This window comes from Ipomoea nil, unplaced genomic scaffold (assembly GCF_001879475.1).
Source record: "Ipomoea nil cultivar Tokyo-kokei standard unplaced genomic scaffold, Asagao_1.1 scaffold3210, whole genome shotgun sequence".
Lineage (NCBI taxonomy): Eukaryota > Viridiplantae > Streptophyta > Magnoliopsida > Solanales > Convolvulaceae > Ipomoea > Ipomoea nil.
In genome coordinates, this window is record NW_017619638.1 from 659,904 (window position 1) to 731,992 (window position 72,089).

Sequence of the window (72,089 nt, forward strand, 5' to 3'; positions counted from 1 at the left end):
CATTTAAACTTTTCCAGGGAATTTTTAAAAATTTTTAATATATCCTTGCTATATACAAACATACAACTTAAATTAGTAAACAATAGTAATATAAACTATTTAATATTTTAATAGTTAATATTAAAATATTAAATATTAACCTAAAAAACATTTATAGTTTGAACAATTTAAGATTATTTCGCTCAAAATAATGTTGTTTTGAGTGAACCAGTTCAAATCCGGCATATCAGATTTTGTGTCTGTTAATATTCTGTAAAATTGTTGAAAACACCATTGCCAAGGATTGAACCCAAGTCAGTGACAAGTGATAATACTCACCACTATACTACAACAACTTCAACATTTTAGTTTTTTTACACAATTATATATAAATGATTGAAAGAACCATCCATCCAATTGGGATGTAATAGACCACGATGCGGGACATATCAAGCAAAATAGCATCCAACACATCAGTTATATTTATAACTAAAAGAACTTGAATTCTAATAAATGAAGTAGCTTCAACGCTTCCATGACTAATGACAGAGTTGATGTTAGTTTTCCAATACTTCTTATGACCAAGCTAAAAGTAGATACAACTACATTAAAATAGAGAACACAGCACACCTGCAACACTGATAAAGCTAAATATCAAATGCACAGTAAACCCAATGTCTTTAAGTAACCAACATAGTATAGACAATGTCTTCTACCTAAAAAAAAAAAAAAAAAAAAAAAAAAAAAAAAAAAAAAAAAAAACTCTAGTAACTACAATTAAAGCCAAGTTGGTCCCCATTGAATACATTCAAAACACCACAACCCCACATACGAACAATACCCCAGGTCCCCACATAGAATCTTATTTGGTCTTCATTGAACACATTTCGTACTATCACAATCTCACATACAACAGACAATAACGCAGGTCCCCACATACAAACCAAATTTCTTATATATTCACATAAGCACATAAATAACTAACAACAAAAAAAAAAAAAAAAAAAAAAAAAATCGTACTTGTATGGTAGTTCGAAACAACATTTCTTCTTGAACCCATTAAAATAACAACAACCAACTTGACTTTATGTAGAAGAATATTGTAGGGTTATGAGTTTGGGTTGAAATCCGGACGAATTCTCAACATTTAGGTCATATAGTTTGTGATTAGGGTTAGCTTTTAGGGATTGGGGTTTTTTTCTTTCTTCGATCTGTAAACTAACCGAACAACTGAGATGAAAATAGACACCCGAGAAGGCACAGACAATGAAATTACGTTTTTATCCTCAGTTTTAACATCTATCAAACGGCTGTTTGGGCTGAGGTCCAACTCGGTGAGAAATTGCATAGTCGAGGATGCAATTGGACAAGTTTGAAAATCGAGAACTAAAGTGGTGAAATCTTAATAAGTTAATAGTCAAGGAACCAAATCTGATATTAACTCAAAATGTCTAGTTGAAACTGTCAAAAAGTTTCAGTTGGCTAGAGGTCTCGATGCAAAATACAAGGACTTTCATATGGAAATGTTTACCAAACCACCATATCCATCATATAATCAATTTACCTTATCTCTAAAGAGTTATGAGCAAGAGATGTAACTTGAAGTAAGAAATAGTGAGCAATCAATTAATCATGAACAAGCTTATTACGATGATTGTGAATGTGAAAGAGATAGAAGTAGTCACTTTAACTCAAGAGTAAGAAGATTTATTTATGTTGTCAATCAAAGCCAACCTCAGAGCTTACAAATAGAAAAAAATTATAACTTCAAGAAATTTCATGGTGGCCCAAACTCTCAAATGTTTACAATAAAGAAACAATGTTGTGACTAGTCAAATATGTGTAAAACAAAATAACACTACTTTAAAGTGTTAGAATTGGTTTGATCACTCTTATCAATCCAAAGAACTTTTGCAAGCTCTTGCGATAAATGAAGATCCAGATACCATGCTTTATGTAAATTTCAATGCCACGACTCATTTTCTAAATAGTCTAGATAAAATTTTAAAAATTTCACCTATGGAATTGGCTCTTTATGTGTGAGAAATGGTGAAGGGTTGTATATTACTCATATTGGAGAAGGTAAAATACAAACTAAAAATTTGTTTACTTCAAGAAATTGTTCTCTATTTTTTATTTTCTAATTTTGCATTCTATGTTTCTGTTCAGAAAGTTTGTTTACTAACACTCATTTTTTCAAATTTTTTTTTATACTAACATTATAAAAGTAACACAAGTGTAATTTTGAGTGATTTTTAGATCATATATTTAAATATTTCATTTAAATGGAATAAATATTATTTTTACTTTTAAATCTAATATATATAAGATTTTTACATTTGATATCCAAACCAAATTTATATATGTATATAACATAACTAAAAATATCTCCTAACCAATAACCTATTAAGTTCACCTAAAATTTAGTTTAGATAATATTAATATTTTTTTAGCTAATATTTTAAATATTGTTGGATAGATAATAAAAAAATTAAAAAAAAAAAAAGTCACCTTCACAAAATCATTATTGATAGTGTAAATACACAGCTGACCAAATACAATCTAAATGACTACTCCGAGAACCGACTATCTGCGGTCGGCCAACTCTGTAAGTAGCCTCTTGATCGTTCCAAAAGTCCTTTTCGGCTTGTCCGCCGTGGATATTTATAGCCCATCGCCGAGGACAACGTCCGGCTTATCGGCATGTACTCCACGCGGCATCCACGTGCCAAAACCTAGTGACCACCCTCTGTCGACGCCTAGCGCTGCCAAGTGCGCATCTCTAACGATACCACTTCCACGTGGAGCAAAAGTATGGAGGTCGAGCAGAACACCGGTCGGGAGGTAAATCAGCCGATCGGACTCGAACGCCTCTAAGCAGAAGGTCAGTATAAGGTTACATGGATGACCGGTACCGACCGTCTTCCCGCTGCAGAGCTCGAGCAAAAGAGCTGTATTGATTGACGCGAAGAACATCTTAGGTCGGTCGGGATACATCCTACCAAGAGCCCCCCAGCTCAAGCCGTTTCGGATCGTCCGGGAGAAACCGGTGCGGGATGAAAAGACCACGTCACCCGGGCCTTCGGCCCCAACCTCCCAGCTGCCCTCGCCCGAGACACGTGTCGCTCCGCAGGCATCTTGAGATTCGGAACGGTCACCTCATGCAAGTGGCTGATTTTCTCGCCAAAAGGGTTCCTATAAATCAAGGTTGCAGTAGGTGCTAGGCGCTAGTCGGGCGGCCGGGCAGCGCCTAGCGCCTAGGCGGTCTAGGCGGCGCCTAGGCGGAATCTAGGCGCGCTAGGCGGGCACCAAAAAATTAAAATAAATAGTGACAGGCTTGTAGTTTGATAATTTTAATGAGGTTGTTTTCAACATTCACTCAAATAACACATCTAAATAAATGAAATAATGATAATTTATAAGTCATAACGTCATAATAATATTAAAATCAATAATTAATGAAAGACGACATCGGTCAAAATCAGACAAAATCGGTCAAAAACGGTCAAAATCGGACGAAATCGGTCGACTCGGCCGAGTTGGCCGAGTTGACCGACTCGGCCGAGTTGGCCGAGTTTGGCCGCCTTTAGGCCAAAACTCTAAGGCTCGGTGCCGCCTAGCGCCTAGGCGGCCGAGTTTTACAACACTGCTATAAATAGGCCCTTGCAAAGTTCATTTCTACTTTTACCACGCTGTGGAAATCAATCGGAGCTTCCCAAGCCATCAACACTGTAGATCGATCGGATTCTGCACCTCCTCAACCGTTCCCCAAGTTTTATCCATCGGTAAGTCCTTTCTTTCTTCCTTCGTTTAAGTTTCTTTTATTTTTCCTATAACGCTCGTCCCGCCGCTGATAAGCTCGGTTTACTAAACCCTGACCCCTTCCGCTGAACCGACCGTCTCCTTTATGAAGGGGATATGTCAGACTCAAATAGCCAGAACATCTCGGGGGCGGATTATGACAACACGATCGAGAGCGGTAGCGAAGGAACGATGATAGAAGAATACTCGCCTGAGGTTATTAACGACGGTCGACGACCAAGCGCAGTTGCCGAGCCAGAAGAAAGCTCCGGGGGCTCGGAAGGCTCATCGAGCTCGAGCGGCAGCAGCGAAGACAGCGACACTGCATCCACCAGCGGCCACGAGTCCTCGCCCGATCGCGATCGAGAAACACCCACTTGGACGATCGGGTCCGGTTCCGAAGCTCGCGCATCGCCCCACGTTCGGGAAACTTCGCACAATTCGACTGGTGAAGGGCCATCCTACACGGCGCCTGAAGAGATCGAATTCGTCTTCCTCAACAGTGAAAGTGTCAAGCAACAAGAATGCCTACTGTCGGCCCACGAGGTGGCGGAAATCTCAGCCACACTAAACGGGCGAGTGAGGTTCGATACCCGCAAGAGCCTCGGGGGAATTAAAGAACGGCATTAGGGGAAGTAGATTGGGATGCACTTCGATTCCATAAGAGCCCCAATTACCTTCCCCTTTTCCCTCCTCTTGACTGCGTTTTGGGGCTACTACCGGTTGCTGCCGGCCCAGATCTGCCCGAACGCCCATCAGATATTGGTATGCTTTCCGCAGATACGTGCTCGGCACAATGCCATGTGTACGATGGAGCTCCTCAACTACATTTATGTAGTTAAACCCTTGCCAGCCATATACGGTGCTGGATTCCTGATGATTCAATCCCAAGACCATTTATGCTCGACCGCCAACCTTCCCGGGAACAACCGAGGATGGAAGAACAGGATCTTCTCGGTCTAATACGACCCTTGGATCCTGCCGGTCGACCGAACGTGGGGGACACACTACAGGAAACACGTACAATCACCAGCCACTCGAGCCCTTCGAGAAGCAACCTTCCGCATTTCATGCGAATTTCACGACTACAAGATCTTTCGATCGAGAGAGGCGTACGAGAACGCCCGATTTCCACCGCCCCGATACGACTTAGAGCTGAAATACACGCCACGACCCCTTTCGGTATCGATCGCTGTAGCGGGCCCTCAAGCTAGGCCGACCGTTGAAGGTTCACCTCCCATTACACTTCCTCGACCTTTTTACGCCGACTAACAACAAACTAACATTATGTTTTTTTCCTTGCAGGAATGAGTCCGGCTCGTGGTTTTCCGACCGCCAGCGCTCCTCGAGCCCCTCGAGCCAAACTGACGCTCGGGGGAAAGGCAACTCCACTGTAACACCCCAAAATTTCGAAACTTTTAAAACTTATATAATAAAGGTAAATTCTCATTAAATCCCAAAACAGAGTATTACTAAACATAAGAGTACGGGGTTCTATGCCACATCTGAGCTAGAGAACTCAGATGCACAGGCTAAACTAACTAAATATCCTCAATACATCATCATGGCACACAGGCCGAAAAGAAAACTATCTATCTAATCCAAGTTCTTCTAGCGCGCTCCGGAAGCTAATCATCTGTGCCTGAAAGCCAAATATATCTGTTCAGCGAATGATGCTGGTAATCCACTCCAACGCGTTGAAATACAATATAGGTAAATATATATATAGATATATGAAAACCATTTTGAAGCAGGAAGATATATACATAGGAGACTCTAGCTTTAAAACCAAGAATAGACTCGACAGGTAGGGATAAGCACGTTTAGATAATGATAATCAGTTATAGAGACAATATCATAAAGAATATGTATCTAAGGTCACAGTTCACTTTCAAATCATTCACATCATCATTCAATCAACAACCTTGTCACACAAACACACTTTGGTGGCGCCACGGGACTAATCGCATGCCCCAACATGAGGGTTAGTGCATATAGCACTAACACGGCCCCGCAGCACCCTACCTCATACCGCAGCATGAAGGAATTGACCGCAGCCAATTGTATAGACCGTCGATAGTTTCAACGGTGGATCACAGCCCTACACACCGCTGACGCGCTCAGCCGGTGGACTGTGATCCTCTTTTAGGGACTGCGGTCTACACACCGCTTGACGAGCTCAGTCGGTGGGTCGTATCTGATCAAAGCCCTACACACCGCCTGAGAGACTCATTCCGTGGGCAATGATCTTTGGGGATTACGACCCTACACACCGCTGGCACATACACTCGATGGATCGCAACCGACCATAGCCCTACACACCGCCTAATCACTCATTCGGTGGACTATGGCCTTCCTCGGGCTAGTGGCCCTACACACCGCCTGGCGCGTCCAGTCGGTGGACCATAGCACACAAGGCCCATGTGGACCGCAGCCCTGGAAGTGAGTGACTGACCGCAGCCAGGAGAATGAACCGCAGCTCATGAGTAACCAGTTTGACCGCAGCCAAGATAACGAACCGCAGCTCCTGTATAACCAATTTGATCGCAACCAAATTGGGGTATCATGTTCACATAACACATAGTAACACATATTAGCACATTGGGAAGGGGGAAAGCGTAAAAATAAACTTATGCGTGATTATCCACATACTAAGAATAGTCCTAAGGGGTTCATACATCATCCTCCTAGGCCAACGGGTTACCGATTCAACTAGCATGCAATATACGAGACTATTTTATCCTACGAACGGTACCCGAAACATCAACTAGACTCATGCACGACAAACGGGGTCCGTTGGGATACCACGGGAGTTGGGGGAACATCAAACGGGGAAGCCTAAGTCTCAAAGTGGGCAAATTCCAGCGGGTGGCCGGTGGGTGGAGGGCCACCCGCCGGCTGCCCGCCGATGATAGTCCTCGGGGCAGCGGGTGCCCGGCGGGCAGTCGTCTGCCCGCCGGCTGCCCGCTGCCGGTGGCGTTACTTCGGGCAGCGGGTAGGTGGCGGGTCCCCCTACCCCCCACTGACTCTTTTCCAAAAGATACGTCCTGGGATCCTCCGTGGAACCCGAAACCATGCTTAGACACTTTTAAACGCAATTGATGACACCACGTAGACAATTAACGGATCAAAAGGAAGAATCACATAGAGCACATCCTATCATGGCTTCTAAACATAATCAACACCCGAACATGTGAATTCCCACCCAAATATACCAAGAATATCCCAATACGGAATTCACGATTCAACCTAGGGCTCTAATCATATTTAAATCATAAAGATCATAGTTCATCTTTAATATCAAGAAACATCAAGATTTATCAAGAACATCACACAATCATCACGATCCTCTTATCAACATCAAGATCATCAAGATCACACATAAAATCATCTCATCAATTATTAAGATCATATCACAATTATCATAGAAGATTTCATCAAGACACAAGCATAGAGATAAGGAGCCAAAGAAGAAGATTATAGCAAGGAAAATAGGTTTTGTTGAGACATGGGTTACCTCTTAGCCTTAATTAAATTCCTTGGCTTTGAAGGGTCTTTCTTTAAGATCTCTTCTTTCTTGATTTCTCCTGTGGGAATTCTTGTGTGGTGAAAGTTATTGTGGTGTCGGTTCTAGGTGCCTCCTATGCCCCTATTTATATATCTAAGAGTCCTAATTAGGGTCTAAATGGTATGGGCTTGCTAATTCTATTCCTTACAGGACTAAGGGGTTGGTTTTAGGGATAAGGGTTCATGGACTATGGTGGACCCCTTTTTAGTTAATTAATGGATTTTAATTCTCTTCTTAGGGTAGGTAATTAAATAATTAGTTTGGGTTAGAGGTCGTAACACGGGGTGTTACACTCTCCCCCCCCCCCCCCCATTTACAAGAGGCTTCGTCCCCGAAGCCGGTGCGTGGATCCATTCTTTCACCCCTGGACGTCACGTATTATGGCCTCCTGGTTAGGAAGTGTGGCTACACGTGTTGTCTTTGCTGGGGTAGACTGGATTTCTGGTGAGGTGGTGATTAGGAAGTTCGGGTCTACCTTGGTTTCCTGCTCCTGAGCTGGATGCCCCGCGAGTGCCCAATATGGTCTCGATTACTGCCACCCTCTGGTCTAGCGCGCGTGTTGCGTGGATTAGGGATGAGAATCCTTCATCCATGATTTGGTTTTGTCGGGTAAGCTGTGCGAGGATGCGCTCATTGATGGATTCTTCGTTTCGGCCCTCCGGGTTTCCTCTCTCTCGTGCGGGTGCAGGTGGGTTAGGTTCGTTGTCCTCTTCCTGTTCTTCATTTTCTTCCAGTCCCCCACATTCTTGCATTGCCCGTTTTAGCTTTTTGTTGGAGATATCCAGCTGGTCAACCAATTCCCTTCGTTCCTTTTCGGGTTTAAGGCAAACCTCCTCGAGGGTGACGTATTGTCCCCCTCCGGTGTAGTAAATATCATTGCGGCGGAGGTTCTGGGCATTAAAAATCATACCTCTCACGGGTTTGATCTCCGTGTAGCTCAGGTCCACCCCCTTTTTCTCCATGATCCAACTTAGGATCATCCCGTAAGGTAGACTAAGCCGGTTGCTAGTCTTGCAGAACTCCATATGCTTCAAATAAGGGCCGGTAGGTTGAACTTGATTTTGTGCTTTAGGAAGTAGGAAAGGTGCACTCTAGGCTGCCCACATCTTTGCTTTTGTTGTTTGTGCGCAACAGGCTGTCAGTTACAATCATGACCAGTATCTTTTGTTCAGCGGTTAGCCACTTCCTATTTGGCCGAGTGGCCGAGGTGAAGCCTTCTTTCCTTCCGAGTAGGTACCCAAGGTAATTCTCATACCTCGTGTCTTGGGTACCAATCCACCCTTTCCGGTCGTAGTCTGACACACCCATGGTAGTCGGCCTCCAGAGTTTGGCCAAGCGGCCTTCGGAGAGTATGATATCCTTGCCTCGGACTTTAGCGATGATTTCCATTTTATCACCCCGCTTGACGGTTACCAAATGGTGATAGAACTCCTTCACCAATTCGGGGTATGTATCCCCTTTGATGGTGAGATACGTATCCAAAAGTCCTTGAAACTTAAGCATATCGACCAACTCCGGAGAGAATTGGTCGGGTTCGAGGGCTTTACCTCCGATTACCATGTAATCGGCGTCGTTCCATTCCGGGGTTCGGATGCCAACAGGTTTTTTTCGGCATTGCGAGGTCTCCTTAGGTGGTGGTGTTTCTTCCCTTGGTGATGATATTTTCCGGTGAGTTTCCGGCGAAGCTCTGGCGAGACTCCGGCGAAATTCCGACGGGGTTCCGGCGACGAGGCGGCAGCGCGGCTCGACTTTGGCGGGGGTTCGGGATCGACGGCGAGGGAGTGGCTGGCCTGGGCGGAGCAGGGGGCCGTGTTGGCAGCGAGAGTTGGCCGGGTGTGCGACGGTGGAGGCGGGCATCGGTTGTGGTGGTTCGGTCGCGGTGGTGCTGCGTGGGTGGTCGGCGAGCAGTGTGATGGCGGCGACAGGAGCTGGGCGGTCGGTAACCGGGTGGTTGACGGTGGAAAGGCCGTAGGCCAGGGGGGTGTGTCGGGGGTGGTGCTGGCGGTGTTTAGAGGAGAGGGAGAGAGAGAGGAGGTGTGTGGGAGGAGGAAGAAGAAAGGTTTTTGATTTGGGGGTTTTGTGGGTTTTAGGAATTTAGAGGGTTTTAAGAAGGGAGTGTTCCCTTGAGGTTTTAAGAAACACTCATAGTTTAGTGGTTAAGGACTTAGTCTTATAAGTGGGAGGTTTAGGGTTCAATCCCCGTTAATAACATTAGTCTTTTTGTTGTGCATCCCCTTTGGCTCTTTCCTTCTTTTGTCTTCTAGTGGTAGAAGATTTAACCGGTCTTTGTCGTTGTTGCTGGGAGTTTTTCTTTGGAGTAGTCTAGTCTTTTTCTTTATGCCAAGTTATTTTGATTTTGTTTCTTTATAATAATTCCGAAGTAGCTAATCTAAACAAGTAATTTTACTATAAGTGTGGTTACAGGGAATTTACTAGTTATCCTAAACAGAACTCGTCTTCTTGGTTTTCTTCTGCTTGGTTTGCGGGGTCTTCGTCTCCTGGGGCTATGTTTCCTTCGTCGAGGTTGCCCTCGTCCTCGAGTTCAGCTTGTGTGCGGCTTATGACGAACACCTTTCCGAGGGCACCGTGATTTCCTTGATTGTTTGTGCCTCCACGTTGGCCCATGATTGTAGGGCGCGAGTTCGAGGATTGAGTGCACTGGAAGGACTTGTGTCCTTCTCCTCCGCAGTTAAAGCATCACCAAGGATTTCCCATGCAGTCTTTGCCTCTATGGTCTTTGTTGCATCTTTGGCAAGGGAAGCTCCTTGTATTAGCTTCGTTGTTTCCTAGGGGTGGCCTTTGGCCAGCTGGATTGCTTGGCCTTGTGTTAGCGTCGTTTCTCGTTCTTTTCATAGGTGGTGTTCCACCTCCTGTGTTCCTTTTTCGAATCTGTTCCTGAACCCCTCATTGTAGTAATTGGATTTAATAGAGATTGGCGGCACTAGAGTAAGCCTCGTTGAGGGTCCGGGGTCCGCTTACTACTAGTGCTTTTCGGGCTTCGAAGTTGAGGCCTAATATAAACCTTTCTATTTTGGTTGCCTCTGTGGGGACTAGTTCTGGTGCGAAGCATGCTAGTTCGAGGAACTGTTATGGTATTCAATGACGGTATCGTTCCTTGTTTTAGGTGGAGGAATTCTTCATGCATGGATGCTCTTACGTGTGCTGGGTAGAACCGTTCTCATAGTTGTGTTTTTAGGTTTCTCCAGTTGAACCCTGGTTCTTGTCTGTAAGTGGGTCCCTCGTGGATCTACCAAAGGTCTGCCTCGTGTCCGAAGTAAAATGATGCTATTTCTACCCAACGTTCTTCTGGGCATTCTACCAATCCCAGAATCTTGTCGAAGATCCGAATCCATTCCTCAAGGATTGCGGGATCCTCTTCTCCCGAGAAAGTGGGTGGTCGATGATTTGAAACTTGTCGGGCGATTTCTGAGTTTGTGTTTGGTGGAGGTGGTGGTGGTCTGTTGTTGCAGAGAGCTACGTCGCTCAGTGCTTGGGCGACTTGGGTTAGTTGCTGTAGAGTTTGAGCCAAGGGATCATGTGTGGCGGGTTCCGGAGTCCTTGATTGTCTTCTGTTTGGTGTCATGCTGCTGATCTACTAAGCCAATGTTTATAGTAATGTCGAGTTAGAGTGTTGCACCATTACCTTGATGTGATAAGCGAAGGGGGAGTTCTTTAAATTAAGTGTGAATTAGGGTGAGGGGAAGATTAGGGGCTCACAATCTCACCGCGTGTCCTAAGATTCCTAAATCCTATGTTCTTGAACACCTAGAGTTTAAGCCTAATGTCCTAGAGTTTGGTCTTAAGAGTCTTGTCCTAGGGTCAAACTTAGGCTCTGATACCATCTGTAACACCCCAAAATTTCAAAACTTTTAAAACTTATATAATAAAGGTAAATTCTCATTAAATCCCAAAACAGAGTATTACTAAACATAAGAGTGCGGGGTGCTATGCCACATCTGAGCTGGAGAACTCAGATGCACAGGCTAAACAAACTAAATATCCTCAATACATCATCATGGCACGCAGGCCGAAAGGAAAACTATCTATCTAATCCAAGTTCTTCTAGCGCGCTCCGGAAGCTAATCATCTGTGCTTGAAAGCCAAATATATCTGTTCAGCGAATGATGCTTGTAACCCACTCCAACGCGTTGAAATACAATATAGGTAAATAAATAAATATATATATATATATATATATATATATATATATATATATATATATGTGAAAACCATTTTGAAGCAGGAAGATATATACTTAGGAGACTCTAGCTTTAAAACCAGGAATAGACTCGACAGGTACGGATAAGCACGTTTAGATAATGATAATCAGTTATAGAGACAATATCATAAAGAATATGTATCTAAGGTCACAGTTCACTTTCAAATCATTCACATCATTATTCAATCAACAACCTTGTCACACAAGCACACTTTGGTGGCGCCACGGGACCAATCGCATGCCGCAACATGAGGGTTAGTGCATATAGCACTAACACGGCCCCGCAGCACCCTACTTCATACCACAGCATGAAGGAATTGACCGCAGCCAATTGTATAGACCATCGATAGTTTCAACAGCGGATCACAGCCCTACACACCGCTGACGCTCTCAGTCGATGGACTGTGATCCTCTTTTGGGGACTGCGACCCTACGCACCGCTTGACGAGCTCAGTCGGTAGGTCGTAGCTGATCAAAGCCCTGCACACCGCCTGAGAGACTCATTCGGTGGGTAATGATCTTTGGGGACTACGACCCTACACACCGCTGGCACGTACACTCGGTGGATTGCAGCCGACCATAGCCCTACACACCGCCTGATCACTCATTCGGTGGACTATGACCTTCCTCGGGCTAGTGGCCCTACACACTGCCTGGTGGTCCACCCGTGGCCCCACCCGCAGGGTACAATATTAGTGTTGGCGGGGATTTATTCCCCGTGATTCTTTTGACTCGGTATTTGGTCTTTTGACTTCCTGATGTTCTTTTGTGGAACTATTTGAGCATCTTCTTGATGTTTCGTATGTCTAGAACTATATGGTAGGAATCTATGTAGGTTTTAGTGTCTTGAATCGTGCTAAGTGTTCAACATTGTGATTCGTTGAACCGTGATGAGTCTTATGTGTTCTTCGGAACTATGTTCGGTTTACCCATTTGATAAGCATGCTAGTTCGCTGTTTAAATGCTAGCGTGTGCGTTGTTTGTCATTTCCTATTGTTGATGATGACTTGTGTTAATCATTGTTGTTGTTGGATTATGATCCATTCCTTGATTGAGTATGGTTTCATATCTTCATTGTGATCCGTTGATTGATTCCTATGATGGTGTTGTGTGTGTGCTATACCTGGATTGCACGATTAATGGTATGGGACATTAGTCACCAAGGTACGGCAGTGGTCCTCGTGGTGGCCATGACGTGATTATGGAGTTGTGACCTGTGTGTCGGGTTCACGTATTTCTTGGGAGGTATGTGTTGCAATGTGTGTGATTAGTACCCTCGTGTCCTATGAATTGGTGGTTTTGTTGGCGGTCGTTGGCGGATGGGGACGACGGTCCTCGGAGGGAAAAGGTTGGACTTGGTGTACAGGGGTCCTGGAGGTAATGGTTGGAACTAGACATAAGGTTGGGGGTAGCCATAAGGTTGGAACCGGGCATAAGGAAGGCATATCAATTCGTGATGGGTGATGTCACGAAGGCATGTGTTGCCGTTGTTGTGTATTTCTCTATTTGTGACATGTGTTGTCACAAAGGCATGTGTTGCTCAGGCATGTGTTGGCAATGTGTGTGTCCTTATTCTCTTGAGTTATGCATGTCGGGTGATATTCTACTGAGTGATGGTAGAATACGCCTTGAGTCGTTATTACTTCTTGTGGTCTTGGGATGTGTTCCCTTATCTTTATTGTGAGTGCAAAGAGTCTTGTGTTTGACTTCTACTCTTGTGAGTTGTACCTTCCTACCGGTTGATGATAACTTGTGTTATTCATCGTTGTTGTTGTTGGACTGTGATCCATTCCTTGATTGAGTGTGGTTTCATATCTTCGTTGTGATCCGTTGATTGATTCCTGTTGAGGTGTGATGTGTGTGTGGCTTTACCTGGATTGCACGATTAGTGGTATGGGACACTAGTCACTAAGGTACTGCAGTGGTCCTCGTGGTGGCCATGACGTGATTATGGAGTTATGGCCTTTGTGTAAGGTTCACGTGTTTATTTCTGGGATAACATGTGTTATCCAGGGCATATGTTGCCGTGTGTGATCGGTACCCTCGTGTCCTATGAAATTGGTGGTCTTGTTGGTGGTCGTTGGTGGGGGACAACGGTCCCAGAAGGGAAAAGGTTGGACTAAGAAGTACAGGGGTCCTAGAGGTAATGGTTGGAAGAAGATATAAGGTTGGGGGTAGCCATAAGGTTGGAACCGAGCATAAGGAAGGCATATGAACTTGTGATGGGTGATGTCACGAGGGCTTCTGTAGCCGTTGTTGTGAGTTCTCTTCTTGTGACGTGTGTAGTCACAAAGGCATGTGTTGTCTTGGCATGTGTTGCTGGTTGCTGTTTCTTATTCCTTTGAGTTATGCATGTCGGGTATTAATCTATTGTGTGATGATAGATTATACCTTGAGACTTCTTATGAGTCGTTGTTGTTCCTTGTGGTCTTGGGATGTGTTCCCGTATTCTTGTTGAGAGTGTTGAGTCTTGTGTTGACTATTACTCTTGGTTTTGGACTTATATATATATGTATTCCGTTTTGAAAATGGCTTTACAACTTATATCTTATCTATGTATGATATTTCACATGTATTGATGGGTTACCAGCATTATTCGCTGACCGGGCGTCGTCCCATGTTTTATATGCTTCTTTCGGGTGATGCTTAGACGAGTGCGCGGTCTAGTGCCTGCTAGCATAGTTATCCCATTGTGTTTTGTGGCCTGTGAGCCAGTATAGACATAGAACTCTGTTGGATGGTTGTAGATTTAAACAATGCAGATTTAGCCTGTGCGTTCACCCTTGGGTGAGCGTGGCATAGCACCCTGTTCCCTCATTTTATATATATATCTTATCTTTCAGTCTTCCGCTGTGTTTGGTGTTTGGTTTAAGTTATCTGCATGTTTTAAGGCTTTAAATAGCTTGGTTTTTAGGGGGTGTTACAGCCCGTGGCGAAACTTGAGCGACTTTGAAGTTGTTGGGTTTTTACCCCTATCGGTCGGTGCCGAATGTTGGTCATAACCGGAAAGTTGATCCCGATGTTATCGGGCAAGTTTTAGCGACATTGTGGTCGTTGGGCATTCGCCCATTTTGGTTGTTGTCGCCGAGTCTTGAGAGTTGCGAGTCGGTTGAATCATGCTCGAGATCGAACTCTGAAATTGATTTAGCAGCCTACGTACTATTTACATATCATGGTAATCGATCGCGCCCTCGTGCGCAGACGAGCAAGCACTCAACGATCGATTGTACACAGTTAAGTCCCGTACGCAGACGGTTGAACACTTAAACACTTACTTGTACATGGGTAAAAGACTGGTGTGCCCACTTGCAGGTTAAGCACCCACCCCGTCCGAATAAAAACATCAAAGTTAATGGCAGAATAAGACTAAATTTTCCGAGTTCCACGCTCCGTCGATCGACCTCCCAGTAGTTGTTTCAAGACGGTAGGTGTCCGGGCGAACGATCGCTGTGATCACATACGGTCCCTCCCAATTTCGGGCCAGCTTGCCTCCTTCAAGGGGTTGACTTGCTTCCCTTCGTCGTAAAACGTAATCCCCGACCTAAAAATAGCGCGGGTGGACCCAGACATCCTTGGTGCCTTTCACTCTCTGTTGGTACTCAGCCATGCGTCTGGCAGAGAGCTCGCTTTTTTCTTCCACACTATCTAGGTCCGCGGATAGAGAATGTTCGTTCTCTATTGCATTGTAGGACCGCTCCCTGGCCGTCGGGATCCAAGCTTCAATTAGCAACCGGGTCTCAGCGCCGTAAACCAGTGCAAAAGGAGTTTCTCTTGTTGCTTCTCGGGGTGTTGTGCGATATGTCCAAAGTACAAATGGGAGTTCCTCGGCCCAGCTACGACCGGCTGAATATAATTTTTTCTTTAATCCCTCTAGGATGGTACGGTTGGCATTCTCTACTTGACCATTCCTCTGAGGGTAGGCTACCGATGATCGGATTGAGGTCGTCCCGATCGTTGCCAGGAAGTTTTGAAAATACCGACCCACAAATTGCCGGTCATTGTCACTTATCAACTGAACAGGGACGCTGAATCGAGAAACGACATTTCGCCATAAGAAGCGGGCGCACTGTTGGGAAGTGATCGTGGCCAAGGGCTCGGCCTCGATCCATTTGGAGAAGTAATCTATCGCGACAATGACAAAATGTCGACGCCCAGATAGCTGTGGGAAGGGCCCTAATATATCCACCCCTCATCGAGCGAATGGAATTTCTGTCGTGACCGGCTGATAGAACGTTGCAGGACGACCAGGCATCCGGGCATAAAGCTGGCATGTCTCACAGCCTTTAGCGAGATTCTCATAGTCTAATTATATAGATGGCCAATAATAACCGATCACCATTATGCGACGAGCCAATGACCGCCGACCTTGATGCGATGAACAGAGACCCGAATGTAGCTCGTTCATAACCAACTCTACTTCGAAGGAATTGAGGCACCGCATCAAGGGGCCGCCATACGATCGTCGGTATAAACGGCATTCTTGCACTTGGAACCTCGGCACCCATAGTTTAGCCTTTCGCGCGCGCTGTGGGTCGTCCGGCAGACGGGCATGCTGCAAATATTCCATCAAATCTGTAATCCAAGTCTCTTCGACCGGTTGAACTGGGACGACCGGCAACCGATGGATGCTATGCCTCGGAATCATTAGAATTCGAGCAATCTTAGACATGTGATCGGGGGCATCTTGTGCCAACTTAGACAAGATATTTGCATCAGCGTTATCCAAGCGGGGAACATGCCGGACAGCATACGCTCGGAATAGGTTAAGTTTTTCCATTGCTAGATCCCGATAAGATTGAAGTCGCTCATCGTTAATCTCATATTCCCCGAGTACTTGTCCAACCACCAGGGCGGAATCTGTTTACGCTCGGATGTAGTCAGCCCCCAAGTCCCGAGCACATTGTAATCCGTTGATGAACGCTTCATATTCTGCCTCGTTATTGGTGGGGGTGAACTGGTACATCAGGGCGTAATAAACTTTAAAGCCTTCCGGGGTTGTGACTACTACCCCTCTGCCTGCTTCCTTCTTACTGCTCGATCCATCAATGGCCAAGGTCCACCAGGCCGCTTCGGGGTCTTCCAAATTTTGGGGTTGAGTATCCCGAGCGGTGCACTCTACAAGGAAATCTGCCAAGGCTTGACCCTTGATGGCTGGGCGTGGTCGGTACTCCATGGCGAACTGGGTCAACATCAACGCCCATCACTAGGCGTCCGAAGGAAGAGGCGGTGCGAAGGACAGCCCCGATTGGCTGGTCGGTCAAGACGCGGATGACCCGTCCCTGGAAATAAGGGGCCAACTTCTTGGCGGCCGTGTATAAAGCATAAACGACCTTCTCCAATCGGGAATAACGGAGTTCCGGACCATGCAGCGCATGAATTACATAGTACACGGGTCGTTGAGTTCCCTCTTGATTTGTTCGGCATAATACAGCACTAACTGCCCGATCGGACACGCCCAAGTAAACATCCAATTCTTCCCCTGGCTCTGGTTTGGATAACACGATCGGGGACATCAGGTAATTTTTCAAGTCCGTGAAGGCCGATCGGCACTCATCGTCCCAGATAAATCCATTAACCTTACGCAACACTTTGAAAAAAGGCAGGGCCCGTTCCGCCAGTTTCGAGAGGAATCTGCTCAAAGCTGCTAACCTGCCGGTCAACTGCTGTACTTCTCGGGAGGTCGTGGACGGCTGCATGTCAAGGATCGCTTTTAATTTGGCAAGATTGGGCTCAATCCCTCGTTTTGTCATCATATAGCCCAAGAACTTTCCCGTTTGAACTGCAAATGTACACTTAGTAGGGTTCAGACGTAACTGATACGTCCACATGATCTGAAAGCATTGTCGGAGATCACGAGTATGATCTGCTCGATTCTGGCTCTTAACAAGCATATCGTCAATGTACGCCTCCATGGTTCGGCCCAACAGGTCTTCAAACAGCATGTTGATCATTCGTTGATACATGGCCCCTGCGTTCCGCAGACCGAACGGCATAACTCGATAACAATACAAGCCATCGGGCGTGACGAACGATGTCTTGCTCTCATCCTCATGACTCATCATGAACTGGTGGTAGCCCTTAAAGGCATCCATAAAGCTCATCAATTCCGCCCTAGCCGTTTCATCCACCATCTGATGAATGCTCGGTAATGGATAAAGGTCCAAAGGGCACGCTTTGTTCAAGTCAGTGAAATCGATGCACATCCTCCAAGATGGTGGCTTGGGAACCAGTACTATGATGGTCACCCATTCGGGATAGGTGACCGTGCAGATATGCCCGGTTGCAGCTATCTTTTTTACTTCCTCCTGTACGAACTCCCTGTGGTCTGATGACAAGTGCCTGGTCTTTTGCTTGATCGGCTTCGCGGCAAGGTCCACGGCCAGTCGATGGCATATTACAGTGCGGTCAATTCTGGGCATGTCCTCCGGGCCCCACGTGAATATATTGGCGAATTCTCGAAGGATGGCCAAGACCTCTAATCGAAGCTCGGGGGTCAGGGCTCGACCGATCTTGACCTTTCGTTCAGGTCGGTCCTCTGACAAAGGGACTTCTTCTATTTCTTCAGAAGGCTCGGGCTGCTCCTTTCTGTCTTTTACGGCATCTTTGGTGATGGTTTTCACTCCTGAGGAACCTGTGTCTCGCCGGTTGACCACTCGGGAATAACACTTTCTGGCTGATTGGGCATCACCACGTAACACTCCGACGCCGGCAGAGGTGGGGAACTTCATGCAGAGATGGGGCATGGATATAATTCCCCCGACCCTCATGATTGCCGGGCGGCCCAGGATAGCATTATGGACGCAACGAAGGTTAACCACGACAAACTCCATCTACGTCTTAACCTACTTGGGAGGAGTCCCCAATTCAACCGGGAGGATAATTTTTCCTTCGGGGTGGATAGTGTCCCCGGTAAATCTAGACAAAGGCGCCCCGACCGGAGTCAACTCTCGGCGATCGAGCTTTAACTTCTCAAAAAGGTCCAGGTAAAGGACGTTCACGCTGCTCCCAGTGTCAACCATCACCCTCTGTACATCCACTCCCATGATATCAATCGTCACTTCCAGAGCCTCCATCCCCGTATCCCCGGCCTCGGGCTGATCCTCTAACGCAAAGGTGATTGGTTCCATCTTTTGCCGCTTACCGGTCTCGCGGGATTCCACAACTGCGAACGGGAAAGGCTCCCGGGCTTGAGATGCATCTTCCAAACCTCCAAATATTACGTGGATGGTCGGCTTAGACGTTTGGTGACCTTCAGACATGGGATCGAGATCTCTCTGGTCATGGTTCGATCGTTCAGACCGACCGGAACGCCGATGATCTCTTTTCCCGGTTGATCTCTTGTTCTCTTCTCTTTTTCCCACGCACTTGTCCAGCTTACCGGCTTGAAGTAGGTCTTCTAACAACTGTTTCAAAGTTATACACTCTTCAGTATCATGCCCACTGCATCGGTGATAAGCGCAATGCTTCGACTTGTCCTTCCCTTCCTGTCCAGGACGCGGTAATCAAATGAGATTACATGATTGTGCATACTGCAGGGCTTCCGCAGCCGAGCGATTCAAAGCCGTGAAGTCCTCCGGGCGTGTTCGGGATCGGTGGTGCTCTGCCGACCGATTATCCGACTTTCCGGGGGCTTTCCGGGATGAACCGACTTCCTGAGACCGTTTGACAGCGTTGGCCTCTCCGACATTGGCGTAATCCGCCACTCGACGAAGCGCTTCTACATACCTCGTCGGCGGATGAAGTATAAAGTCTTGATATAAATATCCGGCTCTCAATGAAATGTGCAACATATGGATCACCGTCAGGTCATCCATGGGCTCGACCTCACCTACGGTCGCTTTCCATTTAACCAAAAAGTCGGTCAAAGTCTCCCCCTCCAACTACTTAGCCTTCTCCAAGTATATGTACGGCTTCCGGATGACTTTCAAGGTTACAAACTTTCGAGTGAACTTAGTCGCCAAGTTGGCGAAACAAGAGATAAATCCTGGGTCCAACGTTCTAAACCACTCGGCTGCTCGTCCGGATAACGTCGAGTAGAAAGCTCGACACATCACAACGTCACTCACACCCATCATCAGCATGTTTCCATAATAGGTATTGATGTGGACCTCCGGGTCTATTCATCCATCGTATTCCTTATTACCGGGAATGCGCAGGTCGACCGGATACGGTTGAGCCATAATCTCGGCTGTGAAAAGGGTCCGCAATAATGAAGCGGTGTGAACCAAAGGCCCTAAAGCATGCTCATGCTGCCACCGAGTGAATTCTGCGCGCAGCTCGTTCACCAATCCCCGGGTGTCATCTTGCTCGGCCGTCCATATTTGCTCGCGGGCTCGACGTCGATGGTATAAATGAGGTCCACGGTTTCCTGATGATTCCGCTTGACTGGCCGCGCGCATAGGTGAGTCAACCGACCGCCTATCCGGGTCCTGTGGTCCCAATCGTTGACGCATTGCCGGCCGAAGACGCTCAAACGCGCTCACGCGATTGTCTTGTCGGTCAGGGTCATCTGCTGCCTGGACATTAGTTTCCTGCCGTGGTTCCTCCAGGGCCCCTGCCCCCTGCGATCCCAACCTCGAGCGAGCCGAGCGCCTAGTCCGGGGACCGGGCTGAAACTCGGACTCGATCTGCATTGCTGGTTGGTTCGGGGGAACAGAAGCTGGAGCCGTGTACACAGGCCTTTAAGGTTGATAATTACTCGGCAGATAGTACATTGGGGTCCCGGGCCAGTAACCATACTGGGCGGGTGGTGCTGGATGTGGGAAATATCCCGGGTATGGGAATTGCTGACCAGGTGGCGTTTACATCGGTTGGACATAATTGACCGGGTTAGGAGCCACCGAGTGAGGGGGTGAAAGGTTGAGGTTCAGGTCGACGGTTGGACCATACTGGTGTGTTTGTCGGAAGAACTGACCGCATCCTCCTCTATATCCTGCATGTATGGATACATGTTTTTGGGGCGTAGGCACTTCGTCGTTCGTTACTAATTGTACCGGTCCCCACAGACGCCGCCAAAATGATAGTGTAAATACACGGGTGACCTAATACAATCTAAATGACTACTCCGAGAACCGACTGTCTGCGGTCGGGCAGCTCTGTAAGTAACCTCTTGATCGTTCCAAAAGTCTCTTTCGACTTGTCCGCCGTGGATATTTATAGCCCATCGCCGAGGACAACGTCCGGCTTATCGGCATGTACTCCACGCGGCACCCCCGTGCCAAAATCTGGTGGCCACCCTCTGCCGATGCCTGGCGCTGCCACATGCGCCTCTCCAACGATACCGCTTCCACATGGAGCAAAAGTATGGCGATCGAGTAGAACACCGATTGGGAGGTAAATCAGTCGATCAGAGTCGAACGCCTCTAAGCAGAAGGTCAGCATAAGGTTACATGGACGACCGGTACCGACCGTCTTCCTGCTGCAGCGCTCAGGCAAAGGAGCTGTACTGATTGACGCGGAGAACATCTTAGGTCGGTCGGGATATATCCTACCAATTATTATATTATTAATATTGTAATTTTATTTTATTATTAGATTATTACATAATAATAATAATAATAATAATAATAATAATAATAATAATAATAATAATAATAATAATAATAATAATAATAATAATATAAATTTTTTTAGACAATTTTCTGCTGTGCAACCAAATATTAAAAATAAAAATGTTTTCGAAAAAATAACTCACTTTCCATAAATCATTTTTCTACTTTCCAAACGAACTTTAATATCTATACAATTAATTTGATAAATGCCATAATAATTATTAGATAATGGTCTTGTTTGATTATTGACAATTCGTCATTTTAACATTTTGTCTTTAATCAAAACACCAAAAATATTTTTTAATAACTCAGCAATTTACTCCAAACTGCCAAAAACTAAAACAACACATAATATTTCCCAAACGCCCCTAATAATAACTTTAAAAAAAAAAAAAAAAAAAAAAAAAAAAAACGAAGTCATTAAGCTAAGGCTTCTTAAATATGAACCTTTTGGAGTAAATTACTGATCGCACATCATTTACAAATTACAAAGGGAAGCCCTTTGTCCTCTTTTTTCTTTTTTTTTTTTTTTTTTTTTTTGTAATTTTAACTTTTTTTTTTTGTAATTTTAATTTTATTTTGTATGTAGTTTTGTTTGGATTATTATTATTTTAGTTTATTATTACATAGGGTTTTTATTATACTTGAACAAATATATATATATATATATATATATATATATATATATATATATATATATATTAGTTATTACGTTTAAATCTTACGTTAATATTCTTACACTATTATTATTATTATTATTATTATTATTATTATTATTATTATTATTATTCCGGTCAAGTTCTGTTAGTATATAATGACCGTGAGGTACAATAATAATATAATCATAATTAATATTCTTGTATTCTATTTCGTGAGGCACAATAATAATAATAATATAACCATAATTAAATATTCTTAACTGGATGGTGTGGTTGAGGAGAAGAGACTCATCCATCTTTAACCAAAGGTCAAGGGTTCGATCCTTGACTTTGGCAATGGAACAGCCTTAAATCTCCAGGCCAGTTGTTAGTCACTATATCCGACAGTGGAAACTCTGGGTATACCAAAAAAAATAATTGAATAATATTCTTATATTCTATATTCTTCTAGGTTTTCTATTAACATCATTAATTATTTCATAGTTTACCATAATTTGACCAATACAATGAGTTGGGGTGGAAAAATGCTAGGAGGATTTTACTTTTAATTATATATAGATATAGATATATAGATAGATATGGATATATAAATTTTTTTAGCTTAGTAACTATTGAACAGTTCATGTTGTTTAATAGTACTTTTTTTTAGTACAATTGATTCTATTACAATATAGTATATGTTCTATACTTTATCTCTTGCAAGTAGGGATGGCAATGGGTCGGGTGTAGGTCGGGGAGGGCTACGTCCATCACCCGATCCACCTTATATTTTCTCCACCCACCCCCACCTCCAACCCGCATCGGGTGGACTTTTTCAGAACCCACCCCCACCCCCACCGGGTGCGGGTGCCCACTACGGGTATCCACCACTTATCATCTTATTATGTTCTTCAAAAAATAATATTTAAATTATTTACACAAAATAAAAAAAAAATCCATTAGTGATACTAAAACATAAATAATGGAAATATTTAAATATAATAACTAAATTGTTAATTTTTAAAAATAAACTTAATAGTTTTGATATAAAAAATAGTAAAAAAATACACGAAGTTATATAAACTATTATAAATAACTACATACTAGTACTTATTTTACTATTATATATATATATACACACACACATGGTGGGTCGGGTGGGGTTCTAGGCGGGTCTTGTACATAGAACCCGAATCCAACCCGACCCACCGCGGGTTTTCTTTTTTAAGACCCACCCCCGACCCACCACCCACCATCACCCAAAAAAACCCGATCCATGCAGGGTGAATTTGGGTGGATATCCACGGGTCGGATTGAAATTGTCATCCCTACTTGCAAGAGTCAATACCCCACCACCAGAGTTCGATCATGTGACCTTCCTTCAAGGAGAGTCACAAATATGTCATCTGAGCACAATGTGAACAACCTATGCCGGGGGAATTGATCAGCTTGCAAAGTTGAGTAGCAATGCCTTCATGTCTACAGAAATGGTGAATTTCATGCCCTCTTTGGGCTTTATGGGTGAGAAGCAGACCGTGATGGAGCTACTTTTACAAGGATCAAAAGATACTAATAGATTTGCAATGCTCGAGAGGAATTGCGTCCTAGATCCACATTCTTGCGGCGATGACTTGCCTAGCTCTTAGATTTGCAATGCTCGAGAGGAATTGCGTCCTAGATCCACATTCTTGCGGCGATGACTTGCCTAGCTCTTGGAAAATGCTTACTTGTAACCTTACTAGTATCGCGGTTGCAAATCCAAAAACCGATCAAGAAACGGTGGAGCATTTGCTGTGTGGTGTTAGTCAAGGGCTGAAGTATGTTAACCTCATCAAAGAAGTATTAGGAGCAAAAGAAGATTTGAAGAGGATTAGAACTGCAGTATGCTAACAGCTAATTTACCAAACACTTTTCTACAATCAGCTAATGGCTAATGCTATCAACTAGTTAAACTCACTAACCCAATCAGCTAACAGCCATTTACCAAACACCCCGTAGTTTGGTTACATGTTTTTGTTTTTCACAGGTGGTTAGATAACGAACTGCTTAAAATGGCTACTGTTGATGGGAAAACATCAAAAGGGATTGTCCATGCAGGCTCATATTATATACCAACTGAAGCTCCCTAAGAAATGAATGGCAATAAATAACAGAGGCTTCTGTTTTTGGTAAGTATAATATACAAGCAAGTTTCAACAGGGAAAATTTTGGATTTTCATTTCTCAAGACAAAATCTAGTTTGTACTAATTCATCGACACCGGAGGGAAGAGCAAAGAAAGTATTAAACAACTCATCTTTTATTGGGGCTTCCTTTGCAAATATTCCTCCATTTATCTTTGAGGTCCATAGCAGTCCGGCCTTTCCAGAAGCGATCACCTCCAAATTCCAAAATCTCCTTCCATGCTATATTTTTCTGGCCGATGCTTTTACATTTTGCCACTCCCTCCTGAAGGAAGCAATAAAAGCAACAACCTCATTAGAACACGTGATGTTTTTCTAGCAGAAGCACAAAATAATTTTTTAAAAAAAAATTAGAGATCATGTGCAGAAACAACATTTACCTTCAGTGCTTCCTCCTCTTCTTTTGTCCAAGGAACCCTTTTTCGTTTCCATTGGGTGATGACTGGATAGGAACTACCATTTGAAAGAATAATTGTTTGGAACTTGCAACAATAAATAATGACAAAGAGAATAACACAAGGATAAATTGATAACAGAGAGACATAACTAGGGATATAAATAATGGGAGGCCACTCAAACAGCACTGGAGAATGGCAGTGGTAACTCAAATGCCATCAATTTATGAACTATTCAACCCAATATTGAAACACCTTCTAATTGTTTGGTGATTTCACTCAAAATTGACACAGATTGAGGAAATGACCCACTGAACAACAGATTTTGGTTGAAGTTCATTCAAACCAAATTCATGCAATAGATTAATCAAATCTGAACAAACTTCTAAGTTCTAAGTTCGTGTTGATAATCCAACTTGAATAACTGGTGGTTCCACTCAACTCTTCATATAGCTATGCACCTTTGCAGTACAAAGCAAAAAGCAAAGCATATGCAGAAGAATGATAGTGATAATCAATTATGAAAAGCTGAAATTCAATACTAACTGGAATGAGGCTATAGATGCAAATGGAGGAGAGTAGCTCCCGTGAACATAAAGAGAAATGATAATCTTTATTTTGTTTTTATGATAGGTGAGAAATTGACAATTTTACAAGGGGGAAACATGTAGTAACTGTACAAACAAGATACTTGAAGCATCTTGTAAAACATGGAGTGCATAACAAAGAAAACTTACCATTGCTTCTGTGGTCTGTTGAACCTAATGAAATACTTGGAAGTAACATATTTCTCATTCTCTTCATCAGAGCTTTCTTCGACTTCAGTACTTGAAGACGATTCAGGTTGATGATGCAAACTAGTCACTGATTGAGGCACAGTTGCCTTTTCTACGTCAACTTCAGTACAAGGCTCATCCTGGTTGCTAACCTCTGGATCTCCAAAAGGAAAAACAGGCTTGCGGTATATTGTAATAGCAAGTGTCTCATTATGCTGTTGATCACCCCCTCTTGGAGAAAGAGTGTCTTGCTCAGCCTGGTTTTCTTGTGGATCTTTTGCGAAAATAACTGGCATTGCACTGGTTGATGAAATGCTTTTATCATTTGAAGGGGGCCTGCCCTCAGGTGATACTGATGGCTTTTCTTGTTGTTTATCTTCTGAATTAGCCCTACATTCTGGTGAACTGTTATCTCTTAAAGAATTCCTGCTGCTGTTAGCTTCACCTTTTTCACATAATTCATCATCTTGCCTTGATTGACTTGACTTTGATCTACTAGATCTTGTGGAGACATTTTTCAGTGGTTCAATGCTGAAGCGAATAAAGGCTGTGAGATCTTTCCTAGCAAGTGATGCCTTTTTCTTAAATTTCATGTGCTCTGAAATTGCTCGAGAATATGCACAAAAAGGGCAGTAGAACTTTCCATCCTTCTCAAAATTGGGAATAGAACCCAAACAGCTATCATGGACCACTAATGGGCAGGTTTCAGAACTACAAACCAACAATTGACCACCTCTATTACACTTCATGCAAAGCTCCCTCAAGTCATTTGTTGCGAATGAATCTTGACTATGCGTGCATTGAGAGCTCAAGAATGCAGTTTTCTTTGATGCAATTTCAACACTCTCTTCATGATACTCATTGTTGTCATTACATGGATCAGGTCCATGAAAACAGTCAATGATATCTCTACTTTCATTAATGGGTCCACCATTTGACAAATTATGCTGAAAATTTCTTTCAGCTTCATTGGCATGAGAAACCTGTTGAACTAAAGGATGTTTTGCATCATTTGAATTTCTTAATTCAGCATGAGCATTCTCTTCTCCGGCTGCATCAATACAAATATTTTTTACCCCTCCCCCTGCATTTGTTCCCTGAGGCATTTCACTTACGCTACAATCATGCTGCTGTTGATTACCATTGATCTGTCTTAGAGGGGATCCACTTTCTTCCAAGGCTCCAGCCTGGGATTCATTTCCCAAACTGCGCCCTTCTCTTTCAATGTGTTCTATAATATGTTCACAATCTTTATTAAAAACAACACTCTGTTTGCACTTCTTGGTGACCCTAGTACAAGGATCACAACCATTCTCTGAAATACTTCCCCCTCCAGGGATTTCTCTTCCCTGATGATCAGCAGAAACACTCTTTCTCTTCTTGGCAAGCACCAGGTCCCTGTCAGGTAAAGTTTCTTCCCGGTTGTTATTTTCCTGGGTAGAAGCTACCGAGTTTACATTTTGTGCAAGACATTTGAAATTACTCTCTTCACGCATCTCTTTAGTGCCGTTAACAGCAATTCCATCCACAGATGTAACATTTCCAGATTGATTCGTAGTTGACAAACCACTTCTTTCCTTCAAGGTTGCAAGACGAGGATCAGTGCCCTTAACAATCATATCCTTCAGCTGCTTATTAAGAAACACACAACAATTTAAAAAGTAAATTAGTTATATCTTTTTGGCATATATAATTTCTCAGAGCAGAATATAACTGAGAAGAACTTTTCCCTTACTTTTAGCAAAGCATATTGTGGCAAGGTAGATCTCTTATAGGTAACAAATGATTGAATATCCCACTTCAGCACCTGTGGTCCAGGCATTTTCATATTTGATGCAGATAACTGGTTGTAAGCACATGGCAAAAGCACACTAGTTTAGCACTTTTGTGTTCTTGAGTAAACTAGAGCAGTTGAGAGATCAACTGAATCTTTCAAATACTACTTTAAGTTATTAAAAATTACTCAAACACAGCTAAACCAAAAGTTAGCACCTCTTGCAATATTTTCCCAAGTACATCTTCACAACTCTCTGATGGATCAAATCTGATTTTAGGACCTGCTGACAAGGATGAATCATCATTGATCCAATTGTTTTTGATGAGTAAGTTTTCCAAAATCCTAAAGGAGACCATCTCCCTTGCACTTCTCCCAAGATCATCAGAAATTTTTGGAATCCTCTTAACCAAATCTGTAACGCATAATCCAGAAAAAAAAAAAAAAAAAAAAAAAAAAAAAAAAAAAAGAAGAAGAAGTTCAACCTTTAGTCATTTACAATAACTACACTAAACCCCCAAAAAAATCATAATCCCTCTATCCCATTTTGTAGAATCTACCTTCCATTTTGGATGTCTCCAAAAAGGAACAACTGATTTCCTAAAAAGCAAAAGATTATAACTTTGTAGAATTCAAATCAAATAAACAAGCAGTTTAGCATTAACATGTTGTCCTTTATAACTTCTTAAGATTATCCTATACAAAACAAATATATGAAAGGTAAAAAGACTCAAAGTTCCAAACTTGCTACTTATAATCTTTGAGCCCAGCCAAAGTATATGGTTCAAAATATAATGGAGGATAGCAATTTCAATGACAATAGAAAAAGAAGATTCACAAATAATACCAATTAGTAAAGATGCATCTACTTGATTGGAGCTTGCAAGTGCTTCCACAACCCAGATCCATGGTAAGGACGATGTACAGGTAAATCCATTAGCCATGAAAGTCACTTCTGAAGATCTATAAACCATCTACATTGCATATGTAACTACACAGCTACAAGATTTTCTCGTCCATTCTGCAGCAGGCCAGATAAGATCGTGAGAGAGAGAAAAAGGTTCAAGTGACATAGACTGTAAGTAGGGATGGCAACTGGGCGGGGCGGGGGGAGAGTTGGGTCCCCGTCCCCATTCCCCATCCCAGCCCCGTTCCCGGCCGGGGATTTGAAATTTTCCCCTTCCCCATCCCCATCCCCGCCCCGTTTTTTAATAAAATGAAATTAGATTACAGTAGAAACAATTGATAACCAAAGAAACTGAACAATGTAGCACAATTAACCAAAATCAGAGGATATTCCTTCAGTTGAAGTTGGTTGGGCAAAGAAAAGATTTTTTTTTATATTAAACTGATAAACTAATAATAATAATAATAATAATAATAATAATAATAATAATAATAATAATAATAATAATAATAATAATAATAATAATAATTTCTTCTTCCATCTATCTACTACTCCGTAAATTTTTAATTCCAAAATTTGTCAAAGCTTTACCCAGTCAAATCTTCTCTTCATTACATTCAGATGGGAACCAAGAATCCATTTACTATTGCTCAAACTGGTTTTACATTCTAAAGAGCCAGTATTAACCAATAAAAATTTTCCCCAGCAAAATAATGATTTCAGCAAAGGATAACAATCTCACAACCACAAAATCAAGCACATAACGAACCAAAAAGAATTGTGAAAATGTGGAATTAAAGAAACTGAAGAGCAGATATGAAAGAAATTGATAAGGGGATAGTCATTACTTGTGGAGACGAAGAAAATATAGGCGGAGCAGAGATGGCCGAGGACGTCGAGTGGCGACGAAGATTCGACGAAGCAGAGAGCCAGAGATGACCAGACGATGCGACGACGAAGCAGAGATGCGCGGACGCCGTGGACGGCCGACGGCGAGGCTGGAGATGGCGGGCGGCAACAGCGAGAGGAAACCGGCGACTATGCCAGAATGAACTAGGGTTTTAAGAGTGTGAGATTATTTAGTATTGACTTTTGACTAGTTTATATTTTTATATATAAAATATTATTATCCTTACTCTATATATATATATATATATATATATATATATATATATATATATATATATATATATATAGTTTTATTTATGAGTGTGTAAATTTTGGATAATTTTCGGTTAACCGATAACAAAGTTCGGTTAACCGTTTTCGAACCGAACTTTTTCGGTTCGGTTAATGGTTAAAGGAATTTTAAAACTTCGGTTAACGATTAATTCGATTCGAAAGATCGGTTAACCGAATTAACCGAATGTTAACCGAAGTTTTTAATATATATATAAATAATAATATAAATATAAATACTAATTTGATGTTAGGGATGTTTGGAGTTTATAATTCATGTTTTTTATATTTTGTTATAAATTTATTATGATATGTATTTTATTTTAATTGGATTTATTATTTTAGGTGTTATTTTTAGAATTTTAAATTTTAGCTTTAAAAAATTCGGTTAATCGGTTAACCGACCGATTAACCGAAAACAATTTCGGTTCGGTGAATTCCGTAGAGCAAACTTCGGTTCGGTTAACGGTTAAAGAAAAAACACTTTCGGTTAACCGATTGAACACCCCTAGTTTTATTTGGGGACGGGGCTAGGGTCGGGGCGGGTTAAATGCGGGGAATGTCCAATCCGTCCCCAGCGGAGATGAGAAAATTCTATCCATCCTTGTTCTCCTTTTCGAAAAAATTTCTCGAATCCGTCAAGTACGGGGATGAAAAAATAGGGTGGGATCGATTTTTTTTTTTTTTTTTTTATATAGCTTGGAGGGGAATACCCAAACGAAGAACATAATGCAGTTTAATTGGTATTACATGCGAGGTGCCATGAAGGCAGGCCATCTAGGTCATCCTCTAACGGACCTAATACTAGATCAGGAGGGCTTTGTAGTACATGCATACCAACTGGGTAGCTTTGAGCAAGTTTGGCTAGGACATCAGCAACAGTATTCTGTTCGCGTGCAATGGCAGACAGCTGCACTACTTCAAATCTGAGCAGCTCCTTTTTGCAAGCCATCAGAATGTTGTGGGCAATACTTCTTGGCACTCTATTAGTCCGGTGGAAAAGAGTCAGTTTCGAATACTGCTCTTTTGTAGCCCATGTGAATGGCCAGTTATATTCCTTTAAGAAGGGCCCAGGATTCTGCTTCTAACGTCGTAGCGTTGCCCATATTGAAGACAAATCCATGCTTCCAAGTTCCATTGTGATCTCTGATGACACCTCCGCAGCAAGCTTTGTTCGTCGTGAGATCAACCGAGCCATCGATATTTACTTTGACAGTACCTTCGTCTGGTTTAAACCAAGACAGCATTTTCTAAGCGTCAATTATTGCTGCTTGGTTTCCTCCTCTTGCTCTGGGATGAAAAAATAGGGTGGGATCGATTTTCTCCGTCTAGGTCGAGTTGGATTAACATCCCTAATTGTAACTAGTTAGGAGCTTAGAATGAATAACTATTTTCCAAACAAATATAATAGATCGAAAAAAAATGTTAAATAGGCCATTGAATTATTAGAGTTTGTACAATTGAGCTATCGAAAAAAATTGTACAATGAAACTATTTAACTCTATAAATTTGTATCTTCAAGAAAAAAAAAAAAAAAAAAACTCTATAAATTTGTGCAAGTAACATTTTTAGCTTGTTGTTTCCCAATAAAACAAGTTTAAAAGCCTGACCTGGCACTGATGTGGCAATTTTTATAGTTTTTTTTTTTTTAAATCTCTAATACACTTGACACCTCAGCTTATTTTTCAAATTGAGATCCACACATTGACGTTAACCGTTGTTAACTCACCAAACATTGTCTTTCCTTCCGATTATAGGGACAAAGACCCTAATAGGACAAAAATAACAAGTGTGGACAAAAAATATGAAAAGCTCATTTCTCAAATGCGTATGTTGTCATAATTTTTTTTTTTTTGGGTCAAACGACACGCAAGTGGTTACCCAACCTCAAAACCCAACAAAATAAATAAATAAAAGCATATCCATAAGGTGGAAACACATTAGTAGTGTCTTCAGAAGATATCTCTGCTTGAGCTTTTGACTAGTCCAAGTCTTGTCTTTTGCAATTGTGTATGTACAATTTGAAGATTATTGTATGCTGTTTCTCTAGAGCAACCATTGAAGAAATCATGGTTGCACTTGTAAGTAAGCAAGAATAAGGGTAGCATGTACTTATTATATGCTAAATGTTGTTGTTTCCCTGGAATACTTCTCAGTTGGAAGCAAAGAATGATTTATAAGAATTCCATAATAACATCTGTAGGAAAGTGAAGCGGCAAATTACAATGATCATTGGATTTCTTCTGCAATTCAATCACTGAAGAAGGCATCACCTACAAGCCTTAGAATTTCTCTAAGATCGGCATGTTACTGTTTGTCACTGATTGAAACTCAGATATTTAATTAATAGTTAGACTGTTTATTGTGAAATTTGGGAGAATAATTAATAATACTTGAAATTGTGAACATTATACTGTTAGTGAGGTACTAAGTTAGAAAGAAATTATTACATGCTAAGTTCTAACTAGTAGGTGTGTTCCGTATGGGAATAATGCTTATATTCTATTATAAGTTATAACGATGTTGATATTAATTTTTAATAATGATGTTTGGATTAAATCACAATAATTTTAAGAGTATATGGAGTTTTTTTTTTTTTTTTTTTTTTTTTTTTTTTTTTTTTTTTGAATGCTAGTGGCTCTATTACAATGTAGTACCTATTCGAGTATGTGTAGTTATATTTTGAGTATTATTGTAATTATAGAATCTGTTAGGAATATAGCGGAAGCGAAGAATCGAAAATTGAGAATTATAGAAGTTAAATAATATAAATAAGGAAAATTATATAAATGACATATGAATAACGAACAATGGGAAAAATATAAATATATATATATATATATATATATATATATATATATGTATCTACGTGAGAAAGAATAATAAAAAGGAATAAGAATGAATTCAATGATGAATTGATGTTGAGAATGAGTGAATTACAAAGCATCAACCTAATCTATTTATACAAAGTAAAATGAGAGAATTAAGTGGCATGAAGTAAAATATCGTGTACAGACATGCTACATGGGGGAGAAAGTTGCAACAACCACAAATGCATTACATGTTGAGTGGGTCTTATACAATAAATTTGAGCCACATATATTATTTTCTTAACAATCTCCACCTTGGATCAAATCCACTGTGGAATTAAAAATTGGAACAACCCGACTAAAATCAAGCACTACTTGAACTTAGCAACAGGAAGAGCCTCGGAATAGCAGGATGGATCACCATCAACCTCCTGTGTGACTGAAAGAGCATAAGCAACCATATTGGTTTCATCGTCACTAGCGTACCTAGCAGGTTTTTTAATTGTCCTCTTAGTACGATCCATAGCAATGGAATACTCTCGTTGTGGCTCGACGAGAGGTGCGGTGCTAGTAGATGCATCATCTTTAGTATTACCATCCGTGGTAGTAATACTATCAATAAGCCTGAACTCAAACTCCACCTTCTCACCAGTACTCTGTGTCTCATCTGTACTGGGAACTTTTCCAGAGGAAAGTAGTGCATTTTCATCAAAAGTGATATCTCGACTCAGAATGATTTTCTGAGAATCAGGAGACCATAGACGATACCCTTCTGACTCAGAGGCATAACCAAGGAAAATGCATTTGGCAGCTCTCGGGTTTAATTTACCCGTACTGGAATGAGCATAAGCAGGACATCCAAAAACTCTTAAGATAGAGTAGTCAACAGGATTACCTGACCAAACTTCCTCTGGAATTTTGAATTCAAGGGATGAATGTGGAGATTTATTTACCAAATAGCAAGCAGTAGAAACGGCCTCGGCCCAAAAATCGCGTCGTTTCCATAACCCAGCATTAGAGAGCATACAACGAGCTCTTTCCAATAGAGTCCTGTTCAAATGTTCGGCAACACCATTCTGCTGGGGTTTACCAGGCAAAGTCTTGTGCCTGGCGATTCCATTTGCCGCACAGAAGTCATTGAAATCTGACTCACAGAACTCCAAGCCATTGTCTGTCCTGAGCTTCTTGACTTTTTTTCCTGTCTAAGTCTCAACGAGTATTTTTCACTTTTTGAAAATAGAAAATGCTTGATTTTTGTGTTTCAGGAAAAAAACCCTGACTTTACGAGAAAAGTCATCAATAATAGACATAAAATATCTACAGCCTCCCATAGACTGGAATTTAGTTGGTCCCCATAAATCGGAATGTATATATTCCAATACATCTTTGGTACGGTGTGTAGCAGCAGAGAAACTAACCCTCTTTTGTTTCCCAAAAACACAATGTTCACAAAACTGTAATTTACCCGTACCTGAACCACCAAGGAGGCCTTCTTGCTCAGGAGATGCATGCCTTTCTCACTCATATGCCCCAGACGCATATGCCATAATTGAGTGAGATCCGCATCAGACATCGATGAGGGATTTGTTGACAAAGAGAGTATTCAAATCACACAACAAATTGAAGTGAGAACTATCTCGCAATGTCCTTGTTTGACAATCAGCAGTTAGCAGTTAGCATTAGCGGATTATATTAGCGAATTTGACCATCGAATTATATCAACGGTTGGTAAAAAGATATTTGAAAAAAAATAGCTGTTTAAATGTAAAATGACATAAGGGTAATAATAATAATAATAATAATAATAATAATAATAATAATAATAATAATAATAATAATAATAATAATAATAATAATAATAATAATAATAATAATAATAATAATAATAATAATAATTCTTTTTTTTAAAAAAAAATTAAGCCAATCATATTAACTACTTGGGAGATTTATTGATAAAAAGAGTATTCAAATCACACAACAAATTGAAGTAGGAAACTATCTCGCAATGTCTTTGTTGGGCAATCAGCAGTTAGCTCTTCAATATTAGTGTATATTTAATATTTTATGCCCTAATTTTTATTTGCTCTCCCTTATGTCCCGCATTTGGATTCAACCATACCTATATAATTATTTTATTGACAATTATAATGTCGCGCGCTGATGTGAGTGCATGAATTCATTGCCGGCAACTTGCTTTACCCTTTAGCTTTCGAGCTCTGAAATTTCCAACACTTGGTGCATTTCTAGCTAGTTAGACTAATTTCGCTTGGTAGTGCCTAGGAAAATGTCCCATCATTCAATATGGTGATTCATGATTGGGTCGACCAAGCCAAATCATTTGCACCTTTGTGATAGAGTTTGTTGTCATCATACACATTATACAATCATTTTTTGGTGCTTTATTGATAGTATTTCTAGATACATTATCAACTCTGACATTTTGTATGATGAAAGCTTGTCCTTGCATTCATGGTTGCCTACATTAAATGTCCTCAACTTTTAACTGTCCAATTAGCTATTCTTCATACTTTGTTTGATGTAGTAGGTTTATAATTTGGTAGATTATATTGGTAGTATTTGGGACAAATGTTAGTTCTTTCTTTGTTAGATTGAGTATAGATTATCAACGTGTACTGGTGTAAGCTCAAATAACTCAAAATAAGAAATTAGAAAGCTAGGAGGATGATAAGCTAGAGGATAAAGTTGAATGAAGCTTTCAAAGATTGGTAAAATTTAAGTTCTGGCTTCTTAGTAATGGGGTAATGAATGACAAATTTAAGGTTCAAAACACAATAGAGTGAAGTGTAAATATACAAGTGTCCAAACTAATGAATGCTGTAAGTCATCCAAATATATTCATCTTTTCACTTATAGAAGAAATATGAGGATATTGTTTCTCATCATCATGACTACCATATGTCTTAGAAATGATGTTACATCAATTGGAGTTGTATATATTCTAGAGTCTTGCCAAAGAGCAGCACGAATAAACATTTAAATCCTCTATTTGTATTTGTTTACTATAGTGCATTAGCGAGTTTTGTGACAGAATACCAGTGAAAGATACTGTCTGAGTTAGTGCGGAATGCACTAGAATTCTCATTTTTATACGTTATTGGTTAGCTGTGTATTCTGTTAGGTATCGTTGTGCACTTTGTCAAATTAATGGTGTGCATTTTACATGACTAGTGGTGCACTTAATAAGTAGTTTGGGGTGCACTAGTATTTGTTTTATCTTTAAATCTGTTGTGTTCTATACACATATATGTATTATTTTTTATACACAAATTGGTATTAGTTGTACTGTTTTGTCATATTCTCGTATCTTTTATCATTAATGACATGGCCTAATACGCTAGGTTTTGAATTTTTAGGCTTAACAAATCTATTTGCCCCGTCGAAATAGTTGTAAAAGGGTAGGAGCTTCTGTGCATTGTGCTACGTTGGGATATTAATGCTATCTTTGTGGTTTGGCGTGCATGCTTGTTTGGTTATGGCTGTATATATGTTGGCTAATAATGTTTCCCTGCGTCTGCCACAGGGGCTAATGAAAGGGAGCTGGTGACCAGGGATGTGACACATTGTGCAATGGGCTTCACAATCGCAGCTGTTTAATATTGGAGCCTCGATGTGGAGATTTTTTATGGTAAACCGGAAGCTTGATGTGGTACAACAGGCATTTTTACCAAACTGTGTTAAGGCTAATATTAGTCCTTCTAAAGGCTTCAGGCTATACATGGAGATGCTAGCTAGGCTCGTTCGCGAATGTGGGATATTTAGATAGTAGTTTATTCCCTAAGTTGTATGGGATATTTAAATAGTTAATTTTAGTATGATAAGTTTTAATAGGAATCGTTAAATGATAAGTTGGACATACAGGTCCCAGCATCACGAATATAATGTTATACACTTATACATTGTAGTAAGAGTTATTACAAAATATTTGTAAAAACTGGTCACTACAAAAAAACACCGAAATAGCGACAGACAAATTCCGTCGCTAAATATTGAAAATCCGTTGCTACAGTGGTTAGCGACAGATTAGCGACGGAACTCGTCCGACACAAAATACCCCGTCGCTAGAATTTAGAGACCAAAATTTATTCCGTCGCTATAACTAGCGACAGAACTGTCCGTCGCAACGCGGAAATATTCCGTCGCTAAAGTTCTTCCAGTGACAGATTCGGAGTCGAAATTTGCGACCGAATAACGACGGACTAGTCTGCGCTAGATTTAGCGATGGCATTTCCGTAGCTAAAAGTATTAATTATCCATCGTTAATGTCTATTTACAATAATCCGGCGACGAGATTTGCCACGGCCTAGCTACGGATTGTTCCGTCGCTAAATATAGCGACGGAAGTGTCCGTCGCTAGCTTTCATCGTATCATCGCTATTTTTATTATTATTATTTTGAATTGAATGTCATTTAGCTACAACTTATTATTTCGGTCACTATTTCATTACCTTTCTACCATATTTGTCCGTCGCTAAATTCTAAAAAATTAATAAAACTAATGTACTTGCTAATTAATACTCCCTCCGTCCCATTTTGTTTGTCTGGTTCGGTTAACGAGGCTTGACTGAAGCTATTTTTACTTCAATTTTTCATAATATTAAGTTTATTTTTAGTATATAAAATTTATATATTTAGAAACTACATTAAAAGTACTATTAAACATAAAAAATCAAATTTAAAAATAATTAAAAATTACTAAAGAAAATAAGCAATGAAGAAAGAGTTGGATTGACCAATGAATAGTAAACAGGACAGGCAAAATGGGACAGAGGGAGTATAAAAAACATGCATTAAAACTATAATATAGTACTTGAATAATGTAATTACAAAATATATTATATTAAAGTATTTAAAGTCAATAACAATAACATAAGTATAGCAATATATAATGTACTAATGTGACATCATTAGAACCAATACCAAATATTATAATAAACATATAATCTAATCATCTCCTAAGTTTTCATCATTTGAATTAGCTGAACGTTGAGGTTGAGTACTTGGAGTGGATAGCATGCCGTTGCGACGCAACTCTTCCATCAAACTTGCAATCTGAGCTTGCATTTGAGTTCTTTCAGCTTGTAGTTTAACTTCCATCTCAACTCGCATGGTCTCTAACTGCTGATTCATCATCTCCTTCATTGACTCTTGTTGAAGTTGTGAAGTAGCAGATGATGAACTACAGTTATTCTCAGTGATAAATGCTGATGACTTAGTCCCTAAGCCATAAATACGCTGTTTTTTTACCCCACCAACAACATCCACATACAGTTGTGACATGTTTATAACTGGTGGCTCATTTGACCCTTCCGCCTCTAGGATTGCAGCATCACGCCGTGCTTGTATTTCGTCCTACAATTAAAAATATATCCCAAATAAGAGAACTATATAAAGGCATATAAGAATTCTGTCTATTTAACAATATACAGTTATTAGGTTATACTTACAGCAATTTTTTTTGACCTCTCATCAACGAATGTACCATCCTTCTTTTTGTGCGTATGCTCAAAGCACTCATACGGATCAGGGTCCTTTTGAAGTGTCTCTCGCTATTAAACAAGCACAAACAATAATATGATACTTAAATCCGTAAAATATGTACAAATAATAATTTTTGGAGTTAAATGTATTACCAATGCGTGAAAGTGCTCAATCTAGATCCTCCGGTATGTCGGGAACATCCCGTACCAGGCCCGGCTACCTCACTCATCCTATTTTTGCGTGCTTGCTCAGATTTAGCTTTCACTTCAGGCCTATCCCAATATGCCTCCCAAATGCGCCATGTATCTTCATGTACACATTCTGGCTTCCCAGCTGAAGTCCGCTTCTTCTTCCTTTTGGAGACCAAATCTGAATAGCGTGTGGCTGCTTGTGCAAAAAACGCTTTACGAACTAGACTGTCAATGGTCGCATCCCACTTGTAAAATTTCTGTAACATTACAAATTTATCAAATATATGCAATATCATCCATAAGATGCATTAGACAAAGTTACTAACATAAATTAAATAACATTCTAACTTCAAGAATCAACCACAATATTTTCCAAAACATATTGTGAATTTACCTTAAATTCTTCAAAGTATGATTCCTTGTACTCATTAGACACAGTCTTCCAAGTATACCCATCAACGAAGTTCCTTTGCATGAATATTTTTTTCATTGTATTTGAACATGGGTGAGAAGACATTAACCTGTACATACATACATACATACATACACACACACACACACACACACACACACATATATATATATATATATATATATATATATATATATAAAAGATTAATAAAGAAAAAAAATAATATACACATAAATGTAAACATAATATCACATTTTTACCTCCCCTCGTCCACATGAATAATAGGCAAATCACAAGCATTAGATGATCCTGCAACTGATGAGGATGTGGGTGGCGCAGTAGAGTCTGATGGTGATGGAACCGGTAAGTCAGATGGTGAACCAACAGAAGCAGGTGACTCAATAGGTCCAGATACCATAGTCGGAGTAGGTGCCACATGAAATGCACCTCGTCCACGTCCTCTTGTGCGTCCAGCTCTACTACCACCTTGTGTCATCTAAAATAAATTCAATATAATTAAATATAATATAATATAGTTAAATAACATATAAATATCCTTTAAAAAAAAACATACAAACTATCAATACCATTATCACTATCTCATATTACTGAACCTCCACTTGAGTCAGCTATTTCTTCCTCTAACTCAAGTTCATCTTCGATGTCACCATGTTCCTCATCAAATTCTATTACCCCACCATTTGAGTCATTTAAATGCAAAGGGTCTTCATCTATTTGCATGAGATCATGATTGTCTGTAGTTTCCTCTTGAAATGGTGGAGGTATTTGTGATTCTTCCGTAGATATAGATGATTCAGGAACTACTATTTCAAATCTCGCTTTAATTTTGCAAACAGCCCACCAATCAAGCTTGTTGCGCCGCAAACTTGGGTATGTACAATAATAAACCTGAGCGCCAGAGACGCCAGAGAGCAGAGACGCCGGAGAGCAGAGCCTTCGGCTGTGGGCTGTGGCTGGTCGGAGGGCTACGGTATGAGAGAGAGAAGAATAAGGTTGCACTATTCCAATCAAAACCCTTAGGACTTAGGGCTGATGAGTGATTAAGTTGTGCTTTATGAACTCTAGCTACGGATTAAAATTCCGTCGTTATGTTTTATTAAAAGTAAGAGCTGCGATATATTAATTAATTTACCATTCTTGTTCCTAGCGACGGATAGCGATTCCGTCGCTATGAAACATGTAATAAAAAATTTTGTTACTAACATTAACGATGGATATAATAGTCCGTCGCTATTGAACTCATAAGAAAACACCTTGTGGACAACTTAGCGACGGATCGATATATCCGTAGCTATTGAACCCATACGGACGAAGCCTTTTAGTCATCTTAGCGACGGATTTCACCATCCGTCGTTAGATAGCTACGGATCCATATTTCCGTCGCTATGTAGTCTAAAGCCCGTACTAATTCTAGCGACGGATATGAGTATTCGTCGCTAGACTTGAATCACGAATACATGAACCTTAAAGAATAGCGACAGATGTTTAAGTCGGTCGCTAGTATGTAGCTAGAACAATTTCAAAATTAACCCGCGAAAATTCCGTCACCAATCCGTCACTAAGTTTTGCGCCAAAAATTCCCGCTAATAATAGCTACGAATTTAACGACAACACTGATCCATCGTAATAGCCATCGCTAATCCGTCGCTAAAATCCTATTTAACAAGAAAACTAAATTCAGTCACTAAATAGTCGCTATTCCGTCGTTAAATTAGCTATGGAATGCGTCTATTGCTAGATCCGTCGGTATTTCAGCGTTTTTTTTTGTAGTAACTACATTTGCCAGGAGAATCGCAATAGACTAATACTTGATATCAAACCTATCATGTATACTGTCCTTTATTATTTGAATTCTGTGTTAATTATAATGTATACGTTGCATGCTTGTTAAATCTCATTTAGATAGATACATGGAATAAAATCCTTTATTATAAACCAATAATATTGCTTTAATGGAATTGGACAAAAAATAGATATTAGATAACACTAAATAACGCAGCAGTGATTTTAGTATTTATTGATGAAGGCTTAAAACTTGCATGCAATTAGTAGGACCGTGGCAGAAGTGCACTTCATTGAGCAAGTAGGCATTAGCATTGTATAATAGAATTAAATGTACAGAATGCTTTTATTACAATGCACACCTTTAGCTAGTAGTGATGATATGGGATATTTAGACACATGGTATTAATTCCTTTAATATTGCTTTAATAGAATTGGACAACAAATAGACATTAGATATTTATTTCCGATTGAAAATTAAATTGCACTGCTGAACGTAGGCCCCCCCTAGTGGTGGGCTAGACCCTTATTTAGTTATTGGATTAGTTTCGTTGGGTAGTCCAAGCACAGCTGTGGCATCATCCTTTGAGATGCTGATGTAGCTCCCGTTACTCACCTTTAGTGACATATTCGAAGGGTCAAAGTTGGACACCAACAAGTGCCCAACACGGAGCGGTAATTTACTTATCCGTAGGCCTAGAATTCCACCTATGCCGATTGTACAAACAGCTTGCCTTTGTTGTATCGTAAGTGAGGCCACTAGGCGTACGAGTTCCCTTGGCATCCCCGCGTCTTGATTTGGGGGAACGGGGAGCTTCCGGGAGTCGGCATACGATGCGTCGGTTCTACATACTTCACCTCGTCAAGATCACGATGTGGGGTTTGGGAATCATCATCCGAATCGCTCCCGTCATCACTTAAAACCACCGGTTGTTGTGGATCACGGCCTAAGGCAAACAAAGAGCACACATTAGCACTATGCCCTTTTATAATTAATGCCAACATAATTTACTACACAAACATAACATTACAGATTTACCACAACAATAATAACATTTCAATTCCTTTGGCTCATATGTGAAATAATTATATATTCACATTCATGAAGGAATGATGCTATAAAAATGGTCAAACTGAAGACTATGAACACAATGTAATGCATGAGTAAATAAACCAATTATGTCACCAGCTAGTAGGCCTTCTGTTCTAAAATTTATGGCTTTTGTCTCCCTTTCTATCATTATCATGCACTGTTCATACTTCCTAGAAACCTGTTCAAGTCGAATTCTTAAACTAAATTCACATGAAGCAAGATAATAGCTACAGTAAGAGAATGCTAGTGTGCACACAAGAACTATTCTATTAAGAAGAAAATTGGATTAATTACATAGGTTGAAGGGGGACAGTTGCACCTAATGAACATTAGAATGCTATACTATTATCCCCACAATTTAGAGTAATTTCACTGCACTCAAATAGAAACTGTTTATGTAATTAAGTTTACCCCCACTCATTAAAAATCCTACATCCACCACTGGTAAGGGTAAATGCTCCGAATCCGTTAGTAGCCAAAAATACCAAAACCAATAAAAATGAACTAACATTTGTCCCCAAATACTACCAATCTACTAGATTATAAAGCTACTACATCAAACAAAGTATCAAGAATAACTAATTGGACAGTTAAAGGCTGAAGATATTTAATGTAGGCAACCATGAATGCAAGGACAAGCCTTCATCATACAAAATGTCAGAGTTGATAATGTATCTAGAAATACTGACAACAAACCTTAAACAGATATTATACACATGTATCAAGCAAAATTAGTCCTACTAGAAGTTCAGTATTAATGTGAACAGGAGAGTTGATGCAGCACATACATTTATTGAAATTTATTCTTAGATACTGAGCATAGATAATAGTGAATTACATTAGCATTAGGCCAGAAAGTTAACACCTAAATCAGTAAACATAGTATCATATTAACTATTATATGCTAATATAATATGCTAAGAGCATGATTAAATTGCACATCCAATTCCAATAGCATAATGTGAGCATGATTAAATTGCATACCCAATTAAACTAAACACCAAATTCTTCCAACGATAAGTTTTTTCATCTTAGAAAAGGTCCCATACCAGTAGCAGCGCGTAAGCATCAAATGCAGGCAGCACTGTTACTCTACACAAGCTCTCCACATCTTCCCTGATCCTAATGGTCATCCACACACACACCGCACTGATCCTAGCGGTCATCCACCCACCTAATTTGGTAATTGCAATGCACCTAATTCGCTAATTCCATAGCTGCAACCAGGTGATTCCGAAATTACAACCCTAGAATCACTTCCAACACCCCCTCCCTCCCCTTCCCCCCCGCCCCCCCCCCCCCCAAAACAAACCTTGCATTACTAAGAACATAATCAGAATGCATAAGAACCGCCACTAACCTCGCTTTCCCCACCGGTGCGCCGCCCGTCGCCTTGCGGAGACCCTAGAAACTACCCCGGACTGGGGCGGGACAAATGTACCACGAGCCGTGGCAGGCAGATTCCAGCGGCCGACCCGGCACTTGAACGACCGAGGCATCGTCTGCCCTCTGTGCGCTCCAGCCGGTGCCGATGTTGTGCATACCTGATGAAATATACACTGAGATGTTAGCTTTTCTAGTAGAAGGAAAGGTAAAGTAAAACAGCCTTAAGCACCCAAACGCCAATAGTGCACTACTACACTTCTAAAATGCATAAACACAAACACTAATGCAGGTGTCACCCATTTTAGCAAATTCCCCCAGTCTCCCCCAATTCCTCCATAAGAATTCTGTTTGTATTACTCTGCTTTCTAGTTATCCTAGTATTTCCCTTAACTGCAATGTTGTCTGCACGATGCACATGGGTGAAAAAATAGTATGCACGGGCTGATTATTTATGCACATGGGGGACAGGGGGATAATATGCACGGGGCGAATTATTTATGCACAGTGGCGGTGTTCGTAGGTAATCATCGAGTACTGTAGGTATAATGCACGAGCTAATTATTTATGCACAGTGGCAATGTTCATAGGTAAACATCGAGTAATGTAGGTATAATGCATTCATAACCTCCTAATTTATGAATGTGGGGTTCATTTACCATGCCCTTCAATTCAACGCCTTGTTATAAGTTACATTTGCACTAACCAAATGCGGGATGCCATTTTTTGTGTTGCTCCAGGTGCTGATGCCCACCATTTTCCCTTTATTATATATTCATCTGAACTGAATCATTCTCCACTCAATGAATTATCCAAAATGTTAAAATTTTAATTTGTTCTTCAGAATGATCCTTTTCCATTCCAATTTTAACAACAGCAGCACACGAATTCAGCTCAAGCCCACCCCCTGTCGTGGATTCCAGCTACGAATACACCATTCCAGAGCATCCCAAATAGGGACCTATTTACCTTGACATCCCTTAACCCTCTAGTGCACTTTTTCCCCCCTGATGCTCAACAATCAACAGCATAAGCTACAGAGCACGAAATCATGCACTAACCTGTCTGATCCCACCGGTGCGCCGCCTGACGCCTTGCAGCGACTCTAGCCGCTATGCCGAATGTAGACCGAACGAAGCCCCCTGGAGCCGTCGAATGCGGCGTGCGACTACCGGAACGACGTTTAAACGGAAAGGACCCCACCGCCACTCTGTGCGAACCAGCCGATGGCTGAGTCACGTGCGTCACTGGCTTCCCCACCCTTCCCCTTCCCGAACCGCGCCCGCCACTGGGCCGAGTCATCACGCACCGGAGAATGCACGGCGTTTCCTCTAAGACGAGATGCACATGGGTGTCGCAACGGGAAGCCGACTATGACCAGAAAACAAAATGAACAAAAACAAATACCCCTAAATAGGCTAATTATTCGGTGATTGACGATGCACCCGCCCAGTGTGTACCTTCAGTGATACCCATTGATGATGCCACGTGCGCAGCTGGTAAGAATGCACAAATGCACATGATAAAAGGAATTCACATCTGAACAGTGAACAAAAAAAAAAGATAATAGCGTTATTTCATATTATAACTTTGATATTTAATTTAAAAAAATAGTGAACAAAAAAAGACAATAGACAATATAATGAATATAATCAATTGATGAATTTGAATGTAAAGAATATTTTTTACATTGGAGAAAAATAAAGACAATATAACTAATAAAATTATTTCTCTTAATTAATTTATTGATAATGAATAATTTTTTTGAATAAAGACATTGTATGGACAATGTATCGAGTATACTCAATTAATGAATTTGAATGTAAGTAATTTTTATATTGGAGAAAAATAAAGACAATACAATTAATGAAATTATTTCTCTTATTTAATTTATTGATAATGAATAATTTTTTTTTGAATAAAGGCATTGTAAACACATAATTCTAAATTAAAGAAATGCATATGTATTATTTTTTGTTGTAGCTACTAAATTATTATTTAAATTATTTAATTTAATAAGAGTAAAATAGAGTACTAATTACGCTAACTTTGATTGAGATGAGGTTCAAACCTAAGACCTTTCTTATTGGAATCAATGAGTAAGTTAACAGTCAACTAACAGAAATTAACGGAGAAGATAACATTTAATGGAAAAGCTAATAGATAATCATATAATTAAGGATAAATTAGGAAATCTCAAAGAAAAATTAAAATTTGATCAATCTGAGCCATTAATTTGATTAAAAAATTTGACCGTCATTTTTTCTACCGATTATAAGCCTAACCCTCTTAATTTGGATCCACTTTTTTCAAGTAATTTCTATATATAAATAATAGTTGTTCAAAAGTAGTGTCAAAATTCAAAATATAAATATTGTATAAAATAATACATCTAAAATTTCATTTAAAATTATTAAGTCATGTAAATAAAACAATAAATAAGAATTGTGAAATATTTAGTAATTTTAATTACCTGTTAAAGGGAATTGAAGAACTTGAGAATTTGTGACTTTGTATGATCAAGAAGAATTGAAGAATTCTGCCGAGTTGCGTCTGTCGTCTTTTGTTTGCATCAATTGCGTATTTGCGTGCTATTGCTGCCTATTGAGATTAGCGTTTGTCTATCGTTTGCTGACTAATGTTCGCGTCTATGTTCTACCTAGTTGTCAACTTGTCGTTTGGCTGTCGCTGCTATTTGTGAATTGTGAGATTCGCGTAATGTCGGTAATGAACTCAAGGTACGAAAAAGTCGAAAAGGGTTGCGCTTAATGGCTATTGGCTAATGCCTTATATATTGTACTAGTATTTGCACCTGTGCGATGCACAACCATAAATAATAATAATAATAATAATAATAATAATAATAATATAATTAAATAATATAACATAATAATAAAAATGAAGAAAATTTATATAGAGTAAATTATTTAATAACAATTAACATTGAAATTGTATTACACATTATTAAAGAAAAAATTAGTATACAACATTTTTAGTCGTACTCACAAATTGTCCTTTATCCCTACAAAGCAAAATTTTTAATCCACTTGGATTACTTACTCTTCAAGAAAGTTTATACAATAATGCTAAATACAATATAAAAAATATATGAATATAATTCATATTATTTTTCAATTTAGAAAAAAACTTAACCAATAAATAGATGATGGCAGATGATGAAAATCATATTTTGATACCCTATAATAATTCATTAGCTAAGAAACTATGAAGTATTGTTGTAATATTTATAATAAAAATGATTAATGTTGTTAAGTTTCATATATAAAAAGGAAAATATGAACTTTGTTCATTTATAAAGTTTTTATTTAATAATTATGTTTTCATTTACATGCTTTGACAATTATTTGACGGAACAAAAATCCTTCATAAGAATTCCTGCATCTGTCCCAACTTCAACACCTTTTCATCCAATAATATTTTTAAACTAATCACACACCTCAACGTTTTATTTATTATGTGTATTCATCATTACTTTAGAAATATGAAATGTGTTGTAATTAGTCTGATAAACATGTCTAATGTATACATGTGATTTGATAAACATGTCTAATGTATACATGTGATTTTTTATCCCATTGATTCAGTTTTTATCACTGTTAAGAATGTCGTCAAACCATTCTTAAGATCATACTAATTTCATTATTCGAAGCTTTATATTATTGGATTAATCACATAATTTGCGCTTTAATCGAGAATATAATCTGACAACTAAATTTTGAAAAGATTGCGAAATAGGCAAAACTGATTCATTTCACCACACTTGTAGACCTAAAATTAAACTAATTGCTTTTACCTTCTTGTCCATGAAATAGCAATAAAGACTGATAAAACAAAAAATGAATCAGGCATCAGTGAATACCAAAATAATGCAAAAATAAACATATATATAAAATCTATAAAACAGATAAAACAAACATTGAATCAAGCACAATATTAAGTCTATAAAAAACCATATATATAGCCTATAAAAAACCATAATGTATCCAGTGACCACAAAATATTATTAAAAACATAAAATGAAACCATATCTACACCATTCACGGCACAATTGTCTACAAAAAACAACCACCTACATTCAAACAATTTAAATATTTAAAATTGTTTGAAAAATACAATCTATTCCAGTTTGCATATACTATAACAGTATAACTACTATTCAATGTTTTCTTATTGGAGCCTTGTGTGGAAGAAAATTACTCAAAGAGACATCTTTTCATTGCACAACATTCAATCTCGATGGTCTCAGGGAAAAAATACATATAGAAAGCCAGAGGAGACCCTCAGCCTCTCACCTCTCTCACTCTCAGACTCTCACCCTTTCGCCTCTCTCACTCTCAAGCTCTCACCATTTCACCTCTCTCACTCTCAGCCTCTCACCCTCTCACCCTCTCACCCTCTTGCCTCTGAGTCTCACATTTGTCTCTCATACTCTCACCTTGACTGCCAGAAATGAGACGCCCAGAACAGAGCGACTGGCGACCGCAAGGTCTCCACCTGGTCTCTCGTTTTAGCATATCAGCTCGTCTCCGTTCTCTTTCTCCCCGCGTCGTCCTTCTAACGCTCGTCGCCTTCTCGGATTCTTTGACTCCTTTCCGTCGTTCTTGAGTTCGGCTATCGCCACGCACTATTCATTCATTCATACATCTAAAGCTCGGCAAAATCTGAAGACCCAAATGCCGCTATATATATTACTATTAAAAAACTGAAAAGACTCTTTGAAAATAACCTCTGGTCATTATTTTTTCTCTGCAGATATAAAAAACTTATTAATAAATAGACTGTTTTCTAGAATATTCTTTCCTTAGTAGAAGATATCTGACAAATCTCTATCTCTATTTATCTATAAATTCTGTATTTATCAAACAAAATGTGTTCACATTAGGCGGGAAAATGCTACTTTGTGATTGACCAAGATGATATGGCTTTATTATATAGAAAGATACATATTACAAATTATTATTTTAAAAAAAAAATATGGAGTTTCCAAAAATTGGGGGCCTTGTACAAAGGCCCTGGGCAGACTTGCCTAGGGCCGGCTATATATATATATATATATATATATATATATATATATATATATATATATATATATATATATATAGTCAGATTCCCGTGCGGGCAGTGTTTCCAGTGTGGTCACACACCATTAGGTATACACGCACCACATAGTATTTCAAAATGCACCATTAGGTGTGGTGCATTTTTTTTATGTGTGGTGCATTTTTGAACACTCTGTAGTGCATTTTGGTGTGTGGTGCATTTCTTGGGCACAAGTTCTTATTTGATCCAAATAATACACACACACACACACACACACACACACACACACACACACACACACACACACACACACACACACACACACACACACACACACACACACACACACACACACACACACACACACACACACATATATATATATATATATATATATATATATATATCACTTGTAAAAGTGTGGACGCATCTACACCCTTGATCTTGAGACTTTCGAGTTTGAAATAATTATAAAATGAACTCCACTAACAAGTTGTTAGTATACGTGGGGTGGAATGTAGGTTGAGGAAGGTGAATCTTCCCTGGGATATCGTTCTCACCGTATTGCACGTGGGAGTGAATAATGTGTGGTTGAGTACAAGTGAACAAGTACCTACAAGAAGCCAGGTCAATGCTTGTTGAAGAGCAAGTGTAAGTTCAAAGTAAACTAGAGAGCAATGTAAAAGGGTAAAGAGAGCAATCAACACTAAAGAAGTCAATACATGGGAAACAGGACTTGGATTAAGTTTACTTTGCTTTTGTGCCATGTAGAGTCCTAGGTAGGAAATGCAACATATGTGTTAATTGGGATTCAATGAAGATGTTACTAATGCCAATGCCGATACCACACCCCTTGGCCTATCAAGGAGTAGAGTCTTACCCAAGTAACCATTCTACTAACTTGCGACATTTCATCGAACACTTAGAGTCCACATCTTCTTCTGAGTTTCACCTCAAAAGATGGGAATAGCAAGTGGATGTAGGCTATAGCATAGTCCCAATTCCTTGGCAACTATACATCCCCTAGACCTCCCCCATGGTTGGGCCCTAACCATGTGGGAGTCCATGCAAAAATCCACTTCCATTAGTAAGCCATATCAATTAACACATATCTACTTATAATTGCAATATAAATCATATATGCACCATCAAAAGTAAGCCTTAATCTAATTCTCCAGAAAGTTCTAGCCACTCATGATCAAAGTAAAGCAACAATCACAATTGAGCAATCAAGATATGGAATAATGGAGAAAAGAGAAATGAAATTGAAGGAATTTTACATAGCTCAATTACAATTGTGATCCACAATCAAAACTTCAATTAAGCAAGAAGAAATCTCCTAAATACAAGGCAACGTGTCAAGTTGATCCTAAAACTTAAAGAACTTCTCTCTCTACAATTGGAGTACAATTAAGTGCAATAACTAGAAGTGAAGTGCTAATAACAAAAGTTCATTTCTAACTCTTTTAAACTTCCTTAAATACTATAATTTTTGTCGCCTACACGACCCCTTGCACGCACGTGCATCATTCGACAAGTACGCCTACGCATTCTGCACGGTTGTGCAAGGCTTGGTACACGGGGGAAACTTTGAATTATTTTTCCATTTAGCTCTAAATCTTATCCAAATGCTTCCAATTCAGCCCCAAAGTCCTACAAACATTCAAATGCACTCACCATTAGTCTATGTGCTGAAATTATGCAATTATAACCCATTAACACAACATATAAGCACAAAAGACATCAATTAAGCACAAATCAACCCCAATATGACCCCAAAGAATAAGGTAGCTTTGGAACTTATCAAATGTTTTCACACTTTAACCTTGTTTTCCCTCAAGAAAGGCAAAACCAAAGCAATTGATCACAAGTGCCAGAGATAACTCCAAGAACTCATATAACCCAAATGGTCAAATAGTCAAGTGATGCACAAGAAATCAAGTAAGTGTTGCTCCTCCTTTTACTTGGGAAATGTGGTGAATTGAATGTGAAAAGCTTATTTCAATGAAGATTTAAGGAAATAAAAACCCCAAAAATATCACTCTAATTTTATCAAAAGGGACTCTTCTCACACATCAACAAGCAAACATAAGAAGGGCGATCAATTCTCATTTCTCCCGGGACTTCCCAAGCTGAGCCGGATAATAGGAACGATGTATACAAGTTCACCAAAATTTTCCACCATTGGCCCCAAAGACCCAAACAAGAAAGGTGAAGGTATGAAATCAACCTCTCCTCGCATTTTGAGTTAGCCAGATCTCTCTTTTCTTCTCACCTCTAGAACATTAACTTCGAATATACTACCGGAACACAAAGCCTTATGCTTTTCATGCATCTTTTGTGCATTTTTGGTGAAAAGCACGATAGCAATCCAGTCCCTACGAGGTGGCCTCACCCTCGTCTTTTTCCACTCAAAATCAATGATAGCTTAGTCTTTTTTAGCTTTTTAAAATTGAATCTTCCGCATCCTTACAAAAGTTATGCCTTTTTCAAGGGAGAAGGGGTTCACACATACTCAACAAAAGAAAAAATCTCTCGTCTTGCCTCATGCCATACCAAAAATTTGTCCAATTCCAAGTCTTACTACCTTATCTCCGGGTCTTACTACCTTATCTTTTCACAAACCAATCTTGCGTACACTCCCATTTCAAAGGATCCAAGACCAAGGTCTAATAGAAAAACGAATTGAATCTCAAACAAGCATCCAAGAAATGTAAACGTAATTGGTCCTATGCAATCCTCACCAAGGTGTAAGAGGAAATTTCAAAAAAATTTCAAAGAATTGAGTTTGTCACTATACAATTTACACACACTTACAAGACAAAATGAACAACAACACTTAACCATATTCAAGAGCACAATCCAATATATCACCATTCAAGAATATGAATACCAATGAAGCATAAATTAAAGTGTACTGTTCCCACACTTTAAAATGAACATCGTCCTCGATGTTCAAGCACGGGTGTGGGGATGAGAAATGGGTTAACAAGAGGATCCCTTTCCACACTTTAGAAGTGGGCATGGGACTCGAATTTGTGTGATTGGGCATACCAAAACACAAGGCAAAGACAATTAGAGAAGAGGTAGATCGAATCTGCCTTTCTTGGTGAGGAGTGCCCCAAAATAAGCCATAAACATGAATCATCTTTGCCCCATCAAACTAAATCACCAACCCCGAACAAAAGCTTTGTAAAAAACCCATAAAACATACACTATGGCTAGTGAGGCATATGTGCAATGGTCACACACATCAAAAGATATAAATAATATCAAAGGAGTTAAGAAAGATAACAATAGTCATGCGATTAACAAACTAACGAGACATTATATCAAGTCTAAAACAAGTAAAATAAAATACATAAAGTAACTGATGCAATAAAGTAAAGGAAATAAAAAGTCGGCGCCCGACGCACGCGGGGCACTTAATGTTTTTGGGTTAAAACCACAATCAAATCACACGTCAATATCCAAAATATCCCAAGGCTAGAACCAAACTCCCTACATCGACTATCCAAGAACAACCAGCTCTGGTCTACTCTTGAAGTGGAGGGTGGAAGAATCTCATAAAGTCCTATCGGAGCTCCTCAATGGCCTCTTGCTGCTCCTCTATCTCTTGCCCACCTTTGCTCATCCACGGCCACTAGATAAAAAGTGAGGACTGATATAATCAACACGGCCAGATTTTGAGTTGTGCAAGCTGGGCTACAACACAGGGCCTCAAATTTTAGAGGGCCCAATATTTAATTTTTACCTAGCTAGTTTAGAAATAAAAACAAAAAGTTTTCAATTAAACTTAAAAGGTTTCAAGGAGAAATGGTATGGACATGTGTTTATTGTATTTCCTGACTTGGAGGTCAAATGTTTAAAACTTGCATGCTGCTCCAGCTCTGGATATCTCCTTATTTTTTTTTTTAATCCTTTTGCATTGTGATTTTGCGCACACTATTATTATTGTTGTTGTTATTATTATTATTATTATTATTATTATTATTATTATTATTATTATTATTATTATTATTATTATTATTATTATTATTATTATTATTATTATTATTGTAATTTATTCCATAATATGTATTTTGTTTTTTTTTTTTTCTTTGAGCACAGTAACATTTTACCACATTATTATTATTATTATTATTATTATTATTATTATTATTATTATTATTATTATTATTATTACTATTATTATTATTATTATAAAAATTACGGTATTGGTTTTAAAGATTGTGATTTTGGTAGGGCTTCATTTATTTATCAGAATGGGGCCACAAAAATTTAAAAATCGGCCTTGATGATCAATTTTATAATTATGCCTCTAGATTTTGATAGGTTAACGGTTGAGAGTTGCTAAAAAATAAGGGAAAATGGAAGATGTTGTAATTTTGCAATTCCTCATTTTAAGTAAATTAAGAGAATTAGATGACTGATGTAGATTACTGATTGATTCAGATAAGAGACGAATCAGTAATGATAAATCATGAAGAGAGTATAAGAGAAAGATAACCGCACAAAAGCCAAAGACACAGAATGTTTACCCAGTTCGATACTGTATGTATCTACGTCTGGGGGACGATCACATAGGCGTCCAATCCACTAAATCATAAACCAATGTACAAAGGTAGATATACAATAATCTTACCCAAGTGCCCCACACAAGGTTCAAACCCAGTCTACACAGGTCTAGTGGATTGTTGAAGATGGAGAGCCATGCATACAGAAGTCCAATGAAACCCCTTCACTTGGAGAGCCCACTCTGATGCAATCCACTTCAATGACGCTCTATAAAGTTGTTCCCACAACAGTGTGATCACAGTGTCCTTTCGTTTAAGCAGCAGTAACTCTCCTCAAGTTCATCATCTTAATCACCGTGAACATATTATATTGAGAAGATACATGACAATCAAAGACCTAGTCTCATATAGCAGAGATGAAGTGTTTCTTCTTACTTTCGGCGTAACCCTAATTCTCTTCGAATAAGGGTACTTATAGATCCTTCAATAACCACTCTCCATAGATGTCTTTGATTGTAGAAGGTAGGACTATAAAAGAGGAATGTAATCTCAGAAGATTAGGTACATACCTTTCTTGAAAAAATACGTTGATCATCTTTCCATATGAGTCTGATAATACCGCGTGAGCTTTTTAAGAAATCAGCTTCCTAAATCAGATCTTCAGTGTCAGTACTTCTGTTGTTGCTTCTGATTGATCAGTTATCTGTAGAGCTAAACGGACAGACTCTAAACCTATCTTAGTATGCCATAATAATATTGTCAATTATAATATGGGGTTTTTGAACATTTAAAAACACTAACAAACTCCCCCATTGGCTATTATTTGGCAAAACAACTCGACTATAAACTCAAAGAGCTAAGATAGGTTATTATAAAGAAGCAACCCATATGTCCGAACTGATTACATAGAATAAAAACAGAAACATAGGATCCAAAACAGTTTAAGATAAAAAACATAACGCCCAGCCAGGGCCAGAAAGTACTCAAACAAAAAAACTCCCCCTGAGTTCATACTACTCCCCCTTTTTGCCAATGGTAACCAAAGATCAAGCATTGGAGGGAGAGTCACTGTCAGACTTCACAGGATCAGCAGCAGCAGCAGCTTCAGTCAGGCTCAAACGAAGAAGAACAGTAGCCAGTTCAGTACGGGCCCCTGTCAGTTGCTTTGCAATAATGCTGTGCACCGTCTCAAGATCAGCAACTCTTGCCTTCAACTGTATGGAAAGCTGAACATCCTTAGCATGAGGAGAGTCATCAGGCACAGCATTAGGTTCAGAATTGAATGGGATAGTCACTGGAACAACATCCCGAATGTGATCTCCAGACAGAAGACATTTATCAACAGTATAGAGCAACATTGGACTGATCACTTCACTGGGCATAGGCTCAAGGCCCTGAGTGGTAAGGATGCCATAAATCAGATTTGGAAAGGGTAGTCTTACCTTCTGTTCGCGTGGATGAATCAGGGTGAGGATGTGATAGTAAATCCATTTTCCCAGATCAAGTTACATCTTTGTTCCAATTCGAAATAAGAACCCAGCCAGAAGCTTGCCAACGGTGTGGAAATGGGCTGATGGGAGCCAGTTGTGAAGAGCTAGGCGGTGTAAAATCACATATCTTGACGTGAGATGAGAGCTTTGGAGATAGTCCTTGTCACCTGTAGGCCATGATTCTGTCTGCCCACCAGTCAGAGTTCTGGCAACTAAGTCCCAGTCAGTAATAGTTTCTTCTTGAACAGCTGGCAAGCCATAGTATTCATTTATCATATCCGGCCCAAAAACATACCACATTCCTCTGATAAAGATCTGCATCGGTCGTGGCCCTGTGAGAATGTCAATCTCATCACTGAGATTGCAATAGAATTCATATGTGAGCAGCTTAGAGTAAGGGCAGATGTTCGTGACAGTTTTCAATAGTCCGACTTCATTCAGCAAGGGCAGAATGTCACAAACGGAGTTCAGCTGGTTCTCGTCCACTGATCTTTGAACAATAAGATCCCTTCTAACCATAGTGGCCCATTTGGTCTGTGCAACAGGAGATACAAACTGAGGCCGGTAAACAGATGGGTCAGTTTCTTCAACAGGTGGGACCTCAGGGGTGATACTTCGACCTCTTGATCGTGTGGATGGCTTCCCTTTTCTGACAGAAGGGGCTGGTACAGAGGTAGCTTGAACAGCAGCAGATCCTTTTTGCTTAAAGACGATCGCAGAGTCTTGAACACTTGTTGAATAGGCGGGTTTCCTTCAGGCTTAACAGTCTCACTCGATTTTCTCTTCTTCTCAGGCTGATCCACATCAGCATTATCATCACCGGTCTCAACAACAACCTTTACCGGGACATTCTTCCTTTTTGACCGTCTTGTTTCTTTGGTTGGGGATTGAACCGGAGTCACAGAGTGGTTAGAATCAGAAACATTTGCAGACGAGCTTCCAATTATAGTCGAAATCTCTCGAATTTTGAAATTCGTGGAATCAGGATGAGCAGTTGCCTCAACAGTTGGAACATCAGATGGAAGTGCTTGAGATCCATACACTTCAGCCAGTAATTTATCATCTTCGCTGGAGGATTCGGAAGGATGAATCACTCGATATGGTTGAGGGATTGAAGCAGATGGTAGCCCAGCAAAGTGTCGCACATGGTCCAGACTCTCTCCTAAAGATGTTGCAGTGTAAACAGGAATTCCACCTGTTTTCTCAGACTTGTGGGGGCTTGATAAAACAACAGTTTCAACAGTAGCAGGTAAGACAGGAGTATCAACAGCAGAGCAAGTTTCTTTAGAGTCATCAACAATCTCAATCGGAGGCAGGGCAACATTATCAGAAGCATAAACAACTAAACTCAATTTATTTGGCTCATCAGAGGACTTTTCTTTCTCATCAGACACATGCAAGACATCAGTTTTCACACCAACAGACTCACTCACAGGCAGAGATGTAGAATCAACATTCACAGGGGGATTCTCGGAATCCAAAGCAGTTAAATTTTCAGAAATAACAGGCACACAAGATGGGGTAGCAGAAACATCAGGTTTATCTGGTGAGATTTCAATAGGAGTTTCAGAATTGTTTGACCTGTTTCGGAGGATCTCCTGTCTGTGTTTTGCCTCTTTTTGAGCAGCTTCGAGATACAGAGGGTGCGCCTCCGCTTGCCGTCGAGAGGCCTCAACCAATTCTAGAGCTCGATGTGCAAAGTATTGAAGGAATGCCTCGGCCCGATTTCCATCCAAGGGTTCTGGAATATATACTGGAGAAACTTCATCACTGGCTTCAGAAACCATCATAAGCAGTTCAGTCGCATCATCTTCAGACCATTCTGCATAAAACTCTGGATAGTTGGACATAACAGTTACCAGAATCTCGTCACGAAGCAGAGGATCAAGTTTGAGCTTTTTCTTCATAGCAAACTGCAGCAGCGTCTGAATGTGCTTAAGGGCCACCTTTGGAGAGTGTGTCTTGCTTCCAAGTTTGATAATGATGTTTCTTACAGGGTCCGCCATTGAAGATTAAGTGCGAAGAGAAGAGAAGATCACTGAAGGCAGATATGCAAGAGAGATGGAAAGTTGAGAGCTGTGGTGATCGAAGATGTGTTTTTCTTCTTGACCCGGTATCAAATAGGCTTAAGGGTGATGAACCCTAATTAATGCGGCTTGTCAAATATCATGTAGATGCGATTGATTGACACAACGGTACAGCTCCTTTTTAGGAAGGAAACGGAACCCAAGGAAATTTGAAATTCGAAAAGAAATTAAGATCTTTTAAGATATCTCTGAGAAACATAAGGTTAAATAATCTTCTTAACATAAATAGAGAGGAGTCATTAAGGAAAGTCAAATCATAACACTGACCCGTATACACCAACTCCTCTCTGACAGACCAACTGCTTTAATCAGTCAATTCTGCAAATTCCAGAGCAGATATGAGAATTTCAAAACGATTAGCATCCAATGGCTTAGTCAGAATGTTCGCCAGTTGTTTGTCAGTCTGAATGTATTCCAGTTCAATTTCCTTGGATTCAACCAGGTCTCTGATGTAATGATGCCTGATGTCAATATGCTTCGTTCTAGAATGTTGAACAGGATTCTTGGAGATGTTAATAGCACTGACATTGTCACAGAAGAGTGTCATTGTTCCTTGAGTAAGACCATAATCCAGAAACATCTGTTTCATCCATACCAACTGAGTACAGCAACCACCTGCAGCTATGTATTCTGCCTCTGCAGTGCTTAATGAGATTGAATTCTGTTTCTTGCTTAGCCATGATACTAAGTTTTTACCAACGAAGAAACATCCTCCAGAAGTACTTTTCCGATCATCAATATTCCCTGCCCAATCAGCATCACAATATGCAACCAGATTCAGTTCACTGTCCTTGGAATACCAGAGTCCATACTGTATCGTTCCTTTAGCGTATTTCAGAATGCGTTTTGCAGCTATCAGATGAGATTCCTTTGGGTCAGATTGATACCTTGCACAGATTCCTACACTGAACATTATGTCTGGTCGACTGGCTGTTAGATACAGCAGACTGCCTATCAAGCTACGATAGACTGTGTTATCCACTGATACAACAGTTTCATCTTTCGATACTTTTGTAGAGGTGGAGATAGGTGTTCTGGATGATTTACATGATTCCAGATCAAACTTTTTGACAAGATTCTTAGCATACTTCTCTTGCGAAATAAAGTATCCTTTAGAACTTTGCTTGACCTGTAGACCTAGGAAGTATGTCAGTTGACCAACCATGGACATTTCAAACTCTTCCTCCATCACTTTTACCAACTCATCAGTGTATTTCTGCAGGGTTGATCCAAACACAATGTCATCAACATAGATTTGAGCTATGGTTACATGACTTCCAGTAGTTTTTACAAACAGAGTTTTGTCAACACTTCCGTGTTTATACCCATGCTGGAGCAAATACTGTGTCAGTCGTTCATACCATGCCCGTGGGGCTTGTTTAAGACCATAGAGAGCTTTTCGAAGCTTATAGACATAAGAAGGATGTTCTGGATCTTCAAAACCCTTAGGTTGAGCCACATAGATATCTTCATGGAGATACCCATTCAGAAATGCTGTCTTGACATCCATCTGATATAATGTAAAACCCAAAATGCATGTGACAGCCAGCAAGATTCTGATTAACTCGAGTCTAGCTACAGGAGCAAAAGTCTCGTCATAGTCAATCCCTTCAATCTGAGTGTAACCTTGAGCAACTAACCGAGCTTTGTTTCTGGCTATATTCCCGGCTTCATCAGTTTTATTTTTAAAGATCCACTTCGTTCCAATTACGTTGACACCATCAGGTCTTGGTACAAGATTCCAGACATGATTCCGCTCAAACTGATGTAGTTCCTCCTGCATTGCCTTGATCCACAGATCATCCTATAAGGGTTCTTTGACATTTCTGGGTTCTATCTTTGAGGTATAGCAAGCAGACCCGGATATTTCTGTCAGATTATTTCTTATTCTGCTTCTGGTCTTCATCCCATCTGATGGATCTCCAATAATGTTATCTGATGGATGGTTTTTCTGAGTTCTGGTGGGTTTGTCTTTACGAACATCATTCATGAGATCTATCTCCTGTTCCGAACTTTCTTGATCTTCATCTGACGATTTTTGTGGTTTGAGTTGACTGTTGTTATTACTCGCATCTGGATCACTTAGAGAAGACTCTATCACTATTGAGTCTACTGATTCTTCTGGGTTGTCATCGATAACCACGTTTACTGACTCCATCACAGACTGAGTCCTCTTGTTGTAGACTCTGTAGGCACGACTGTTCGGAGAGTAGCCAAGGAAGATGCTCTCATCACTCTTGGGTTCGAACTTCCCTCTTTGTTCTCTATCAGCCAACACATAACACTTTGTCCCAAACACATGAAAATATTTCAGATTTGGCTTCTTTCCCTTCCAGATCTCATAAGGAGTTTTCGTTGTTCCTGGTCTAAGGTAGACCCTATTTATAGTATGACACGCTGTGTGAACTGCTTCAGCCCAGAAGCGTTGTGGCAGATGTGAGGCATGTAGCATAACTCTAGCCATTTCCTGTAAAGTTCGATTCTTTCTTTCCTCTACTCCATTCTGTTGAGCAGTTCTAGGAGCTGAGAACTCATGTGATATACCATGCTCGGAGCAGAAGTCTGAATATAATGAGTTTTCAAATTCGAGTTAATACCATTTGAGGTCCTCCGAGTATAGTGGTTTTGCCACGTTTAGTCCTAAACTTTCAAATTGACCATTTTTGGTCCTTCGACTTTCAAATTTAACCATTCGTGGTCCAAGTTAACCACCCATGGTCCTTCAACTATTAAATTTTAACCAACCATGATCCTTTCAAGAGGACCACGACTGGTTAAATTTTGAAACTTGAAGGACCATGGGTGGTTAACATGGACCATGAATGGTTAAATTTGAAAGTCGAAGGACCACAAATGGTCAATTTGAAAGTTTAGGACTAAACGTGGCAAAACCACTATACTCGGAGGACCTCAGATGGTATTAACTCTTTCAAATTCCTTTCCATGATCACTCCTCAATCTCTGAACTTTTATAATGGACTCATCCTTTTCCTTCTGAACTCTTATGCACAGAGTCTTAAAGGTCTTGAAAGCTTCTGTCTTTTCTCTCAGAAAGTATACCCAGCTGTATCGAGAGAAGTCGTCTACACACACAAATATGTACTTCTTTCCCCCAATACTTTCAGTCTGTGTTGGCCCCATGAGGTCTATATGGACAAGATCTAGGCATTTCTCAGTGGTGATACCTCTTACTGCTTTGTGTGGAGTTCTGATTTGTTTCCCAATTGCACATGCGCCACATATTTTTTCTGGATCAATTCTGATCTTAGGTACACCTTTTACTGCTTCCAGTTTTATCAGCTTATCCATATCTCTGAAGTTTATGTGACCCAGTCGTCTATGCCAGAGTTTTGATTCATCAGATTTGGATAGATGACACGCAGTTTCATTTGTCAAAACATAACAATTGTCTGAGGACCGAGTTCCTTCCATGACAAGTTGATTTGTTTTGTCACTAACTCTGCAGCAGTTACGATTGAAGCACACATTCCAATTTTGATCACACAACTGACTGATGCTAATTAGATTCGCTTTCAACCCACTGACTAGCAGGACTTCTTCTAATTGAGGTAAGCCTGGTACGTTTAGAATACCTTTCCCCATGATCTTACCTTTTTGTCCATCTCCATATGTTACAGCTCCACTGCTAGGTTGAACAGCCATCAGACACTTAATATTTCCAGTCATATGTTTGGAACATCCACTGTCGAAATACCATCTAGCATCAGTTGTAGATGCAGTCAGAACAATGGTGGGGTAGCAGATAACTTCTGACTTTCTGACCCAAACCTGTCTAGTGAATGGTGTAAAAGTCTTATTCTGATATTTTTCCTTCCTTTGATCTCTGTAGAAAAAATAATACTCAGGTCGAGTTTGACCTTTTGTTTGACAGTAGTGACAAATGGGAGTGTAATATTTAACTTTGACAATCTTATTTTTGAACCTCGAATAATGAGATTGATGAGTTGATCTGGCCAGGTCAGTATCAGTATTCTGATCGTACCTCCTTCCCTTGTTTTGTACTGACTGAGATGACTGTCCTTGTTCATACCTGTGATCAGCAGTGGTCTTAGACATTCCATCTTTGATGAACTTTGGTGCGTTATTCGAAGATTCTCCTTGTTCAAATCCCAGACCCTTTTTATCATTAGGATTTCTGCCAGAGTCTAGAATCTTATCTAAGGCAGATGTGGTGTCCATCATCTGGATATTTTTCTTCAAACTCTCCAATTCCTTGATTAGTTTTCCTTCTCTGGACCGTATCTGAGTGATGAGATCTTCTTTTATGACCAGTTCTGCATTCAATTTCTTTAGAAGATCATCTCTTTGCTTCAGCTCATCATTCAGATTCTTATTCACTTTCACAAGTTGTTCCCAGCTAGCAACAAGTTTTGCAAATTCTGTCTCAAGTTGAGTATGTCTCTCTTCAAAATCATCAGTTGATATGTATGATTCTTCATCAGATTGATCTCCGTCTGACTGAAGGTCTGTAGCAGTATAGAAAGCTACAAAGTTTCCTACATTATTATCTGATTGATCATTTGAAGTTTCCTCCTCATCATCACTAAGAGTAGCTACAGACATAGCATTTTTCCTTTTAAGATATGTTGCACATTCAGCCTGTATGTGACCATATCCTTCACATTCCCTACATTGCACTGACCGATTGAGGGGTTTTCCCGTGTCTGTGGAACTGTTTCTGTTTTGTCTTGATCGCCCAGTCTGAGATTGATTGTTTTGTGAGAAAGGTGCTGTTTCTACCTTTTGATATGAGGAGTTGTTGCCTTTGTATTGTGTCCTAGTAGGCTGACCTTGACCCTTTCTGTTGAAACCTTTTAAAATTTTCTTGAAGTTTTTGGTTAGAAGAGCTAAGGTTTCATCATCTATGTCGTCTGTGTCAGATTCTCGATCAACCTCTGCCACAAAGGCTACCGACTTTCCTTTCTTGTTGCTTCCAATATCATCATCAGCAAGAACTTCCAGTTCGTATGTGTGTAAGCTTCCCATGAGTTCTCCTACAGTCTTCTTTTCCCAACCTGTGTGTTCCTGAATAACAGTTACTTTCATTCGAAAATGTTTAGGTAAAGATCTAAGGATATTTTTGACCACCCTCTCATCAGTGAACGGTTCCCCAAGAATTGAGGCTCGGTTCATCAAGTTCTGAACCCTACTGTGGAAAGTTGAAATGGTTTCGTCTTCAATCATTCTGAGTGCTTCAAATTCTGACAGAACCATTTGCAGCTTTGACTGTTTGACATCACTGGTTCCTTCAAATCTGGTTTCAGAAATTTTCCATACCCTTTTAGCCTCTTTTACTCCTGTAACAAGCGTAAAAACAGATTCATGCAGTGATCCTACAATTGAGTTCAATGCTTTGTTGTTCAAATCAGAGGCATTCATTTCATCGTCTGTCCAAGTCTCCATGGGCTTTTCTTCAGCAACTCCTTGCGCATTCTGAGTAGTAGGCCGACTCCACCCAGTTAGGATGGTGCGATAAACCCTGGTACCTTATGCTTGAAGATATATCTCCATTCGAGCCTTCCAGAAAGAGTAGTTGTGACCATCTAGTTCTGGCGGTTTCATACTTGCGTCCATCCTGAATACAATAACCAGCCAACGAACACACAGAGAGACTTGCACAAAAACAGAGAGAATGCAAAACTAAAACAGCCCTTTCGGATCAAGTCACTATGTAGACTTAAAAGCTCTGATACCACATGTAATTTTGCAATTCCTCATTTTAAGTAAATTAAGAGAATTAGATGACTGATGTAGATTACTGATTGATTCAGATAAGAGACCAATCAGTAATGATAAATCATGAAGAGAGTATAAGAGAAAGATAACCGCACAAAAGCCAAAGACATAGAATGTTTACCTAGTTCGATACGGTGTGTATCTACGTCTGGGGGACGATCACATAGGCGTCCAATCCACTAAATCATAAACCAATGTACAAAGGTAGATATACAATAATCTTACCCAAGTGCCCCACACAAGGTTCAAACCCAGTCTACACAGGTCTAGTGGATTATTGAAGATGGAGAGCCATGCATACAGAAGTCCAATTAAATCCCTTCACTTGGATAGCCCACTCTGATGCAGTCCACTTCAATGACGCTCTATAAAGTTGTTCCCACAACAGTGTGATCACAGTGTCCTTTCGTTTAAGCAGCAGTAACTCTCCTCAAGTTCATCATCTTAATCACCGTGAACATATTATATTGAGAAGATACATGACAATCAAAGACCTAGTCTCATATAGCAGAGATGAAGTGTTTCTTCTTACTTCCGGCGTAACCCTAATTCTCTTCGAATAAGGGTACTTATAGATCCTTCAATAACCACTCTCCATAGATGTCTTTGATTGTAGAACGTAGGACTATAAAAGAGGAATGTAATCTCAGAAGATTAGGTCCATACCTTTCTTGAAAAAATACGCTGATCATCTTTCCATATGAGTCTGATAATACCGCGTGAGCTTTTTAAGAAATCAGCTTCCTAAATCAGATCTTCAGTGTCAGTACTTCTGTTGTTGCTTCTGATTGATCAGTTATCTGTAGAGCTAAACGGACAGACTCTAAACCTATCTTAGTATGCCATAATAATATTGCCAATTATAATATGGGGTTTTTGAACATTTAAAAACACTAACAGATGTCAATTTTATAATTATGCAAACTTTCAAATTTACAATAATTATAAAATTGAACCATATGTTTTTTTATTAAAACCTTTAAAGATTAATAAACTCTGATGGTAGTTGAATTGTGACCCGTTTTTTACTTTTTACAGGATGACCATGTTCACATTTGAACTATATATAATAAAAAAACATTTATAAACAAAAAAGAATTAAAATGTAATTACCATTTTCAATATTTTTTCAAGAATAGTCAACTCTTCCAAACATTGATTTCTATGGTGGTTATTGTTATTGTTATTGTTATTGTTATTGTTATTATTATTATTATTATTATTATTATTATTATTATTATTATTATTATTTTAATCCACTCTTGATAGCAAACAAAAGTTTGAGTCATTCTATAAGTTAAAAGATCTCCCAAAGAATTAAGAGCACATCCCTTTTGCTACCAAAAGTAGATTCAAATACAACGTTAGAACTTGCAATAATAGTCAAGACATCTTGGGCCAAAAACGAGTGTGAAAGGTAAGTATATGGCTACTGATATGGCTACTGACATTTTACAACAACAGAGTATCAAAATCAACATTTTAGGTGGAGTGCCATTATTGAAGTACTTATATATCAAGCTCTCACATTTAATCCCAATTCTATTCAAGTTATTTATGTGTCACTAATGTCATCACTTGAAGTTTTATATATACATGTTACACAATTTATAGACAATATTCTTTACTAATTTCACTATTTTCACACATTTCACAACCTCAAATATATCCAAGCTAGTGGCCTAGCTAGTGCAAATCCAATATACTTGAATATGCATGTGCCTAGCATCAAGAATATCTACAATAATGACAATCATATTTAACTTCTCAAATTAAACCGAATACTTATCAAATTTGTGTTTAATTTAATTCTCATGGTCATCACACTAAAATGAATCTCACTAGCAGCTTTGAGCGCTTGTAAAAAGAAATTAATTTCACAAATTTCGTTGAAGGGAGAGTTCGTTAGATGTAAAATAAGAGAACCCATAAATTCTATATGTAAATTTTAATTTCAATCTCATAAAAGACTTTTCAAAACTTTTTTTAACCAAACTCTCCAATAAATTTTCAATATTTTTAGGTGAAAAAAAATCATCCATGCATTGATTCAAGATCACCTCTAATATATATGTATATATATAGAGAGAGTTGTGTTCAAATGAGAACCACCTCTTAGGGAGAACTAACATGAAGGCACACAATTTACTCCAGAATTGTGTGCATTGTGTGTCAGGAATATTAGATTGTGTGCATTCATGGAGTAATGTGCACGTTTTCACTTAAAGGGTGGTTCTCACTTGGACGTTTTCACACACACATATATACACTACGAAAAATTATGGAATTTCCGACCACCTGAAAATGATCTTAAATCAAGTCAAAAGTCTTGTTCCGACCACTTTTGGGGTCCGGAAAAACCTTTATAGCTATTTTCAACCACTTTTTACTTTAGATTTGATTTAAGATCACTTTCAGGTGATCGAAAATTCCATAATTTCTAGTAGTGATATATTCATTCATTCATCTTGCAAGTTAAATCTCCCATAAGGAGTGGAATAGATATAAAATAGAAACCATAAGAAATCTGTAGTTATTCATTTTCATTGAAATTATTTTCGTTGGTAAAATATTGAAATTTATAGATACTTATATATTTATATATAAATGTTTAATATGTTATTAAATCTGTTGATATTTTGTTATGAGCAATAACTACTAAAATCAAATAATGTGGGCTCACACTTGTGTGAGACCGTCTCACATATCATTATCCGTAGAACCGGTCGGGTCAATGTGAAATGTAATACTTATACTGAAATATGTAATACTACTTAGGAATAAAGTGTTTGTTACTTATAAGAGAAAGTGTAATATTTTTTATGAAAAATGTAACACTTTTACATCTTACTTATAAGGAAAAATGTAATACTTTTGAGGAAAAATGTAATACTCTTAAATCAAAATGTAGAAGTATTACATTTCCCTTGTAAGTAATAAACATTTTATTATTATTATTATTATTATTATTATTATTATTATTATTATTATTATTATTATTATTATTATTATTATTATTATTATTATTATTATTATTATTATTATTATTATTATTATTATTATTATTATTATTACATTTTCATCCTGACTTGATCCGTAAGACAGTCTGGCATAAGATTTTGTCAATAATGTGATGTTAAGAAAGAAACACGGTGAGTGCATATGAATCAGTGGTCGCATGCATTTCACTCTAGTCTTTGATTCAAAAGTTTTGACAAGAATGATCAAATCCACTAAGTGCACATCCAACGACTACTTTTGACCTCATTAACTCCTTTTGATTATATTATACTACATGAATAATAAATTTTAAACGTAGGTAGTATGATGAGTTTGGCAAATGAACATTGAGTATAATTCGACGCTTTGAAAGAATGTGTTACACGCAATGGAGATGACCGACTTAATGGTTCTTAGTATTATCTTTAATTATTATCGCTAATTAGCTAGGTAGGGGATAGAAAAGTGCATGCATTAGGAACACCACGAGTAGTTATGCTGTGCATCCGTATGCACCATGCATGATGCATACGGATGCAAAAACGACGTCGTTTTATTAAAAACGCGCGTCTCCCCTTAAAAAAAAAATTCAGGTTCGATTCCCAGCAACAACATTATGTTGTTCATTCATTCTGAAATTTTAGTTCATAGATTATGAAATTTTAGTTCATTGATTCTGGAACTATAGTTCATAAATTCTGAAATTTTAGTTCATAGATGCTGGAATTTTAGTTCATAGATTCTGGAATTTTTAGTTTATAGATTAGATTATGAAATTTTAGTTCATCGATTATGGAATTATAGTTCATCGATTATGGAATTATAGTACATCGATTCTGAAATTTTAGTTCATATGTTGTTGCTGGGAATCGAACCTGAATTTTTTTTTTTAAGGGGAGACGCGCGTTTTTAATAAAACGACGTCATTTTTGCATGCACAGCATAATAACATGAACACCACATCATTAATAATTAAGGGAGAAGTGTCAAATAGGCCATGTACTATTGTCAAGTGCTCAATTCCCACCATGAACTAAATTAAAGGCTAATTAACCATACTTACCTACTAAATTTGTTCAATTAGTTTTTTTTGCAGGTAATTGACTTTTTTTTGCAGGTTACCAATTCAATTATTAAAATAATAATTTCAAAATAATTTAAAAATTATTAAAAAAAAAAAAAGAATACAGCTAGTGGCTGCCTTTGAAATGGCAGCCACTGGCTGTCCGGTGAGGACAACCGGTGGCTGTATTTTATTTTATTTTATTTTATTATTTATTTATTTATTTTAATAATTAAATAGGTAACCTGTTATTAACCTGTAAAAAAAGTCAATTGAACAAATTTAACTCGTAGATGAACCTATTTGACACTTAATTTAGTTCATGGTGAAAACTGAGCACTTCACAGTAGTAGATGGGCCTATTTGACACTTGTGCCAATAATTAATAATTAATATATTATAATAAACAGAGAGGGACAATACATGCACTATGAGCATATATTCAAAAATATATCGACCAACAACCGCAGTTCATATGAAGAAGAATATTATATATATATATATATATATATATATATATATATATATATATATATATATATATATATATATATAGAGGCGAGTTCAGGTGCGGCAGTGTCTTACGGTGCGGTAACACCAATAGTTCAACAAATATGCACCATTAACGTTAGGAAAATACACCACAAAAAACAGAGTAAACAGAGCCCCGCATCACCAAACACACACCATTAGGTGTGAGTAAAAACACCATACACTGTTCAGAAATACATCATTGGGGGTGGTGAGTTATATGGTGTATTTTTTTGAGTCTGTTGTGTATTTTGTGATGTTTTATTGCATTTCATTGTGGTGTGTTTTTTTTACACTGTTGGTGCATATTGTTAACACTGTTGGTGTATTATGGAATTCCGCCGCACCGCCGTACGGGAAGACCCTGCTGCATTTGAACTTTATTATATATATATACACACACACACACACACACACACACACACACACACACACACACACACACTAGTTTTTTACGCGCATTGCGCGATTGAAATAATTCCCAATGTATTTTTTTTTTAAATAAGTACTTTAAAGTATATCAAAGCAAGATTATAATGGAATTGTTTATGCATAGATAATTGAATGTTAAATTTGCGTATTTAAATAGGCAATTCTAAATTTACAAATGCAATATAATATAGTTAAAATTGATTATAATTGTCAATAAAATAATTGTATAGGTATGTTTGAAACCAAATACGGGATATAAGACGGAGCAAATAAAAATTAGGGCATAAAATATTAAATATATACTAATATTAAAGAGCTAACTACTGATTGCCAAACAAGGACATTGCGAGGTAATTTCCCACTTCAATTTGTTGTGTGATTTGAAAACTCTTTTTGTCAATAAATCCCCCAAGTAGTTAATATGATTGGCTTAATTATATATATATTTTTTATTTTTTAAAAACAATTATTATTATTATTGTTGATTTTTACAGCCTCGATGGCCGCTCGGCAGGCCAACACTACCAAAAAGTTGTTCTCGCGAGGTGATGAAAACAAGAGATAAAGTATTAGAGAGAGAGAGAGAGAGAGAGAATAAAGTGGTATTATTTCTCTAGGGTTTTGCCCTCCGAAGTGCCGATCCGATACATGGTGATCCCGTGGCGATATTTATACATGATTATGGGGTTCGTATATGGTAAGTAGGGTTGACGTAAGGTCAAACCTAGAGACAGGGTAGGGCTGACGTATGGCTGATGCAGCCGCCTACTTATTACCATAAACCGTCTAGAATAATTAAGGAAGCTACTTAAATGAGCAGAGATTGCTTCCGTAGAACCTGCTGATATCCGTTTCTTGGTGCGCGCCCGGTTAGGAATGCCCTAGCCGCCATGGGAGTATCTTCTGGGGCCATCGCATTCGGGTGAGGACGCTCCGCCTGGTCGCCCGGTCGGGTTCGGAACAGCGCATGATCGAGGACACACTGCCTGCGTAGCCTGGTCGTCCACCTGAATCCCATGGGGTACTCAGCCGGAGACACACCGACTACTGAGGTTGGTCGCCCAGCCGAGTCTCGTCCGAGAGCCCGCCTAGGGACACACCGGCCGCTGAGATTAGCTGCTAGAGGATGAACAGCTACCGTCGTTGGACGTCTTACATGATGGCTGGGAATGGTCCTAGGGATCCCCTACATGCTAAGTATTGAACCATGACTTGAAACTGAAGCTTGGGCAAGCTGCTTCTGCCCTGGAGGCCGAGCAGAGGAGGAACGACTAGCTGGCGTGTAACACCTCACTTTTCTTAAACTTAATTGACAGACTTAACTTGAAAGATAAGCTAAGGCAGCGGAAAAATTTACTAAACCACTTAATAGAGGTGTCACCGCCATAATCACCCTTCATGGTGATTGCACAGGCAAAGGTTAAACAAACTAAATCATAAAAGTCTACTGACATAAATCAAACTAGGGGATAAGACCCCGGTGTCCAGCACCATCAAAACAAGGTAGTCAACTACAATCTCAAAACAAACATCAAGAGTTTAGACTACAAAAGCTAACTATGCTAGTCTAGTCTAACTCGTACTCTCTGACAAACTGGGCCCACCTGAAAGGGGTTAACAAACAACAAGTAGAAAACAAACCGGTTAGCACGAAGCTAAGTATAACGCTACTCAACCCTGTAAAATACTACAATATATAATTTTGGAAAACATTTGATTCACATTCTTAGATCAAACTTTCTCAATCACTTAGGCAACACATTAACATGCTTAATAGGGTTTCTATATGCTTACAAACTAATTAACAAATAGGCATGCTGTAACACCCCGTGTTACGACCCATAAACCAATTAATTATTTACCGGGAAAGAGGGATTAAATCTCATTAATTAATTAGGAAAGGTCCACCATAAGCCCATGGACCCTGATCCCTAAATCCAACCCTTAGTCCCATAGGAAATAGAATTAGCTAAATCCATGCTATTTAGATCATAAGTAGGATTCTTAGAGATATAAATAGGGACATAGGAGACACCTAGAGCTCACACCACAATAATCTCTCACCACACAAGAAGTTCCAAGAATTCCCTTAGGAGAAATCAAGAAAGAAGGAATCTTAAAGAAAGACCCTTCATAGCCAAGGAAATTAATTAAGGCTAAGAGGTAACCCATGTCTCAACAAAACCTATTTTCTTCGATATAAACTCCCTCCTTGGCCTCCCTCTATATTCTTGTGTCTTGAAAAATTCTTCTATGTTAATTGTGATATGTTCTTGATAAGATGATTTATGTGAATTCTTGATAATCCTGATGATCTTGATGTTGAAAAAGAGTTCTTGATATTGAAGTGATAATTCTTGACGAATCTTGGTATTTCTTGATGTTAAAGATAAAATATGATCTTGATGATTTGGGTGGGATTAGAGCCCTAGGTTGGATTGGAAATTTGTGTTGGGATGTTCTTGATATATATTTGGGTGGGGATTCGCATGTTCTGGTGTTGTTTTTATTTAGAAGTCATAATAGGATGAGTCCTATGTGATTCCTACTTTTAATCCTTTAATTGCCTACATGGTGTCGTTATTCGCGTTTAAAAGTGTCTAAGCATGGTTTCGGGTTCCACAAAGGTTCCCGGGACGAATATATGAGAAAAGAGTCAGTGGGGGGTAGGGGAACCCGCCACCTACCCACTGCCCGAAGGACACTGCCCGGCAGCGGGCAGCCACCGGGTAGCCGCCTGCCCACCGGCAACCCGCTGCCCGGAACACTGCCCTCCGGCGGGTGACCCCCACCCACCGGCTACCCCCTGCTCCATACCCCACCCCGGGTCTTTGGCTTCTCCGTTTGATGTTCCCCGCTCCCCCATGGTGTCTCAACGGGCCCCGTTTGTCGTGCTTGAGTCTAGTTTGATATTTCGGGTACCATTCGTAGGTTAAATGAGTCTTAGGAATTGCATGCTAGTGGAATTGGTAACGCGTTGACCTAGGTGAAAGTTGTATGAACCCTTAGGACTATTCTTAGTATGTGAATGACCACACATGAGTTTATTTATATGTCTTTCCCCTCCCAATATGCTATTACGTGCTCCTATGTGTTATGTGTTGCATGATCCCCCATTTTGGTTACAGACCAACTAAAGGTTCGGAAGTGGCTGAAGGCCAAATGGATTGTTCCTGAGCTAAGGCTCAGAAGTTGGCTAAAGGCCGAATTGATTCACTTCTTGGGCTGCAGTCCACATGGGCCTCGGTGCTATGACCCACCGACCTGGACGCGCCAGGCGGTGTGTAGGGCCAATAAGCCGAGGAAGGCTGTAGTCCATCGACCTGAGTAATCAGGCGGTGTATAGGGCTACGGCTGGCTGCGATCCACCGAGTGATGGGACAACGGTGTGTAGGGCCGTAGTCTCCGAGGATCTTTAACCACCAACTGAGTCTAGCTCAGTGGTGTGTCGGGCTTGATCCGCTACGGTCCACCGACTGTACGCATCAACGGTGTGTAGGGTCGTAAGTCCCCCCTTGTAAAGGGGATCGCGGTCCACCGACTGTGCGCGTCAGCGGTGTGTCGGATCGTGGTTCGACGTTGAGTTCGTCAGCGGTTCTCAAAGGGTTGGTTGCGATCAACTCCCCTCATACCACGGTACTGAGGTAGGGTGCTGCAAGGCCGTGTTAGTGCTATAAGCATTAACCCTCATGTTTGGGGCATGTGATTGGTCCCGTGGTGCCATCAAAGATTATGTGATATGAATGATGATTGAATGGTGATGTGTGTGACTCAAAAAGTGTTTTGTGACCTGAGATGCGTATTCCTTATAATGCTATCTCTGCTTAACTGTTTATCGTTGTTTGATGTGCTTGTCCCTACTTGCTGAGTCTATTCCCTTTTTTAAAACTAGTGTCTCTTAAGTATATATCTTCCTGCTTCAAAATGATTTTCGTATATCTATATATATCTATCTATATTGTATTTCAACGCGTTGGAGTGGGTTACCAGCATCTCTCGCTGAACAGATATATTTGGCTTTCAGGCACAGATAAGTAGATCACAGAGCACGCTAGAGATTCGAGGCGTAGAGTAGCTAGTTCCCTTTCGGCCTGCGTGCCATGATTATGTATTGACGTTATTTGAGGATTCTAGTTAGTTAGCCTGTGCACCTGAGTTCTCTAGCTCAGGTGTGGCATAGCACCCCATACTCTTATGCTTGATTTTGGGATTTCATGAAGAATTACCTTTATTATATAAGTTTTAAAAGTTTCAAAATTTCGGGGTGTTACAGTTGGTATCAGAGCCTAAGTCTGACCTTATGATAAGACTCTTAAGACCAAGACCTTACGACAATAGGCTTAAAACACTAGGAGTTCAGTAAGATAGGATTTAGGGACCATAGAACGCGTGGTGAGACTGTGAGACCTTACACTTTCCCTCACCCTAACTCACACGTAATTTAAATAAACTTCCTCTACACCCATAGCATCAAGGTAAGGATGCAAAATAATTCCAACCTATGAACCCCAGGATGGCACAAAAAAGGAAACAGGCAAAAACACCGGAACTCCCCACACAAAAATTCTTGACTCAAAATCTGCAACGTCTGGCCCAAATTACCCAGGCACTAAACAATGCAGTCCCCCAACCGTCACCACCAAACAGAAACTTGGAAATCCACCGCCAAGTCTCGGAACACCAACCGCCTACCTTCTCAGGGGATGAAAATCCCACGATCCTCGAAGAATGGATTGGAACCTTTGACAAAATATTCAGGGCAACGGGATGCCCAGAAAGCCACCAAGTACAGACGACCTCCTTCTACTTCAGACACGAGGCCGACACCAGGTGGGCCCACGAGAAACCCAATTGTGAACAAAGCCCCGGGTTCAACTGGGAAACCCTAAAAACACGACTACGAGAACAATTCTACCCCAACCACCTGAAAGCAACCGTATACGAAGAATTCCTCCATCTAAAACAAAGAGCAACCCCAATCGCAGAGTACTACCGGCAGTTCCTCAAGCTAGCTCGCCTCATAAAAGGCCTCAACCTCGAAGACCAGAAGGCCCTAACTATACGAAAACCGAGAATTCTCGAAGAAGCCTATGCCAAGGCATTCCAACTACAACAAATACCAGACAAACCACAGGAAACACGCCTGGGACACAAAAGAAAGTTCAAAGGGAACCACACGAACCCCCTCCGGGAGCCTAAAACCGCCAGGGCCACCTCGCCCCACAAGGCTGTAACACCGGCCACTCGAGGAAGGATCCTTACCATAAGCAAAGCCAAAATCGGAGATAGCAACATAGTCTCCGGAAACTTCCTTGTACACGCCACCGTACTATTTGACTCAGGGGCTACCAACTCATTTATAGCAACCGAATTCGCCACTCAACTCGGTCTTAACACCAGCACCAGAGTACAACTTCAGGTCAATGTGGCATCCGGTGAAATCATAAAATGTGACTGCATGTACAAAAACATAATAATCACCATCGAAGGAGTGGAATTCCCTAGCAACCTAATACAATTCAGACTGGATGGGGTACAAGTGATCTTGGGCATGGACTGGCTAGGGAAATTCCAAGCACAAATCCTATGCGGTGAACAAAAAGTGGTCTTACGGGGACCAAACGGCAAAAGGGTATCCAACCACGGAACCCACAAGGACCCGGAAATCAAATTAGTAAACAAGATAAAAATGAAGAAATATCTAACCCAAGGGAACGAAGCCTTCCTATGCTCAGTCGAGGACCTCGACGCCGAAATAGCCGAACCCCAAACCATTCCAGTGGTACAAGAAGTTCCAAGAATTCCCTTAGGAGAAATTAAGAAAGAAGGAATCTTAAAAGAAAGACCCTTCATAACCAAGGAAATTAATTAAGGCTAAGAGGTAACCCATGTCTCAACAAAACCTATTTTCTTCGCTATAAACTCCCTCCTTGGCCCCCCTCTATATTCCTGTGTCTTGATAAATTCTTCTATGTTAAAAGTGATATGTTC

At 39.7% G+C, this 72,089-nt stretch overlaps 2 protein-coding genes and 2 long non-coding RNA genes across 5 annotated transcripts; 1 reads left to right on the forward strand and 3 right to left on the reverse strand.

Moving 5' to 3' along the window:
• Nucleotides 1–18,409: 18,409 nt before the first annotated feature.
• LOC109168603 lies at nt 18,410–19,381 on the reverse strand. Its single transcript, XM_019317656.1, has 2 exons — nt 19,217–19,381; nt 18,410–19,051 (listed from the first exon to the last, which is right to left on the reverse strand). The coding sequence occupies exons 1-2, from the start codon at nt 19,379–19,381 to the stop codon at nt 18,410–18,412; spliced, it is 807 nt and encodes a 268-aa protein (XP_019173201.1).
• Nucleotides 19,382–23,872: 4,491 nt separating this feature from the next.
• On the reverse strand, nt 23,873–28,865 carry LOC109168613. Of its 2 annotated transcripts, XM_019317665.1 has the most exons (7): nt 28,639–28,865; nt 27,731–27,904; nt 27,102–27,298; nt 26,845–26,952; nt 25,071–26,737; nt 24,319–24,391; nt 23,873–24,203 (listed from the first exon to the last, which is right to left on the reverse strand). In XM_019317665.1, the coding sequence occupies exons 2-7, from the start codon at nt 27,855–27,857 to the stop codon at nt 24,048–24,050; spliced, it is 2,328 nt and encodes a 775-aa protein (XP_019173210.1). In that variant the 5' UTR covers nt 27,858–27,904; nt 28,639–28,865; the 3' UTR covers nt 23,873–24,047. The 2 variants fall into 2 exon arrangements, with proteins under 2 accessions (XP_019173210.1, XP_019173211.1); XM_019317666.1 differs by lacking the exons at nt 27,731–27,904; nt 28,639–28,865 and adding an exon at nt 27,444–27,465.
• Nucleotides 28,866–31,176: 2,311 nt separating this feature from the next.
• LOC109168608 lies at nt 31,177–48,489 on the forward strand. Its single transcript, XR_002052112.1, has 3 exons — nt 31,177–31,281; nt 32,826–32,831; nt 48,479–48,489. It is a non-coding gene; the product is annotated as an uncharacterized LOC109168608 (long non-coding RNA).
• LOC109168609 lies at nt 40,036–43,571 on the reverse strand. The gene is made up of 3 exons (XR_002052113.1): nt 43,222–43,571; nt 42,138–42,321; nt 40,036–40,631 (listed from the first exon to the last, which is right to left on the reverse strand). It is a non-coding gene; the product is annotated as an uncharacterized LOC109168609 (long non-coding RNA).
• Nucleotides 48,490–72,089: the final 23,600 nt, after the last annotated feature.

What these genes read in the sequence shown, in the direction of transcription:
- LOC109168603 (XM_019317656.1), bottom strand. Translation starts at nt 19,381, where the DNA reads ATGGATGACCTGACGGTGATCCATATGTTGCACATTTCATTGAGAGCC. An exon ending in CTGTCAAACGGTCTCAGGAA is followed by an intron (nt 19,052 to 19,216) that starts GTCGGTTCATCC and finishes CGTCCTGGACAG; the next exon opens with GAAGGGAAGGACAAGTCGAA.
- LOC109168613 (XM_019317665.1), bottom strand. Translation starts at nt 27,857, where the DNA reads ATGGTTTATAGATCTTCAGAAGTGACTTTCATGGCTAATGGATTTACC. An exon ending in TTGGGAAAATATTGCAAGAG is followed by an intron (nt 26,953 to 27,101) that starts GTGCTAACTTTT and finishes GCTTACAACCAG; the next exon opens with TTATCTGCATCAAATATGAA. An exon ending in AAGAGGAGGAAGCACTGAAG is followed by an intron (nt 24,204 to 24,318) that starts GTAAATGTTGTT and finishes TGCTTCCTTCAG; the next exon opens with GAGGGAGTGGCAAAATGTAA.